Source organism: Gossypium raimondii, chromosome 7 (assembly GCF_025698545.1).
Source record: "Gossypium raimondii isolate GPD5lz chromosome 7, ASM2569854v1, whole genome shotgun sequence".
NCBI lineage: Eukaryota > Viridiplantae > Streptophyta > Magnoliopsida > Malvales > Malvaceae > Gossypium > Gossypium raimondii.
In genome coordinates, this window is record NC_068571.1 from 8,434,466 (window position 1) to 8,506,554 (window position 72,089).

A 72,089-nucleotide genomic window follows, 5' to 3' on the forward strand; every position below is an offset into this window, starting at 1 on the left:
TTTGTCCCCGAGGTGGTGCTGCGGATTTATATGATTTATAAAATATATGCACATTTATTTTCATGTATTGTGTACATTATATTATGTGATGAGTTAATGTACGTGTATACTTGCTTTGAAATTTCATATGATGTCTTAATAGGTTTGGACGTAAATTTTCATTTTGCTCCATTGTGTGCTGGTATGTTTCTCTCGTTGTAGTATATATGTGTATTGACTCATATTATTCACATGGATCGAGTTTTTTTACTTGGATTTAATTGCCTGTAAAAATATTTAAAACACCTTTAAAGGTAAGACAATGTTCTAATATGATGATTTTGGGTTGCCACCAAGGTGCCGTCAGGACACTTAATAATTAGTTATTGTAAAAGAATATACTTTTTCGATTTTTCAAAAGTTTCTCATAAAAGGATTCCACCAAGGTGCCCTAGAATTTTGTGTTTTTAAAAAAATAGATTTGTTTCATTCGTAATAAGTTGATTTTATAACCAGAATATTTTCATCAAATTTAAATTCATTGCATCAAAACTAACGACAACACTTAATTAAATGGTATTGTTTTTACATATAATCGTACTACCGAACTCAATTTCTATTTCATAGACAAAAAATTATCCTTTTAATAAATTTTAATTTAATTTTAAATTTTCATTAAAGGGATATGTTTTTAGGTGGCCAATCACACCTAATTAAAAAATATTGATAGTGACTCCATATTTCTTTAAAATGTCATCTAACAGACCTGAAAATCGTTACGACAGCTTGGTGATTCCACTGGAGACTTTGAGAGTCAAGCCTACTTAATCATATGTTATCTTGTTTTTTATTGAGTGAAATAAACTTGGTGTCTAAAATTAATTCTATCAAATAAATTTTTGTTTGCTTGTTTTACATTTTAATTGTATCATTTTATGTGATTTTTTTTTTGTATGTTACATGATTTTTTTTATTTTTTCCGTACACATTTGCATGTGCATATCATTACATGAGCTTTATACTTAGGCTCTGTCCATTTAAGTGGGAGAATGTACCTACGCTCTTGTAAGGTGTTAACCTTCGCATGGGCTATGATCCACTCCAAGGGTTATAAAGTTTGTACGCTTTCTAAGGTCCTAACATTTGTGCAAGCCAAAAAAATGCTCCATAACTGAATCAAATCCTCTCCGTTTGTAACCCTTCATGGGTAAGGATCAAGGTACCATACTAATTTGCATAGATGCTAGTAGGGATGATTTGTGGGCCTTTAGAATCAAATTAGATCATATATATTGAGCCATAGGAACCCACCTAAATAGAGCCATGTCAATTCTCTATCCGTTAGTGGTCATCCAAGATAAGTACATGGAATGGACACTTCTTACCCTTTACTTGTTATTTTGTGATTCTTGTATGTATCCTTTCAATCATTATATATCTTGCTTGCGTCGACTCTTGTGATATCATCAAGTTGCTTTGTGAATAAATTATTGCATTAGTTTTTCTTAAAGATATTGTGTTAACTACATTTTTTCCAAGCATGCATACATTCATAACATGCATTAAAAACCCAAGGTTGGCTTGGTCTTTTGAGGAATTTCTTTCCTTTCAACCTTCGTACCCAAGTTGGCATGATGAAAGTGCATATTGTGATTACCATGATGGGATTCAAGGTCATTCGACAAAGAAATGCATGTTTTTGAAGAGAAAAGTTCACGTACTCATCAACAGTGGACAACGATGTGAACACTATAATAAAGAAATGAAGTACGCAAAGATGGAGTTGTAGTTGCTCTTTAGAAACATTTTGTTGATTAGTCTAAGAAGACCCTTGTCTTTTTGTTTTCAAGTTTTCAAATTTCAAGTTGGTGCATTTCATGTTCTGTTAATAAAATCTTTTCCAAAATGACTTTGTGTTTGTTTAAAAAACATCGAGTCTCGAGAATATTGATGTTCCAAAAATTTACTCCTGTTTACAGTCCTTGAACTATTACTTATGGCGGCATGATGTTCCAAAATTTGGCAATCTTGAGCAAAACTTAGGGTGAGTTTGGATGGGCGGTGCGTTTACCTGCGGTTAGTGTAAAAACAGCGGTGGCGGTGAGATTAGATACTGTAGCGATACTGTAGCGTGAGACAAAAAGTAAACTAAACGCACCACACCGCACTCAATCGCTCATCGAAACCCACCCTTAATGTACCAAGGAATAACCAAGAGAGGTACCTTAAATCCTAGGCTAAGATTAAAGAAACAAGGTTTTTGAAAATCTTTTGAATTCTTCCTGAATCAAATAGATCCAGTATTCTTTAAGAATATAAATTATGATGATTTGATGTGTGTCAGGGTCATACCCTTTATGTCCTACCCATGACAATGAAACATAAAGCCTTCGCTCATTTACCAAAACACCACCCATGACCTATTCACTAGGAACTTATTACCTGATAATTGTACAGTTTTTGACAAATGGCTGATACTAAGTTCATATCATGACATGTTATTTTGAGCAACCTAGAATTGAAATCAACCTTTCTTCATAAGCTTTAGAGTTCTTCATTTGAGATTTTTCTTTGAATATTAACAAAAGAAAGAAAAATGAAAAATATTATGACATTATGCATTTGAGATTTCCAATTCTTTAAATGTAGAGTAATAGTTCTAAATATGTATCCTTTTAAGAACAACTTTTCTATGAACATATCCAAGCATGAGATGATAATGACCTTCTTTCACTATCCTTTCATGTTAAGAAATTATCTTTTGTTGTCCTCTTTGAGCCTGATTGAATTTTCTTTGGAATTAACCTTAACCAAGGATCACCTTCCACAGTAGGGGGCAAATATCATGAAAAATTTGTTTGCTGAACAAGAAGTAGACGGTTCCAATATGTTGCGGAAATAGTGTCTTTTGAAATAGAGGCAAAATTTGATGTGATTCAAGTTGAAAAGGAATTCTAACACATTTTGTTTTGGAAAAAATTGAAGAAAAGTAAAAATGAGAAGAGAAATAGAAAATTGTAAAATCAAATGAGGAAGGACAATTGAATTTAGAAGAATGAGTGATGAATTTCTTCACTAAAAAATATTCTTCATTCTAGTATCCTTAAATATTTGTTTAAACTAGAATATCCGTTCTTTCAAAACCCTAAATCTTGACTTATATTACATGCCTTTTAAGTCTATTTTGATCATGTATGGATATCTAAGTTGGAATGTCTGTCCTCAAACCTTATCCCATCTATTAGAATTTTTATTTTACTTTTAGAAGAATTATGAATCTTCTAATGCATGGTAGAAAAGGAGAGAAAAAGAAAAGAAAGAATAAATTCTAGAGTGAAAACCTCAATAAAAAGGGGCGGTCTAGAGCCAAATGGAATTCAAAAGCTGCTAGCAAGTTACCAAGATCAAGAAAACCCATCTCAAAAAAGCCAGGGAACACCAGGGAATCTCAAATTATCATCTTTCTTTTGGAAAATTGACCTTCCAATCATCACAGTAGTTCTTAGCGCACGTCAAAGAGCTATTATTTTAGAGGACTAAACAATGTTGCATTTGCTTAATTTTAAAGGAGTTCATGTTTACCAAATTGTTTCGTTTGTTAGCCTATGGTTACGGGGCATACTTCTTTCATTCTAAAGCTTTCATGTATTAATTCCATCAAGTCATTTTTTCCCTAAATGATTAAGGCTTAATTTAACATTACTTCTCAAAAGTACTTTTTTTTAGTTAAAAGTATTTTTGGGGTCAAAAACACTTTTGGAGTCCTAAGCAACACTAAGGCCCCGTTCTCCTTTGCTTCTCAGATGGGCTTTTGCAATAAAAAGTGTTTTTTCCTTAAAAACATTAAGCAACAGACATCATTTCAGAAAAATTTTCAACTTAAAAGAAGTACTTTTTGGCAGATAAAAAAGTTGAAAATTTTAACTTTTTCTTCAGCCAAAAGTGCTTTTGGCTTCTATTTATATTTTTAACCTTAGTTTGTCTTCTCCCAAAAATCGTTAGAATTCCCATTTTTTTTACATTTTCTCTTTCAAAGTTCTTTCCTCTGGTTCTTTGTTCCTCTTTTAATTCCTCCGTCGGTGAGTTTCTTTTCTTCTTCTTCTCTTTAATTATTCATTATGCTTTAGTTTTTAGTTGTTTTCTGATTGTTTGATTTTTACAGAAATTTTACAGAAATTGATTGATTGATTTTACAGAAATTTTATAGAAATTTTAATACAAAAAATTTTGCAGAAATTGATTGTTTGATTTTTTTAATGAGATGGGTCTCATTTCTTTTTTCTGATTTTTCCTGTGAGAAATTTCTATCTTCAAAGGGCAGTGACAATGTTGAAGAGTTTTTATTTTATAGAATACGAAGATATTAACTGGGCATATGAGAATATTATTGATTCAGAAAATGTGCATGGTCGAGAAAGTGATGATGACGACGACGACGATGATGATGGTGATGATGACGGTGAATCAAATAATTCAAGTGGTTTTGAAATGGAATTAACAAGAGATGTTATAGCTTCTAGTTTAATGAATTCACTTTAAATTGTAAATGCTATTGTAAAATTTTTAGTATTTATATTTGGTATATAAATACTATCCCCTTTTGAAACTTTAATCCAAATATATGTAATATTTTAATTTGTTAGGTTTATGTTTTCTATGTTATGTTAATATCTATATGAGTTATATATTCAAATACATTTTAAAATAAAATAATGCAAATGTGTTAAAAGCATTAATTAAAAATAAAAATAATTTTAAAATAATACAATTGTGTCAATATCTAATTACAAATATTTAATTATTATATTTAAATATTTAAATATAGTTTATATATTTTAATTAAATTTAATAAATAATTAATATTAATTACTTAGAAATATTTAAAATTAATATTATATATTAAAATATTAACAATAAGTTATAATAAATTATTTTTATATTTTTGCTAAAATATCATAATATTAACTAATTTGAACATTATTTAATTACATATTTGTTACTTTATAATATCATGTCTAAAATGAACATTTTATTTCTTAAAAGCACTTTTTGACAGGAATACCAAATATTCAAATTTTTCAAAAGCAGTTCTCAAAAACACTTTTCCACAGCACTTTTCAAAAGCATTGCCAAACTAGCCCTAAACAGACAACTTTTGTATTCAAAAGTGATTTTGAACCCAAAAGCAAAAGTAGTTTTTTTTTTAGCTTCTGCATTTGGCAGAAGCGTTTTTAGAAACAAAGGACAATTTTAACCCTTATAAAGTATTTTATATCATATTTATATTGGGTATGTAATTACTCAGAAATTTATTTTAAATATATAATATTATATATTTAAATTTTTATTGGTTATATTTTAATATTTAAAATATAGTTTATATATTTAAATTAAATTTTATAAATAATTGATATTAATTGCTTTAAAAATATTTAAAATTTATATTTCATATATTAAAATATTAACAAAAATTATAATAAATTATTTTTATATTCTTACTAAAATATCATAATATTAACTAATTTGAACATTATTTTTATATTCTTACTAAAAATTATAATAAATTACTTTTTAACAACAATATTAAATACTTAAATATTAAACCAAAATTTTCAAAAATACTTCTCAAATCACTTTTCTATAGCACTTTTTAAAAGTATTTCTCAAAACAAGCCCTAAGTTAACACTGGATGTTATCTAGTCAAAGTTCCTCGGTCTTCGAGAGACTTAAATTCTATTGTTGATTCAAATTATTTCACCAGATAAGAATATCTTCGAAAAATGTAGAAAATGGTTATCAAATGGGACAAGAGTTGTTCTACGACAGAGTGGAGACAAGTCATGAAAAGAAATCATGAAAGTTTAGGATGAAAAGTTGCTGGGGGCAAGAAGATAGTGAATTGGAAGAGAAGTGGTACAAGTTAATCTACAACTGTTTGAGGAAATACTTTGATTTAGAGAAAAAAAAGTGAACCAGAAAGTTTAAGAAAGATTTGAGAAAAGTGTTTAGAGTATTGAGCATATTTGCCTCATTTATGAGCTTATACATTATGTTCATTAAAATGGCATGTATCATGTATGCATATTTTGACAAGTACATACATCAACTTGATCATGGCATCATAAGCATCACTTCATGAAGCATTTATTTTTTCTGAGAGTTTTTTTTTTCTTCCAAAATTGGTCTTGCTTTAATATTATTCAACTTTTTGGTTAAGCCAATCATCATTTCCGAAAATTTCGATTTTGCTCAAATTTCCACCCAATAAAATTACTATTAAATTTTAGTTTCACCTGGGCTCATGTCACAAGTTCTAGTTTCGCCTAGTAAGTATTTTCAAACTTTAGTTTCCTCCAGGCTCATTTTTAAAAGTTATAGTTTCGCTCAATAGGTATTTTCAAACTCTGGTTTTACTCAAATTCACTTTCAAAAGTTTTGGTTTCACCCATTAGGTATTTTCAAACTCTGATTTCTCTACTTATTAAACTCTAGCATTTTCGAAAGGTAAAAGTATAGTTTTAGTACTCAAAGATATCTACTAAGTATTAAATGAGAACTATAGAATCTGTGTTGACTAATAACTAATAATTGTGAATGAAATTGGGAAAAGAGGCAAAATGGGCAAAATGATAAATTTACTACTTAAGAGCATTTTGATCATTTCACATAATGTTAACGTGATATTAAGTTATTGGAATTGAATTTAATGAAAAGGAAAGGGTGAGAAGGATTGAAAATGCAAAATTATGAAAATGAATCAAATTGGAATTGGGAAAGTACAAAAACTAAAGTGTATTTATGGAAGGTTATTTTATTTTTTACAAATGATTATATATATTTATTATTAAATGAGAATAAATTGTGGACCAGTCAAAAAGGAAAGTGTCTTGAACTTATTATTATTATATAAGATAAGAAAAAAAGAAAAATAAAGAGATAGATAGTTGAATGGGTTGATGCCTGATGGCATTTGGTTTTAAAAGCCAATTTTTGCTATCTTCATTAATTAGGCCAGTAGGCCCATTATATATGTAAATATATATTTCGGGTTAAATCACATTTTGAGGATTGACCTTGGCAGATCTTTTTATTTTGGGATTTAGATTCTTTTTATTCAAGTTAGACTTTAAACTTGACAATTGTTTCTACATTAGAGTCTAATTTGGATAAAAGAAAAAGTTTAAGTCCCAATGTAAGAACATTTTTCAAGTTCAATGCTTAACTCAGACAAAAAAAAAAGGTTTAAGCCCCAATGTGATAACAATTCCCAATTTCAGGACTTAATTTTGATAAAAAAAATTTAAACCCTAATATGAAAAAAATTACCAAATTTAAGCCCCAAGTAATGATTTAACTCATGTAAGTTATTAGCGCAAGGAGGGGAGCTCAAAAAGGTCATTTTCCTCCCCTATCTAGATGGCAGTATTAAGGAGGGGAGGTTCGCTCTCTTTTCCAATTTTCTCATATATTTCTTAAATCTAAGCCAGATCTCAACCCAAACTTTGATTTTTCACTAAAATCAAGTAGATAATCAACTTTCAAACTTAGTTCCTCCATCCATTGCAACATTCAAAGTTAAGGTTTTATAGATTTTGAGGGAAAAGATGGTTGCTAAAGAGAGAAAGGTCAATAAGGTAAAAATAATGTCTTTTAACTCTCGTAGTTTGATATTTGAACTTAGATGTTATGAGAAAGTTTAGAAAAAAATATTTATTAATTTTAGTTATATTGTTGTGTATATGGAAAAAATGAAGAATGTTAAATAATGGGATTTTCTTGCTAATTAAGGATGGAATCAAGTTTATGGAGGTTTGATTATGTGTGTTATCGCATCCCAAGGTAAGTACATCGGATACTCTTACCTATTTTATTTTAAAGTTTATAAATATTTGGTAAGTATTTATAATATATATGTGCAAATTCCATGGCTCAATGGTGTAGAAATTAGTTATTATTAAGTTTTGCTAAAATTTGAATGTGAGATGACATATTAATTAATGAGGTATTATGAGACTTTGGTTGTCATAGAAGTATTAGTAAGCATGCTTGGATACGGTGAAATTATGTTATTAATGTAAAAATGTGAATAATTGTTATTATGACTATGAATAGGACTTATTGGTTAATTTATGATTTTAGTCGATAAAGTCAATACTATGTCGAACATAAGATTTGTTACGTAAAAAAATAAATAAAAGTAATGGAAACGTGACTTTCTACTATTGGGAATTATTATACAAAATGGACTTGTGTATAAGTCCTAACGAAATGTAAAATACCTATGATGCTTAAAAGAAAAGGATGAACATGCTCATAAGGCCTTTATTAATATGTATTTGATCATAAGTATGTGAAAGCGCATAAAGTGTCCTTAAATGATATGTCTATATGTACTTGTTAATTACCTTGATGGATATATGTTATTTATAATTGCAATATGCTCTATTAGACTTAGTAAAACGTTAGGATACGGTTGGCATGTCAATTAAGGTTTGTAGCGTGTTTGAAGTTTTGTTGGAGGTTTCACACTTATTTGCACATTTTATCGCATTCGGGCCTTGCATTTATATGTATCTTGGTGTGGTGTAGTTTATGCTCTCATGAGCTCCTTGGTGCAGTAGAGGGATGTGTTACGCTAACTTATAGTTTAGCATATCGGTACTCATTGGTATGGTGGAGGAGTCTCGTATATCTGAATAAATTTTACTAGAATTTACTATGAGCGAAAATGAATTAAAATATTGGAAATCAAGTTTAAAAGTGAATATAGATGACTAAAAGCAAAAAATAAGTGATGTGAACTAAAGGACTTTAAACTAAATCAGACAAAAAAAGAAATAGTAAATGAATAGATGAGTTGAAATTTAATATGAAAATGTGCTTTAAAGATGTGTGGTTTAGTGAAGTTACCTTAAGTGATAATGGATAAATTAATGATCCGAGCATACCTTAGTAAAGGGAATGGTAAAGAAATATATAAGGTGTGAAGAATATGTACGAAAGCTTATATATGCATGTATGAAAATGTTAGGAAGTTAAGGCTTAAAGGATTTAAATATTGTATGAGTCATTCACGAGAATCTTAAACGTAATTTTATTATGTGATAAGTTAATGAAAATGTAAGTTTAGCCCTATAATCAATTAATGTAAATGAATCCGTTAGGGCTGTGATTAACCGATTAATCAATAACATAACCAAAGAAGCAAATGGTTAAGCGTATGCCTTATTCTCTTGAATATTATGGCAGTTAGGAGGTTTCTGAGGGAGTTGCTTTGACTGGGTGATTTCGTCTGCTTCTCCTGGTGTCAAGTGGGGGTTACTGTTTGGGTGCTGGTGTCTTGTGACGTGTTTTGACGCCTCTTACCCGGACCTGATTTCCCTCTTTCTCCGGGTACTTTTCTGGGTGCTCTTGCGGTGCTTTCTTGTCTTAACCACTTTCTCTTTTTTTTTATTTTTTTCTTCTTGATTGTTGTTTTCTTGTGTCCTGTGTCCTCTTTTTTTCCTCTTTTTTGCTGTTTAGGGTCGTCTTTTCTTTTTGTGGGCCCATGCGGGGTCCACTGGTTTCGCTTTTTAATGAGTTTTTACTTACGTAGAGTCGGTGGTGTGTCATGCATGAAAAGTTTATTATCGTAGTTTTCCTGCTTATTTTGTGTTTTCTTGGATCTTTTGTGGCTGAACGTCTTGGAGGGAAAGCCAGTGTTTCGTTCTTGTATTATTGATGGAAGAAATTAACGAACTGTTAGGAAAATTAAATTTTTCGGAGGAAGAATCTTCCTTGGTTGTTAATACAGGGGTAGCGGATAGGGTTCAAAGCTGGGAGGCATGGGCAATGGGAAAGATCATGGCGACTGAACTACCAAACAGGGAGGCGATGTACAGGGTTCTTAAGTCGCTTTGGTTTACAAAAGAGGAAGTTGACTTCGTAGCTCTGAAAGATGGGTTGATTATTGTGAAGTTTGGATGCCAGGAGGACCGTGGCCATATTTTAAATCTCTCACCATGGCTTTTTGACAGGTGTTTATTCTCGTTGCTTCCTTTCGAGAAAGGAAAGGAGTTAGAATCCTATGAATTCCAATTTGTACCATTCTGGGTGAGAATTTACAACATCCCTATAGAACTCATGGACCGTCAAACAGCTTTGGATGTCGGTAATACGATTGGTGTGCTGGTGGCAATCGATTAGAAGGACAGATTTGGGAGTTGGACAGAATTCATGAGACTAAAAGTCAAGATTGATGTGTCAAAACCACTGAGAAGAATCGTAAAATTCACTGATAAAGATGGCAATGAAAGAATAAGTCTGTTAAAATATGAAAGACTCCCAGATTTTTGTCACTCGTGTGGGATCATAGGGCATACGTTGAAGGTGTGCACGAACAATACGATGAAGGGCGGAATGATGGACTCGAATCTTCAATTTGGAAATTGGATGAGGGCACCCATTGTGACCCCGAATCAGGATAAGGGAATGAGAAGAAATGGGGTGGAAGAGTCTAAATCAATGGTAAAACCGAAGGAAAATAAGAAGGAAAGTCTGACTAGATCAAGCAATGAAAGCTGGAGACCAAGTACGGACGGAAGAGAAATGGTGCTTGAGGAGGAATCTCTATCTACCTCCCCTATGGAAAGTAGAAAGTACAAACAGCTTAAGGGGGAATGGAAAGCCGAAAAGCAAGAGAAAGAGACAAAAGAGTTTACAGGGTTATTTTTCGATTGAAAGTCCAGCGAGACAAGTTAAAAGAAGGCTTGTTGGACCTATCTCACCATCAGAGGCGGCGGCTGATGACCAGCCCCGCCAAGAGCAATGAAAATCTTTTCTTTGGAATCAGAGCGGGTTCGGAACCCGCGACGATTCGAGAGTAAGCAACTCACAGTTGCGAATGTTCCCGACATTATCTTTCTATGCGAAACAAAAATTCATGCTAACGAGTTTTCTCGTATTCAGTCTAGGTGTAGGATGGGTGGTTGCCTTGCTGTTAGTTCTGAGGGAAAGTGCGGTGGTCTGGCTTTGATATGGAGGGAGGGTGTTGATGTTACAATCTAGACTTACTCCAAGTTCCACATTGACTCGCTGATTAAACTGGTCGATGGCGAGGTTATTCACTTAACTGGTTTCTATGGCCACCCTAACCCCACTCTTCAGCACCTTGTGTGGGATATGTTAAAGAAGGTTAAGATAAAGGTTAACGAAGGTTGGATCGTTGGTGGGGATTTCAATGCTATCCTTAACAATTCAGAAAAGGAAGGGGCATGAGAAGCCTATGAGTGTGATGGATAACTTTTGGGGTATTATGGAAGAGTTAAACCTGAGTGATGTCAAAACCAATAACGGGTGGTTTACGTGGACTAATAATAGAGAGGGTACCGGGGTTATTAAGGAAAGGCTGGATAGATTTCTCATTTCGGATACTATCATCGAGAAGATGCCGTACATTACCTCGAGCATTGTGCGCCAGTCTAAGTCGAACCATGAGGCTATCTTATTGGATCTGCATGGCAACAAGCCTAAGAAGAAGGGTCATGTTTTTAGAGGTTGGTTTAGGTACGACATCTGCTGGGCAAAGGAGCAGGAAGCTAAGGACATTATTTCTAAGGCGTGGCCAACGGAGGGGTGTAATGCGGTGGACAGGATGAAGCTGGTAAAATACAAGCTTGGCCCGTGGCAGTATAATCAGTACAGAAAGTTAAAAAACAACATCAAAGGATTGGAGAAGGAAATTAGTATTCTTATGGACGGCCAGATTAGTGAGAGATCGACGAGTCTCCTGAAGATAGCTAGAAGTAAGTTGGGCTATCACTATGAGGTGGAAGAGAAATATTGGGCCATGAGGGCGCGGACACAGTGGCTGAAGGAGGGGGATAGGAATACCCGCTTCTTTCATGTGAGGGCGTCGAGTCGCAGATCAAAGAATAGAATTGACAGAATTAAAGATGAGCAGGGTGTGTGGCACGTGGATAAGAAGGAGATTTGCCAGATTGCTTGGAATTATTTTGATAATTTGTTTAAATCGCCGACTTATGAGGGGAATGATAGTGACATGCACTTGATCCCTAGGTGTATTGATGAGGACGTTAACAAGAGACTGCTGGACGACTTCACTGACGGCGAAATCATTAAGGCTTTCAACCAAATGGACCCCCGTAAGGCCCCTGGCATCGACGGGCTTTCGGGCAGCTTTTTCAAGGAAAATTGGTCTACCGTTGGGAAAGACGTGCTGAGCCTGTGTCACTCTATCCTTAAAGGCAACAGAAGCGCCGAGTGTATCAATGAAACCTTAATTGTTTTGATCCCCAAAATCAAGAATCCTTGTGATATGTCTAACTTTCGTCCGATTAGCCTTTGTAGGGTGGTTTACAAAATTATTGCAAAGGTGCTGGCTAACCGGTTAAAAGAGAACCTCCACCTCTGTATTAGCCAGTACCAGAGTGCTTTTGTCCCTAATCAGATGATCCATGATAATGTATTAGTGGCCCATGAATTGGTTCACAACCTTCGCAATTTTAAAAAAGGGTCGAACAAGGGTTATGTGGTTAAGCTCGACATGAGCAAAGCCTACGACAGGGTGGATTGGGACTTTCTTAAAAATGTGATGCTGAAAATGGGTTTTGCTCATGAGTGGGTGCATATTATTATGGACTGTGTCTGTACTGTTCGATATAGAGTTAAATGCAATATGACCCTCTCTGAGCTTATTGTCCCGAAAAGGGGTCTTAGACAAGGAGATCCCCTTTCCCCTTTCCCCGTACTTGTTTCTTTTTTGCATGGATGCCTTGTCTCGCATGTTAACCCATGCTCAAGAGACTAAGAGTATTAAAGGCATTAAGGCTAGTAAGAATGGCCCGAGTATTAATCATCTTTTCTTTGCTGATGATGCTTTATTATTTGTTAGGAATTCAAAGCATGAAGCAAAGGCTGTCATGAAGATTCTGGAAACTTTCGAAAAGAGGTCGGGCCAAAGTATCAATTTAGACAAGTCGATGATCTATTTCAGCCCCAACACCCCGAACGTGAATCGCAAAACCTTAAGCAGATTGCTGAAAATAAAGATGGTGGATAACTTTGATGGTTATCTTGGTCTACCTATCCCGGTGGGTAAGAAAAAATCGATGGTCTTTCAGAATATTATTGATCGTGTTGCCAATAGGATTAACAGTTGGTCTAAGAGACTCTTATCTAATAGTGGTAAGGAAATCTTTATTAAAGCAATTCTACAGTCGATCCCGACCTATGCCTTCTCGATTTTCTTTATCCCGGACGGTGTCATTAATAAGATTCAGTCCTTGATCCGGAGGGTGTGGTGGGGGGGGTAAGGATAGTAATAGGGGGTGGAATATGCTGGCCTGGGAAAGGATGTGCCTTCCGAAGGGTATGGGAGGACTGGGCTTCAGAGATCTTAGGCGTTTTAACGTTGCTTTATTAGGCAGACAGGTGTGGCGGCTTATGAGTTGTAAAGACTCGCTTTGTTACAAAGTTTTAAGGGCTAAGTACTTCCCAGATGGCGACGTCTTTCATTCAAAGTGGGTCGACAAACCCTTTTTTACTTGGCGGAGTATCCAAAAGGCGACCACTTGGCTTCAGGAGGGCTTCGGATGGAGGGTGGGGAATGGCTGCAATATTGACATTTGGAAGGATAACTGGGGTTTCGAAGGCTTATCCGGTGATTCCATCCGTATCGATAGAAGGGAGGTTCAGGAGAACATGGTGTGTGATCTTTTGAACAGTAACAAAGATGGATGGAACGAATGTAGAGTGAAGGTGATTTATGGGGAGAATATGGGGGACTATATTGGTAAAATTCCCTTTCTTTCTAATGGCCCGGATGATTTACGTATATGGTTTCATAATCCCCAGGGTTCTTACTCTACCAAGTCAGCTTACTCCTGGATGACTTTGAAGAATGTGGGCTACGGCCCCCACCGTTTTTTCTGGAACCTTACTTGGAAACTGCAAACCTTGCCAAAAATTAAGATTTTCTGCTGGTGCCTAGGGCATGACATTCTACCTACTTATGAGAATATCTCTCAAATCCGGAGGGATGTCAACAGTATGTGCCCGATATGTGGTGTTGAGAGGGAAACCCTTGTTCACTCTTTGAGATAGTGCCTTAGTGTCAGGGCAGTGCTGCGCTATGGGGGGTTAAATCAAAAGTTATTCGAGGGTACTTATGACCGGTGCGTGGACTGGATCGAGGATACTGCCCGCGTGATGGACAAGAAGGCTATGTCGGATTTTATTTCTCCCCTCTGGAATATTTGGAATAGTAGAAACAGCAAAGTTTTTCGTAATATAGAGGAGGATGCCAAGGTGACATGGGACAGGGCTGCGGCTTTAAATAGGGACTTTCGTATCTTTAATCTGTTGGACAGGCCGATGATACCTAAGCCTATTGTGGAAAGGGATTGGCAGAAATCTGAGTCAGGAGTTATCAAGATTAATTTCGATGCTACTATCCATGAGAATATGGGGTGGTACGGTCTGGTGGCAAGGGATACAGATGGTTTCGTTCTTGGGGGGCGTGTGGGCATGTCTAACAATGTTTCGAGTATTGAGTGGGCGGAGACGCATGCCATGGAAGTGAGTATCAATTACGCCCGTTCCAAAAACTGGAAGTACGTGGCGATTGAGTCAGATTGCGCAAGTATTGTTAACCGCTTCAACAGCAGTAAGGAGGACTTCACCTTGATGGGCCACCAGTTGAAAGAAATTCGGAAGTTCACAGTTGGTTTCAATTTCTTTACAGTTAAATGGGTCCCAAGGTGTTGTAACAGAGTTGCTGATGCCCTGTGTAAATGGGCAAACCTTAACAAGAGCTGTATGGACTTTAACATGGATTTTCCAACGGAAATCCACGATATTGTTCTTAATGATGCGATTAAATAAAGTTTTAACCTTCGGGTTTTCTTTCAAAAAAAATGAATCCGTTAGGGACTAAAATGTGGCTTGAATGAATTGATACGAAATAATTAAGATGGCCAACATTGACAAAGTATAAGATATATATATATAGCTTAGCAAGTTCACATGTTAGTTGTTTAAATGTGAAGGTTGGACTTAACGAAAAGTTTGTAATTTCGGTTTGGAGCATCACATCAACATTTGAGGTTTTGAAGTTGTAATTATTACTTGTATTTTGGCATCTACATAGAGGCTTAGACAATTATATGAATTTGTAAATATTTTGACTTGCAAAATTAAGTGTCCTTTAGATTCTATTTGAAAGCAAATGTAGTCATTGATTCATAAATGAAATTATTCATGTTGGAGATTTGAAAATATGTTTAAATATGACTTGAAATGGTTTTAAAACGTTTGGACATTTCTTGATATCATATGTTGATGTTTGGGAAATTATTCAAAATGATTTTTTAAAATGTATTCAAGCTTTTAAAATATTAAAATCTTTTTAAAGAAGTTTTATTAAGTCCTAAAATGGTGTTTTATTAAAAGAATTTTTTGTTTAAACTAAGAAAGTGTCCAAATTTTATAAAAAAGAAAGTCATTTTAGCCTTCCATTTACATTTTCGTCTGTTTTAGCTCTTGAACTTGAACTGCATTTCAAATCATCCTAAAATGGATAAAAAAGATAATGTTTGTTCACTTTGCTAATCCACATGTATGCCACATCAACAAAATGAACAAACATTAACTTTTACATCTATTTTTAGGTGATTTGATGAACAACATAAATTTAAAGAAAAATTAAATAAAAGAATAACATAATTTATTTATTTTTATAAAATTGAAAGAGCTAAATAAGTCATTGAAAAAGAATGGAGCCTAAACTTCAAAATGGAACCGTGAGTTGACGTTCTAAGATAGGGCAGACAAAAGGGGAAAAGAAAATCTTCCGTTCAAGTAGAAAGATTGACTAGTTATATATGCGACAAACTATATGATCCGTTAATGTAGTTGCCTGGAGTTCCCTTTGTCACTACACCAGAATAGACTTTTAGCGGCACTTTTTGCGGCGTTTGGAACAAAAGCGCCACAAAAAATCGAGCATTAGAAGCGATTTAGCCAAAGCGCCACTAAAGGTAGAGCATCAGCGGCGATTTCCCGGAAGCGCCGCTAAAAATAGGAATTAGCGGCGTTTTATATAAAGCGCCACAAAAAACCTAAGACCAACGGCGTCGTTTTTGCGATTTTTTAAACGTTTAGCGGCGTTTTTATCTAAGCGCCGCTAATTCTCTGGCCTTTAGCGGCGTTTTTATCTAAGCGCCGCTAATTCTCTGGCCTTTAGCCGCGTTTTTATCTAAGCGCCGCTAATGCTCGGGTCTTTAGCGGCGTTTTTATCTGAGCGCCGCTAATTCTCTGGCCTTTGGCTACGTTTTTATATAAGCGCCGCTAATGCTCGGATCTTTAGCGGCATTTTTAACTGAGCGCCACGAATTCTCTTGTCTTTAGCGGCGTTTGTAGCTAAGCGCTGCTAATGCATTTACCTTTAGCGGCGTTTTTTCCGAAGCGCCGCTAATAGTAACAAAAATCTTATAAGTTGAAATAATTAATTTTTTGTTCTATTTATTATATAGTGGTACAATTTACATTTAAATTATAATTAACAAATAATATTGATTAATATAAAAAGTTTTTATTAAAGAGAAGTCGTATATATATAACAGCTAACTATTTATTCCTAATTTTCAATTACAGTTGATTTAAACTACTTTACGAGAGAAAATATATTAAATTATGAATAAAATAAAATATAATAAAACTTAAATTGTTGTATTGTAAAGAATAAATTAAAAATAGAATTAACTTTTATAAGAGTAATAAATTTTGGTAGTATTGTTCGACTAAATAAATCAAAGGAATTAATATAAAACACCAATTTATACAAAATATATTTTAAACAATTAATTATTGACTATATTTTATGATTATATATATTAAAGATTTAGGAAATTTTTTTTATGGACGGTATTTTAAGGAGTACGGGGTATAGATTTAAGGTTTGGGATTTAAGGTTAATTTAGGGGTTAGAGGTTTAAGGGTTTGAGGTTTAGGGTTTCAACGGTCATGTTAGGGTTTAATTTAGATTAGTTTTTGATTATTTTTTATGGTAAATATATACGTTCTTATATATTTGTAAAATAGATCCGAATAAGTTTAATATATTGAATATTATAATAGGTAGATCATGATCACTTTATGCATGTCGATTGATTGGTTAATTTATAATTTGAGACTTGTTAAATGATACAATTAATTATCTTGTATATTTAAAACATTTAACCCTAACCATTTGATTTTTTGATATAAATGGCTATATATATATGGTTAAGTAGCAATACCGGATGCAAAAATATCGATACTTAAGTTCAAAATGATAAAAACTTATATTTAGATCCATACGAAAATTTTTGTCATAAAGATAATATTGCTAGCATATTTCAACTTTGTACAACATTTTTAACTATATATAACTTGTTGTTTAATAGATTTTCACTATATTTTGTGATTATTAAAGAATATTAATTTAGGGAATTTTTGGGTTTGGTCGGGGTTTAGACTGTCATGATAGGGTTTCTTAAGAGGTTAATATTAGATTGATTAATTTTTACGGTAAATATATATATGTTCTTATATATTTGTAAAATAAATCCAGATCAATAAATTTAATATATTGAAGTTTAGTATAGTTTATATTATAATTAATAGATATATATATATATAATAGGTGCGTGGTACTTAGATGATCATTTTATGGATGCATGTTAATTTATAATTTGAAGATTGTTAATTATTTAAAACATTTAACCCAAATTAACGGCCATTTGATATTTTTGATATATATGGATATATATATATAGTTATTAATTATTTAATTTGTATATATAGGACCAAAATAATCTTGGTATAAATAAATAAACAAATAAATAAGTAAGTAATTATGTATTTGTTAAATAAATAGGTAATTAATTATTTAAATGTAAGACACACAAAAAAAGAGAAATTTAGCGGCGTTTCTATATAAAAACGCCGCAAAAGGTAGCCTTTACCGGTGTTTTAGTCAAAAACGCCACAAATATTGTAATATACGACGTCGTTACGTGTTAGGGAATCAGTTTCTATTGTGGCGTTTTATAGGGAAACGCCGCTAATATTCTTGAAACTCTATCAGAACGGCGTCGTTTCAGTTGAATGATGTACTCTATTACTGGCGTTTTCCGGGAAAACGCCGCAAATATGTCTACAATTTTGTGAAAACGTCACCGTTTGTTTGGGGATTTAGGGGTAAGGGGTTAGGGGGTTATGGATTTGGGATTTAGGGTTTCAACGGTTATGTTAGAGTTTAAGTTTAGATTAATTAGTTTTATTAATTTTTATATTAAATATGTTCTTATATATTTCTAAAATATATAATAATAAATTTAATATATTGAAGTTATGAGTATATAGTTTAAATTTATTTATTTATCAATAAAATTAAATATTATAAATTTCAAACTTTATACAAAAAAATAAATATTATAAAGATAATATTACAAAAAGTTTTTACTATTAATTATTGTTTAATCAATTATAACTATTTTATGATTATTAAAGATTTAGGGATTATTTTGGATGGTCGTGCTATTTTAAGGATTAGGGGGTATGGATTTAAGGTTTGGGATATAAGGGTTAGGGGTTTAGGGGTTACGAGTTACGGGTTAAGGGTTAGTGGTTTAGAATTTAGGGTTTAGGGTTTCAGGGGTCAGATAAGGGTTTTAGGTTAGTTTAGATTAATTTCTTTAAATAATATTTTAAAAAATCAATTTAAAATACCAATTGATATATTTAAATATTATTTTAAATAGAATTCATAAATAAGTTAAAAAATATATTGATATATTTTATATGGATGGATATATTTAGGACCAAATACATAAGAAATGAATTAAAAAAACAAAATATGACAAAAAAATCTAAAATTTACAAAACGGTGCCATTTTCGAATGAATAGTTAAACTTTTAGTGGCGTTTTAGGGGTTAAACGCCGCAACTGTGGGAAGCAGTAGTGGCGTTTGTTCAAGAAACGCCGCAAAAGTGTCTTTAAAATTTGAGTAAACGACGCGTCTGTCTACACGGTTTTTAACTTATAAAAAGTTTAGAATTAATTACTTGAAACGTCACCGTTTGGCTTGTTGTACGTTAAGTAGTAGTGGCGTTTTGGTGATAGCGCCGGAAATTTTGGAATCAATAGCGGCGTGTTTTCAGTAAATGCCGCAAAAGGGTATTAAAACAATGTCTAAACGGCGCCGTTTCTGTATTCGAATTTTAACTTAGCATTTTCTCTATATTAATTCAACGGCGCCGTTTCTGTTAATTTCTAGTGGCGTTTTCGCGGGAAACGCCGCAAAAGTGACTTAAAATATTAGCTAAACGACGGCGTTTAGCTTAAGCAAATTATTTTTTAGTGGCATTTTTTATAGAAAATGTCAGAAATATGCATTAAAGCTTTATTAAACGGCGCCGTTTCAGATTATAACTTCAATTTTTAGTGGCGTTTTTTGGAAACGCCGCAAATATACAAGCAATAGTGGCGTTTTTCTAAGAAACGCCGGAATGGTGTCTTAAAATTTTGGCAAAACGACGCCGTTTCTGTTCATCATGTTTTAACTTATCATTTTCTCTATAAGGCAGAACACAAACAGAAACAGAAGCAGAGGACAAAATGAAAGCGATAAAAACGAAAGAGAAAATACAAAGGAAAAAAGGGAGAGGAGAACTCATAAATCATCAGAAACGAAGCAACAATTGAGTCAATCTTGACAGGATACTATCAAAGTTGCGAAATTTGTGGTTAAAAGGTAAGCTTTTTTTCTTTTAAAACACTGTATCTTGATTTAGGGTTTGGGTTCAGTGTAATTTGGGAATTTGGGGTTTAGAGTCCAAGTTCAATCACCAAGCTTGTACCAGTTTGTTTGGGAATTTGGGAAATTTGGGAATTTTTGCGTGTCTAGGGTTTGGGAAGAAGTACCGATCGTCTGTGTTTGCTTTCTAGTTTGTTCTTCTCATTGTTGAAGAGTTAAAAATAACAGTTGTTCTTATGTTCAAGTTTTGTTCCCCAGAAGTAACACTGCATTTGCCCAACTGTTAAAGAAAGGAGAACTCAAAATTGTGGATTAACCATTTGTTACTACCTTATTGATCAACTCGTATTTAGGTAAGTTTGCTGATATTATTTTAATCAAAATGTCCTTACTTTTATTCCTTCTGATTTCAGAGTTGAATTTATTTAGTTATTACTAAAAAGGGGTAAACAACTGAACTAAAACTACAAAAGTTTACTCTTCGACAATCTCTAATTTTAGTTGACTTCATTGTGAATTTCCTCAAATAAGCATCACAGTTTTGTGCAACGGCTTGGAAATTTTTGTGCATTTTAAAATATCTTTTAAGAAAAACTTATTGGGTGGGGCTAGACAAAGCCTAATTTATTCATATATTGTTGAGGCTTTGGAGTAATTTAGTATAAAACTGCATCTACAGGTAAATGCTTTAGCTGCTCTTCCTTCTTTATATATTTTTAAATTTTTCTCCATGTTGCAGTAAAAATTGTTGAAAGTAATTTTCTTAGAACGTAATCGATTTTCCAGCACTCTGTAATTAGCTCTGTAGTTGGTAAACAATGTTAAACTATGTTACACGATTTCTTCATTCTCCGATTGTTCCTAAAGTATCCATCTGACAACTATATCTGGATTTCGGACACATATTAAAACATTGATATAGAACACATGGAGAACAAAAAAGTTCCTTTAATTCACACCGAGTTCCTACATGTCTGTTCTGCTTTGTTCAATGAGTTTGTTAGTTCTCTGCTATTTGTTTCTTACACACGAGATTTGGATATTGTATATACATTGTAAAAATGGGCTGCCCGATTTAACAGAATGTTAAATACATGACTTACTGAAATTACAGTATATATTACATTACTTACATTACTTACTAAAATATATTACATAATTACTTAAATATATTACTTACTAAAATTTATAACTTACATTACTTAAATATATTACATTACTTAAAATTTATATATATATATATATATATATATATTATATTACTTAAATAAAATTAGCTTTCATTGTTTTATTTAATTATAAATATATTATTAATTTATTTAACGTAAAGCGAAAAAATAAATTTATTATTAATATTCGCTTATTCGTCATTTCAGTCTTAATTTTATTTTTATCATTTCTTTCTATATTCAAACTTAATTAAATTATTTTTATTTTGCAAAAAATACTTATATTAAAATTTTAATGATATTGATAACATTTCATATAATGTATACTTTATTACCGTTGTAGATATTTGTTTTTATGAAAATTTTAAATTTGTTGAAATTTTAAAATTTTTGTTATTTTTCTGATTTTTATGCAATAAATATGAATTATTACGTGAGTTGTCACTTTAATGTCATTAAATTTTTAAGAGTTTATCTAACCGTTTATCTAAAAATTATAATTTAATTAAATGTTAAAAGTTGAAAGTGAAAATGATCGAAAAATCAAATTAGTGTTAAAATGATAAAAAGTAGTAAATATTAAAGGGGAGTGATCCACTTACATCCTCGATTACATAACTTAATTAATTAATTAATATTATACATAAATTACATCACTTAATTAATTAATATTATACATAACTTACATAATATTATACATAAATTACATAACTTAATTAATTAATATTATTCATAACTTACATTAATATTATACATAAATTACATAACTTAATTAATATACATAAATTACATAACTTACATTAATATTATACATAAATTACATAACTTAGTTAATTAATATTATACATAACTTACATAACTTACAACTTACATAACTTACATTTTTTAATTATTCATAAATTACATAACTTACTTAATTTTCATAATAAATAACTTACATAACTTACATAATACATAACTTATATGACTTACATAACTTACATAGCATAATTTTCATAATACACAACTTACATAATTTTCATAATAAATAACTTACATAATACATAACTTACATAGCTTAATTATACTTATTCCTAAATCCTAAACTCGTGCAATTTATTGTCAAGATTAGGCTTCAAGAAATAAGAAATGGACCGGTCTTGGATGAATTTGTCAAGGGTAAGCGACGGTTATCGAAATGGAATAAAAACTTTTCTAAATTTATGCAAGCCAAGAGAACATGATTCTTTGTCCGTGTAAGAAGTGTGTCAACATAAACTGGCATTATCGTGAAGTTGTATACGAGCATCTAATTGTTGATGGGTTTGTTCGGGGTTATAAACAATGGTTTTTTCATGGAGAATGCCCGCCTAGTACTTCCTCTTCAAGGATGGATGTATCTTATGATAGTACTGCTTACCATCAGTCTGTTAGAGGGGATGAAATGGAAGGGATGTTGCGGGAAGCATTTAATATTCACAGTCATGGTTTACAGTCGTTCCCACCCGACTTTGTGCCATCTGATGATTGTAATCTCGGTGGAAATGTTTTTACCGAACCCAGAAGAAGTGTACATCATGAAGAGCCGAATGGAGAAGCGGCAAAGTTCTACGCGCTACTTAATGACATGAACGAAGAACTGTATGAGGGATCAAAATTCTCAAAATTGTCTTTCTATATTCGTCTTTTTCAGTTAAAATGTTTGGGAGGGTGGACCGAGAACTCTTTGACAATGCTGTTAGAGTTTTTGAGAGAAATGTTTCCGTTTACAAAAATCCCTCAATCATGCAAAGATATGAAGAAAATGATAAAAGATTTAGGTCTTGGGTACACCAAAATTCATAGTTGCCCGAATGACTGCATGTTGTATTGGGGAGATCGGAGAAACCAACAGTGCTGTCATATATGCGGCCAATCACGTTGGATAAATAGAAACACAGAAGATGGGAATGACGATGAAAATGTTGCACACCCAAGACAGAAGTCGATCAAGATTTTGCGATATTTTCCGCTGATACCAAGGCTTCAAAGGGTTTTCATGTCATCGAAGACAGCGGAGTCTATGACGTGGCACCATGATAGACGAACCGATAATGGGAAGATGAGGCATCCGACAGATTCTTTAGCTTGGAAATCATTTGACAATAAATTTCCAAACTTTGCAAGCGATTCTAGGAGTGTGAGGCTTGGGCTAGCATCTGATGGATTTAATCCTTTCAAGATCATGAGTACTGCGTACAGTACTTGGCTAGTAGTGCTTGCTCCTTACAATCTGCCTCCGTGGATTTGCATGAAGCAATCTTCCCTTATTTTATCTATGATTATCCCTGGGAATGATATCGACATTTATTTACAACCACTTATTGAAGAGTTAAAACAATTATGGGCTGGTGTCGAGACATACGATGTGCTGAGAAAAGAGAACTTTAATTTACATGCAGCTTTGATGTGGACCATTAATGACTTTCCCGCTTATGCCAATTTATCCGGTTGGAGTACCAAGGGTCATTACGCGTGTCCTTGTTGTGCTTCACAAACATGTTCGCAATGGTTGTACAATGGGAAGAAGTTCTCTTACATGGGGCATCGTCGGTGGTTACCGGAAAATCATAGATTTAGATTTCAGAGTTCTGCATTTGACGGCACTGAAGAGTTTAGAGAAGCTCCTTCGTAGACCAGTGGCTCTGAAATCTTGTTCATGTCGGAAGATATGAATTTCATTTATGGGAAGATAAACCAACCAACAAACATGCAAAGAAACAGAAGATCAAATGATAAAGCTGATGATGACTCCGACGAAGAGGACGATCCTAATGAGGCGGACTTGTGGAAAAAAAGACGTATTTTTTTTGAGTTGCCTTCTTGGGAGCATCACCTTTTACGACACAATCTTGATGTTATGCACATTGAGAAAAATGTCTGCGAGAACATTGTGGGTACAATTTTGAACGTCGACGGAAAATCAAAAGACAATCTTCAGAGTCGACTTGATTTAGTCCAAATGGGAATTCGGCCTGATCTTCATCCCAATCGACTTCCGAATGGGAAATATCGGTTGCCGCCTTCTATTTTCTCAATGTCCAAGACGGAGAAAGAACTGTTTTGCATGGTGTTGAAGGATATAAAGGTTCCAGATGCGTATGCATCAAATATATCTCGATGTGTTAGTGTTAAAGATTGAAGATTATATTCGCTAAAATCACATGACTATCACATCTTGATACAAGATTTAATGCCAGTTGCTCTACGATGTTGTATGTCCAAGAAGGTGACGTCTTGTATCATTGAACTATCCAACATAATGAAAGCCATTTGTGGAAAAGTTTTGGATGTTCAAGAACTTCAGAAGGTACAGGATCGAGCCGCTTTGACTTTATGCAACATGGAGAAAATCTTCCCACCTTCCTTCTTCACCATTATGGTTCACTTGATAATTCATCTCCCGCACGAAGCAATTCTTGGCGGACCCATTTTCTATCGATGGATGTATCCCATAGAAATGTGTTAAAGAAGTATTTTTAAAATTTTCCTTCATTCACCTCTATGCCTTTAGTTACAACTTTTGATAATGTTGTATATTGTGTTTAGGTTCCTATCCAAATTAAAGTCTTACTGCCGCAACAAGCGATATCCAGAAGGATTGATTGCTGAAGGCTACTTGGCAGAGGAATGTATGACCTTCTATTCAAGATATTTGGAAGATGTCGAAACAAGGTTGAACATACCAAATAGGAATGCTGGACTCACGGACTATAACTTAGTCGATAATTATTTGTTCCAAAGTTTTGGAGAACCAATCAGCAAAGTTGAAATTGCAGAATTAGATCATTTATCGTGGGTACAAGCACATCGATATGTTCTGTTTTACCACGAATCATTGGAACCTTTACGGAAGTAAGTTCTACAAATTTTATAAATATTTATCAAACTAAAAATTGTTTATCTTCTAACAAAGATCACATTTTTTTTAACATAGTGAGTACAAACAAATATTGAGATCTCGTTCGCGCTCCCGAAGAACACAACATCGAGATATCAATAAGTTGTTTACAGAATCTTTTTATGAATGGTTAAGCCAAACGGTATGCAGTTGGAGCTTCCGCTTACAAATTATAATGCTTTCTCATAACATTTTTAATTACTCAGTTTACTTTCCATTCAATAGGTTTGGAGTGGAAAGAGCGTAAACGACGAAGTTAAATAGCTCTCCCAAGGTCCAAATCGAGTGGTTAAAGGATATAGTGCGTTCCTCATCAACGGATTCAGATTTCATACAAAATATCGCGAGAGGTTGAGGAGAACGCAAAATTGTGGAATAGTTGTTAATTACGCAATTACAAGTTATGCTAGTGCTAGGGACAATAATCACGTCGAGGAAATGTGGAATATTTGGACATCTTCTCGACATAATTGAGTTGGATTACTACGGCAAATGGAAAGTTGTCTTATTTCGAGTTGATTGGGCGATGTTAATACAACTCGTGGAATCAAGCAAGATCAATTTGGTTTTACAATGGTGAACTTTGACCGATTGATTCACACAGACAACAAGCGATAGATGAGCCGTATGTATTCTCAAGTCAAGTCAAACAAGTTTTTACTCAAAAGATCCAAGCGATGAGGGTTGGTACGTTGTACTCGTAACATCCCTAGAGACTTGTTTGACATGGGCGGTGGAAGTAGAGACAACATCGACGACGACGAAACTTTGCCATTTCGAACAAAACTTAAACGATAATATCCCTAGTACTAGTGCACAATTTCAATGGGTTCGTCGGATACGAATGAAGATATTTACTGAATAATGATGTAGTAAGATTTTACGATTGTTTAATTATATGTAACTTACATTAGTATTAAATCTTGGTCTTATTATATATTCCAACTATTTTATATGTGCTGTTATTGTTGTAGTTAGTTATTAAGTTTAATTACATTTTATGTGTATTGCAGATAAAATGCCTAGAAGAAAAATTATAAGGGAAAGCATTGTTCAAAATGATCCAAACTCGACAGGCACAAATAGTACTGAACAACAGATAGCAATTAGATCTTCGAATGTTCCGATTACACCTGAGGATCCTACGGAAGTTCAAAGTAACTTACATTAATTACATGCGTGTTCACTTATAATTGATTTATTTTTCAAATTCTTATATTATAATATACCATTTGTAGCTGAAAATGGTGGGACGCTTGAGAGGTCGAGGACGACGCTACTTAGAGAGTTATCTGAGTTAGATCCAGTCGAGCGTGTCAAGGTATACAGAAACAGTTTTGGTCAGCCTGTTGGATCAGAAGCTCGACTTTTAGCAGGATATATGGGCATTTTAGCACGAAATGCGGATATGTTGCCTATCAACTACGAGTCATGGTGTCAAATGCCCAATAGCAATAAAAACCAAGCCCTCGATAATATTAAGGTCACAAAATGTTAATGTCATCTGTAATGCTTGGGAAATAGTTTCATTTATATTTACTTTATTAACTTGTGTTTTTTGTAGGCGAGGTTTGCTTTAGAGGTCTCGGATGCTTATGTAAAGAAGGCATTGGGAAAAAGATGGAGAGACAATAAAAGTACCTTGAAGAAAAATTATTATAAGAGAAAAACAACCCTCAATGAGAAATTGCAAAATGTCCCGCGGGTATGTTGAGGTACCAATGGGAAGATGTGGTTAGATTTTGGCATTCTCAGAAAGGCGAGGTATGACGTACTTCCAAACTATTGTAATTATTTTGGTTTATAATATTTACTATTTACGTACTAAAAATTTTATAATGTAGGATCTTGAACGAGTTGGAAAAAGCGGTAAAGACAACAAAAATTTACTCACACAAAAGATTAGAAGTTTTGCATGTGTAGTGAGGCGAGGTATTTTAATTTTTAATATTCTCAAATATGTATAACTTTCTATTAAATAATATTTTTACTACTATATTGTAGGAACGGTCGTCCGGTCAAAAGTTGGACGCCTTCAACTTTTGAAATTACACATAAGAAGAAAGATGGATCTGCTATGACTCTCAAAGTCGGTGAAATTATGGTACGTTTGTTAATACGATTTGACTTATTTTAGTTATTTATAGTGTTTATTTTCTAATCGTTTAATTTATTGCTTGTAATGCGACTATTGTTATATTGTATTTGTTTTTTAATATATATTGCGTTCCTAACTATGTGATTTATTTATTAGGAAAACTAAAGGAAAAAAATTTGAGTCTGGCGATTGCTTCTAGTGATAGTTCTGTTCATCTTGAAGACATTGATAACCGATTATTATCAAGTTTTGGGTCTGAAAAGTATGGTCGGGTTCGATTTCAAGGATCTTTTATCATTAACCCAATATTTTGGATCCAAATTCGCACCAATACATGGTTTGGGAGTCAATCTCAAGTTGAAGTTCGAGAGGTTAAAAGACCGGATGGCTCGGATGCAAGCGACCACATTTGAGGTTCAAAGGAAATATGAAGAACTTCACAGAACAACTTAAAGCAGAGGCAAGAGGGAAGCAGAGGCTACTGAGAGAGAAGCAGAGGCAGAGAGAGAAGCGATGAGAGAAGTAGAGGTTCAAAAGAAATATGAAGAACTACATTCGACTTCAAAAGATGCGGCATCGAGAGAAGCAGAGCGAGCAAAAAAGTACGACGAACTTCAACAATGACTTGATTATGATGAAGATGTTTCAGTAGTCGCAACTTCCGCCGTCATAGTGTATATTGCATAAATATTTTTATCATTTTAACTTTTAACGTTTTTGTAAAGAAAAGTATGAATTCACTTGTATTTATATCAATTAATATTATTTGTCATTTAATTTGAAATATTATATAAATTTATTATTTTTGGTTAGTTTAGATCTGGTTGCTTTTAATTTATTGTTGCAGGCGGGCTGAAAAAAAACAGAAAATTTTATTTAAAAAAAATCCCAAAATTAGTGGCGTTTTTTAAGAAAGCGCCGCTAAAAGTCATATCAAATAGTGGCGTTTGTGAAATAAGTGCCGCTAAAGAACACTACTTTTAGCGGCGTTTTTGACCAAGCGCCGCTATAGAACATTACTTTTAGCGGCGTTTTCTTCCTAAGCGCCGCTAAAGAACATGATCTTTAGCGGCTTTTTCTTCCAAGCGCCGCTAAAGAACATGATCTTTAGCGGCGTTTTTTCCTAAGCGCCGCTAAAGAACATGATCTTTAGCGGCGTTTTTTTCTGTAAGCGCCGCAAAAGTTAGCGACGTTGTCCTTAGCGGCATTTTTTGTGGCGCTTCTTCAAGCGCCGCAAATGCCTTTAGTGGCGTTAAAAAGCGCCGCTAAAGGCCTAAAAAAACGCCGCTAAAAACCTGCTCTGGTGTAGTGTGTGATTGGAAGGAAAGTTGGCGATGTATGCATTGAACCTGTTCCAAATTTATGTAAGATGTACCCTTGAGAACGCAGGATCCACCATAGTTGCTTTTCCAAAACAAGATAAATGCAACTCTACCCTACATTGCACTTTATATCCCCTCTGCAACAAAGTAAAGATGAGGCGATAGAGAGGCTTTTAGTCCAATTCCATAAAGGATTCATGTGAAAAAGATGTTTGATCTTCTACTTCCACTTGAATGCTTATGGGGATTCTAACTACAATGTCATGATTTCTCTTTGATGAAATGATGAATCCTTTTATCTTAAAATTATGGTTGTGGACTGTTTTCATTTCATCATGATTCAACCCCACAAAAGCAAAAGAATAAGGTCACAGACATCTCTCCTAAAAGTTAAAACTTCCATGGATGTGGCAGACAATTGGGACATATTGGCCATCCCATTGTTGCATTTGAAGCTCACTTTTTCATGTGGGTTTGTTTTGGATTCGTTTGGGAACACATTAATTATAATTGAACTCATTTTGTTTCTTTCCTTCTAGGGGAATATTGTACTTAATCAAATTATGTCTTGTTTTCATAAGTTTGAGATTCGAGATCGTTTTATGCACTATTAATTAATAATAAGATAAATATAAAAAAGTATTAAAGGATTTAAAAATAAATATTAATATTTTTATTTAAAACATATATCTTTCAAATCTAAATATCATTAAAATGCATCAATTTCATAAATAATTATGGTTAATTAAATTTTTTGATTATGGTCTTAACTCGAATGAAATGATATAGTTCAAATATTTGCCAACTACTTATTTGACACGAATTTAAACGTATTATCTTTATCCCTAGTCCTAATATTGTGTAAAAAGAATAATTTTGATTATGCATGAATTTAATTGTCCAACCTAAAACCCTAAATCTTCATATCTAATGCAATTTTGTACTTGCTTATTTTTCTTCTAGCTTAGATGTTTTTATCGATTTTTTACCTAAATATACAAAAAAAATGGTTAAATATGAAATTAGTTCCCGAACTTGTCCACTTCTCCCATGTTGATACCCAAACTTTTTTCGTCAACTAGTTTGATACTTTTTTTTAACGCAGTTAGGTAGAATAAAATTGTGACGTGTTGCATAATGACATCATCACATTTCTTTTTTTTTCCCCTTTTTTCTCATTTCTTTTATTCTTTTCCATTTCAATTTTCTTTTCTTTTCTTCTTATTCTCCTCCTCTCTTCCCCAATCCTAGCCGCCGCTGCCGCCAGTATGCACCACAACTGCACTCCGACATTGTCACCGATGTTTGTTCTCCAATCCACCTTTCCTTTCTCTCTTTCGCTTCTTCTCCTCTTATTTACATTTTCATTTCTTTTTCTAGTTTCCAAATGCGTTTTCATGGAAGCAAAAAACAGTTGGTTAAATCATGCAACCGACTCTTTTTCAAGTAATTCTTCTTTTCTTTTTTTTAAATTCTTGTGTCAAAAAAGAAGAATCCTTTTTATTAAATGATAAGATAAACTACTTAATTGGTCATTCAACTTTTAGAGTACTTTTATTAATCCTTGCAATTTCGTCACTCAATTTTTAGGGCGTTTTTATTTTAGTCATCCAACCGTTAAATCTCTAACAATAATTAACTTGTACAGACTACATATTGTTCACACTTTCATTTTGGTTGCCCAACTTGTAAGTTGCTTTCATTTTGGTCAGCCAAAAAATATCTTCTTTTTAACATTGATCGGGGTAAAAAAATTAAGGATTAAAGTGAAAAAGAGGTAGAAACTAAAATAATGCTTTAAAAATTGTCAAATTGTACTTGTTTACCCCCTTTCCAAAAATTTTAAATTTCTTTTTCCTTTCAATATTAAAAGTTTAAATTTCAAAACATCAAAATCAATTAAATAAGTTATTGAAAATTTCTTATCCATTGATAGTATCAACCGATTTGTTACTAAAATATTGAAATTAATTAAATTAATTAATTTAGTCTCCTTTTAAATCTTAAAATTTTATTTTATGTTTCAAATTAAAATCAACTCAAATAAATCATCTTTAATAGTACATTAAACCCAAATTTCTTTTGAATATCGATCTCTAGTCTTTCATACTAAACTAAAAGTAAAGAAAAATTCTTACCATTAATTAATTTTATATTCCATGTCAAACAAAACCAAAAAATTTCACCACTTCTTTACCCAAGCGAAGAACAAGCAATTAATTTAATTAATTGCAATGATTTTCTTTGGTTTTAGTTTAGTATGAAAGATTCGAGATTATGTAATCAAAAGAAATTTAATTTCATAAACAATTATTAAATATGAGTTATCAAGTTGATTTCATTAAGAATAATATGGGAACATAAAATAAAATTTTAAAATTTAGAAGGAGATTAATTTAATTAATTTTAATATTACGATAATAAATCGCTTAACATTATTAAGGGATAAAAAGTTTCAACAATTTATTTAATTGATTTTTATGTTTTGAAATTTAACTTTTCAATATTGAAAAAAACTAGATTTTTTGGCAATGTGATAAACGAGTACAATTTGACAAATTTTTAATGCATTATTTCAATTTATTTTTTCATTTTAGTCCTTATTTTATTTATCCCAATTAATACTTTAAAAAATGATATTTTTTGGGTGACCAAAATGAAAGCGACCTAGAAATTGGGTGATCAAAATGAAAGACATGATGTGGCATGTATTGTTAACCGCCATTAAGATTTAACGATTGAGTGACTAAAATGAAAGCACCTTAAAAGTTGAGTGACGAAATTGCAAGAATTTCATTTTGAGTAATCAAAATAAAAGTGCCTAAAAGTTGGGTGATCAACTAACGAGTTTACCCTAAATAATAAAATATATTAGAATTTCTTTCTTGATGTTTACATTAATAATTAATCAACACAGACCAATGACACTGAACTCTTGACTAGTTTGGAATTTTTTGTTCACACACCACACTAAAGATAAGAGGAGCTTAGGAATTTTAAGCAGTTGCAATGGGAAGAGTTGTTTCCCTGGCTTTCATGGCTTGGAATCTTGGTTCCTTGGCCTGGAATTTCAGCCCAGCATATAACTTCATGTAGTCTTCAAACACAAATTTGGGGTACAATTGTTTGTTCTCCACCAGAGCCGGTGCTGGGTGGATAATGGCATCACTTCCAGGGTTGTAGAATGAAGCTATCGACATGCGAGCTCCGTTGGTTTGAGCAATCACTCGGTGCTCCACGCTCTTGTATTTGCCATTGGTGATTACCTCCAGCTGATCCCCTAGGTTGATTACAATGGAGTGGCGCATAGGGGGAACATCCACCCACTGGCCGTCTTTTAGAAGCTGGAGGCCGCTCACTTGGGCGTCTTGGAAGAGCAAGATGATGCCACCAGCATCGGTGTGGGCTCGGAGTCCCTTGATTTTATCAGGTTTTGGACATGGTGGGTAGTTGCTAACTTTGGTTCCAAATGTTGGACCTCTTGTCCCATGGAAAGCCTTTTTCAAGTACCCCTTTTCCAGTCCAAGATTCTCGCACAACAAGTCGAGAAGCTCCTCTGCTAGTTTCTCCAATTTCAGTGCGAACTCTTTCATCACTTTCCTGCATTGTTTTTCAATTCCACCATGTGTCAGACAAGCTAAGAACTTCCAATCTTTTATGTCTGTGTATGTATGTATATGTAAATGTAAACCTGTATTCATGGGCGAGATCTGGGATTTCAGCCATGTTTGATTCAGGGAGATGGCGTAAGAAGAATGTGCTTTCCCAATCCATATCAGTAACCTCGGCCTGGAGACCTTCCAGGGCCTTGCTTGCTACCAATTCCTTAAACCTCTGCTCCATGCATTTCTTGTAATGCTCTTTTGTCAATCTTTCAACAGTGTCCAGAAATTCATGGGGAATCCCATGGTTCAGCAGCTGAAAATACATTAAAAGAACAGTTTTATCAGCACAACAAAGAAAAGAAACAAAACTTTGAAATTAGCAAAATCTGGTTTTGAAGGATACCTCAAAGAATCCCCAATTCTCACACGCATCCTTGATTTGCTCCATGATTGTTGCTCTCTCCTCACCATTAAGCTTCTCTAAGTTGATCACTGGGAAAGTTGCCATTTCTCTTACAACTCTTTGTTTTCTGAAAAATCTCTCAAAGCCTCACTTTTTGCAGAAAGCTTATATTTTGTTGATGCAGAGTTGATGAAAGGTGTGGGGTATTTATAGAAGTTTGAAGCTATGGGTTTGAAGGGTCTTAACATTTTTGTGGGCCAATGGTATTTTGTGGGTTGAACTTGAAAGTGCTTATTATTATTATTATTATGGGACTATCCCTTTGCCTTCTCTAACTTATGTTACATTTATTACATATTTTAATGAATTTTAATATATTATATTACATGGGGTATATTTCTCATATACCATCAGTAATAAATCATGGCATTTATCATTAAATAAAACCAAAAATAATAGTGGACTTATAAATAAATATAGATAATTTTATTTAAATATAATTAAAAATAATTAATTATAAATAAATGTTAAAACCTTAAACCTTAGCCTCAAGACCCTAAACCCTTAAGATTTTAATAATATTTATTTATAATAGTTATTATTAGTGTTTAATTATATTTAAATAAAATTATCTATATTTATTTACGAGTTCTTCATGTTTTTGTTTAATTTAATGATGATGTGTCATGTTATTATTAATTGATGGTGCTCGAGACTTATGCACCGACGACACATAAAATATTATTCCTATTTATATTAATATTTAAAATTTTTATTGAGTTGCTATCATCACTATGAAATAAAATAATATTAATATTAATTATAAAATTAATATAAGATTATGTTAATGAATATATTGTAGGTGGAGTCGATTTCACTTTAACCAAACCCCAAAAATATTAATAGAAAATCTAATTAGATTTAATCGGAAATCTGATTTTAGAAAAGAAAAAATATCATCTTTATCGAACCGGCGCAAATCAAAACCCGTCAAGTTGTAGGGTTTTGACACCCCTAAATGCTTATTTTATAGAAGTGATAAATTTTAAAAATTATTAATGTTATAATACCAAAGTTTAAAACACCTAATTACCATGATTTGATTTGATTTTTTAAAATATAAAATTTAATTATATTTTTAATCATTAGAGTGGGGTAGGACCCATTTTGTAAGTCTCTTTTGTCATAGTAAGTTAGACCAAAGACACACACCAAGGTTCCTGCCACCATCTATTTTCATGGATTTGTTGTTTTCCCAAAGTTTGGTTATTGTGTGGGAAGCTGCTCACCTCTTTCATTTACACAATCCCACTCGTAGACCATCAAGTAACCCTAAAGGAAACTTCATTCATCTCATCTTCATTTTTGTTTATCCCATCACCTACTTGCCATATTTCAAAATGGATCCCATTCCTCTTTTACAAAGAAATATTCAACTACAATTTTTCTTTCAAACTGACATGATGGAGGAAGTGTATCACATTTGACAGATGGTAAACTTATTTTGTTTGAATTGATGTAAGATTACAAGCAAATTAGCGCATGAAATACATTACTTATTGAAATCAATCTAAATAGCCTGTTGCTAGCCGCCGTGTGGTATCGTCGTCTTCGCCCCAAAACGTGGGCAAATATACACATGTCTGAATGTGTGACGTGAAATATAGAAACAAAGACAATTCTACTAATTTGGGAAAACTTAAAATTAAAAAAAAAAAAGTAAAGTAAACCTTAAAATCTTGAATTTTAAATATGCTAAACATAAGTTTTTTTAAAAGAAAAAAAAACTTGATGACACAATTTTTCATTTTATCTAAAAATGTACGCCTTCTTCTTCCGAAGTTAATTGTTAGAGAAAATTCATTTTCTTGTAAAAAATTTACATTCAACCTCAAGAAATCCTAATATTCGGTTCATGAAACGTGAAATTATTGAATGCAATATTACTTAAGTGGTGTTTGATTCACAAAATTCTACATTTTCAATAATAGTGTAAGCATTCTCTAGTTTGGATTCCACAAATTACTTTCACCTCATAATTTTATATTCTCAAATAATGTTACGATTGGTCATTTAGAGGTAAGCTTACACTTTTCCAATGATTTAATGCCATCCTAAAAAAATTAAATCCAAATAAAAATCTTAAAATTCAAGATAAAATTACTGATGTGGCATATAGTTCTTTCTCATTCTTGATTTTATGACAATTTTACCTTTTCTTTCTATAAGTTTGGTCAATTGCAACTTATTCTCCATTTTTTCCTTATTTTATTTTCCATCAAAATGAATCGAATTCAATTATATTAATATTTATATCTATGGATTGAATTAGGTTAAATTATGTATATAAAAACACATATTAATTTTTGTTTAAAAATAAATGTTAATATTATGATAAAATGTTAACATGAAAAAATTAACATTTTTTAATTAACAAACATTTAATATAATGTAAATGGTAATTTCAAAATATTAATCTCAGTTATGATTTCTGCTTTAATCAAAGATTGAGTCTCATTCGTTGACAACCAATTTGGTACCTTTACAAAGTATTTAAACAACTTTTTATTTGAAAATTGTTTACAAAATATGTTTTGTAAATCTATTTTAACGATTACAAATTTTAATTTTGTTAATTTAATAAATATGTTATTTCAGAATGCACTTTAAAATTATTAAAGTTTGAAAAATATATCAGAAATTATTTTGATTTTAGAAACCGTTTAAATTTTTCAAAAAAAAATTCTAATTTTATTATGGTATTTCTCATTACCGACTCAAAATCCTGACATAACTTCGAATTACCGACCCACAACCCGAGTAGATGCAGAGGAACCTACCCCCAAGGTAGAGACATGTTACTGGGGGTTCGCAGGCAAAGGATGCGGAGTCAAGTGCGTGGTACGATAAACACATGTTAAGTCTAGAGCAGTATATGTGTTGGTGCGCATGGAGCCTACCTAGGACATTATTTCAATGAATAATACCCGATTCTCCTCACCGAGAGGACACACAACAAAAATGCTCAACAAATTTAAATTTTAAATAATTCAATTTAAATTTTATGAATCTATTTTTTGAAATATGATTATATTACTATACTTCTTGAGCAATATAATTTACAAATTTAAAAGTAACTTATCTATTTTTTAAAAAATATTAAAAATATTTTAAAATAATTAAAAATATATTTTTTCAAATTTAGAAGTTTGAAATTAAGTAAATTTATGAAAAAAATCACATTACAAAATTTAAATTCGATTAATACATTTTATTAATTTAGGTTTAAAAATTATAAAATTAAAGACATAGAGATAAATATACAAATTTTGGAAAGGTGCTTCAATGTATATTGGTTTTTTTTTTTAACATAGAGATAATTATAAAAGGTGTTTTTACATTAATTTTTAAAATTGTTTTAACAATTAACAATTATAAATTTGGTCTCTTCTATCAATCTGTTCTAAATTTTAAAATTCAACATAAAATCATAAAACTATCAATTTATAGTGTATTTTAACAGAAAAGCAAACAACTCATAAATGGATAGAAATCTTTTATTAAGCCTATCCATGATTATATATACAAGAATGAGAGACGATTCAAGATGAAGCTAACACAAAACTAATTCAACTGATTTAGTTACTCAGTCTGTTAATATTTTCCATGCCTTCTTCACAAAAATTTCGGTCTACATAATATTTTGTAACAAATATAATTTTATTCTATTTATGTTATAAAAACGACTTTTAAAAATTTACTAAATAACGTAAAATATTTTAAACAAAATCGTCCAACTAAAAAATTTATCTAAAAAATTAATGGGAAACAAAACACAACTTAAGTATGATTTGTGCCTAATCAAAAGATTTTTTTTTACTATTTGAAAAATAATAAATTAATAAATTAATTTTATATTAACAGGTGGGAGACAATTTTTTTGACCGAGTATGGAAGAGAAAAAACTGCAGCTTAATTTAATCACATGAAAAGCAATTAGTTTGACATATTAGAATTAAGGAAGTTGATTCACTATGTAAGTCCATAAAGCTAATCTCACACGGGACCTCATTTCCTGCTTAATTTGTCAAAAAAGTCAGATTAACAATTTCTCAAAGGGAAAATTACATTATTAGTCACCCAATTATGTTCTTTTTCCTTTTTGGCCACTTAACTATGAAAAGTTACAAAATGGTCACCTAGCTATTAGTATATTTCTTTTTTGATCACCCAACTATTCAATTTTGTCTTTTTTTCTCATCAGCCGACTAACATAAAAATTAGAAATACCCAAAAATTCAATATAGTTTGGTGATAAAAAAAGACAAAATTAACTAGTTGAATGACCAAAAAAAAAACATCATTGGATTACTACTAATGTAATTACCCTTTTTGAAATCTCATTTTAAAATTTATTTTATGCATGGATTCTCTTTAAATTTATATATTTATTTTAATTTAGATTTGAATCCATTTTAATTTCGAATCCATACTTGCATTATAAAGATTTCATTCTTGAAATGTTTATTATTTATAATTATACTTTATCTTTTTATTAAAAGTGGATTTCATTCCACTTATTTTCATTAAAACAAATTTGTAGTCAAACTTGAATTTGCGTTGTATTGATTTTCAAAAATGGGTATTGGCAAAGGAATTAAATAAGGATGTGAAGAAATATTTTACTTGGAAATTTTCCACAATTTTCATAATTACATCAACATTTTGGAAGTTTTGCTCAAGAGATTAATAAAATCCATGCCTAAAATATTTTAAGCAAGTGATCATCTGGTTTTCATGCTGATTCATAATTTTACGCTTAATATAATATAATATTTGGTGCTTTGAAGTTATTTTTTTAATTTGGTATTTAAGTTTTTTTTCCAATTTGATACTCAAATACTTTTTTCCTAATTGGGTACCTAAGCCCTTTACTTTGTCCAATTTGATATTTGAACTTGACATTTTTTTTCCTAATTTGACACCCAAGCCTTTTTTTTTTGCCCAATTTGATACCTAAACTTGTCAAATATTATACAAATTATCCCAAAATACTAGCAGTTTTCTTTTTTTATGAGAGGAAAAAATAACTAATGGATGACTAACATGGTAGATTAAATAGAATTTAATGGTAGGAATGATTACAATTATTTGAAGTTTCCTTTGTTTTGCAAAAGAATATGCTGAAATTTCACTTTTTATTTGGGACCAAGATTACTTTGGTTATTAATGGAGGGAATAATTCAAGAGGGACCTCATGCTTAAAGCATAGCCTGGTTCTCACAAAGCCCTCAATTCCACAAAAAATATATCATCAGTATAAAAGGAAATTTATGTTAAAATATTGTGATTTGAGTTATGTTTAATGAATGGATATTAAATTAATTATATTAAATTTTAAAAAAATAAAATAAATAAATTAAACTAAAAGTAACTGAATATTGATTATTTTTCTATCTCATAAAAAATAACATAAAAAATACTATTGTTATATTAGAGTAATGTGTATAATATTTGACAAGTTTAGATACTAAATTAAGAAATTTTGTTAAGTTCAAGTATCAAATTGACAAAAAAAACTTAGATACTAACTTAGTAATAATGTCAAGTTTGAGTCTCAAATTGGAATAAAAACAATCTTAAATAAAAATTAATAAAAATAAATGAAGCCTAATTATTATGAAATTGAAGAAAGAATAGAGATAAATCAAAGTTTCTTTTATGATGACAATAAAGGTAAAATTAACTTTGACCCTCTTAAAAATAATAGAATTTTGAGTTAATCCTTTAAAAATTACATTTTACTCTAATAAAAATTAAAATATAATTTCGCCCCTAAATTTTTTTTTTGACTTCACCCTAGATAAGTGATTCATGACTAGAACCCTAACCTAAAATGCAAACCAACAATAATTTTGTCACACTAATTGTGGTTTCATTTTTTGTTATTGTGATAGTTGGGAATTGGGATATATGTTGCAATTAATATAGATCATTTCTATTCAAGTTTAGTTATAAATTGTTGGTTGAGTCTTAACTCGATTGGTATAGGTATTGTTGTCAATGCAGGAGGACGTGAGTTCGAGCACGCTGAAATGCATTATCCTCCTATTTATGGGTTGAGGAGGGGCTATGGATAATTAAAAAAAAAGTATATATGATCATAACCTATAATGAAATTATTAAAAAAATCTAATTATAATTTAAAATATAATCACTCTCTAAGCTATTGATTATGGTAACGTGTTAAAATAAGAGTGTAACATTGGACTTTTAGTATAGATCACTAATTTAACTTAATCTATTTTTAATATAGTTAATTAATTAGTTTTTTACTATTGTGATGCAAGGACAGATTGTATATATCAATTAAAATATATTAAATTATTTATTAATTTTAAAATTAATTAATAATGTGAAAATAGATTTAAACATATTATTTCATAAAAATGTTTTTATTTTTAAAATTAAATTTTAAATAATATTTTTACCGTATGTAAAAATATTGTAAAACAACTATATTTTAATACTATACATTATAAAATTTTAAAATACTATATGAATACTGTATACAGTCTTTTAAAATTTTTTATAACAATAACAATATATTAAGAAATTTTAAAAATTTTATTATGTTGCAAAAAAATTATTATTTTTTAAGATTGTTTTACAATAATTTTAAGGGTAAACTATACAAGTAGTCATCCGAAGATGCTCGTGTTCTTTTTTGTCATCCAACTTTAAAATTTTCAGTTCAGGTATTAACGTTTGAATTTGTTCATATTTTAGTCATCCGTTGTTAAATTGATAACGGAAAGTCTTTTTCTAACTAATATAATAACACATTTAATCATCAATACTTACATATTCTATCAATTTGATCCTAATTCTTAATAATTTAATAAATTTAACCCTTCACATGTATAAATTCATATCAGTTTAATCCTCAAAGCTTTTAACTTTTAAAATAGAAACATTCCATTTTATAAATTTGTAAAATCTAAAAAAAAACTTCTCCAATAAAAAGAAATGGTAAGAAGCTCTATATTACTATCAAAGAAACCCAATCAAAACTTTTTTTTTTCTAATTTATAATACTCAAACTTAAAATTTTAAATATTAATTTATATGCAATACAAGTGAAATCCAAGAAGAAAATACAGACACCCTTTTAACTCAAGTGCACTTTCGTTGCATGGGAAGATATGCTTTGGAATTAATTATTCAAAGCTACAATTCTTCAAGGTTTAACTTAAATTTTCCTATTACGTCACTTTCATTGTTTTTATGCATGAGACTGGAAGCAACAATCATATTTGATTTGGGGGGAAGTTGCTTCAATTTTCATTCATATAAACACTGATCAAGTAGAAGTTTGACCCCCCTCTAGGCTAAATAAAATAAATGAAATCCTGATTTTGTATTTTGGTGCTAACAGTAAGTAAACCACCAACAAAAGGGTTAAATTGAATCCATCCATGGCTGCTGCTGATGCTGATGCTGCTACCATCGAGGTGTTGCCTCAGTCTTACAAACAAGGCAAGCATGTTTTTGCAGCAACCATAGCTTTATACATTGGATGTGAAAAGTGTGACCATTGCTTTATTAAAAAAAAGTTTTATAGTACATTGTTTAACAAAGTCTCTTTAGTATTCGCATTCTTTGATGATTGATTCAATAATTAAAATGTTGTTCGTTTTGGATGTGCAGTTTCGGAAATTTATAGTTGAGCTATTTTTTTTCTTTTTCAAGTTTTACAAATTTAATAGATATGGAATGCCTCTATTTTAAAAGCTGAAAGTTTTGGTTAGAAAGTTCGATGATCAAAATTGATAGAATTTGTAACTGTGAAGGGTTAAAAGTACTGAATTATTTAGAATTAGGATCAAATTGATATAATATATAAGTATTGAGGACTAAATGTGTTATTATACCAGCTAAAAATATTTTTCATTATCAATTTAATGGTGGGTGACCAAAACAGGAACAAATTCAAACGTGTCTAAATAGAAGATTTTAAACTTGAGTGACCAAAATGAAACATAAGCATAGTTAGGTGACTATTTGTATAGTTTACCTAATTTTAATTCTATAATTGAATTTAAGGTATTTTTAGCTAAAAAATCTATTTTTAAAATAATCGTATATATTATTACAATGTGATTTTTGTTGTTTAAAACAAAGATTGCCCAAATATATATTAATATACTATTTCTATGATAATTATGTAAAATAAATAATTATGAATAGCAATTAACTTAACTTGAGATTATTATACAATTAGTAGTGGGTTCTGAATATATAAAAAGAATATTAATTAAAATAAAAAAACATATATTTAAATTAATAATATTCAATATTACATATTAAACTAAAATATAATACCCAATGTCGAAACCGTTTTTTTGAAAACAAAAATTTTAGTTGTCGACTTAAAAAGAACAAAAACTGGAGTCGCCACCGATCCTTGATTGAGGTGTGATCGGCTCACCTTAAAAACAATTTCGGTCTACGAATTTTGAGAAAAATAGGTTCGGGAGTTCAGTTACGCACGAGGAAGGATTAGCACCCTCGTAACGCCCAAAATTGGTACCAAATTGATTTTTTTAATACCTCGGTGTTGAAAATTTGAAAAAGATTTTAAAAGGAAACTTTTTATTTCATGAATGGATAAAATAATAAGGCAATTCTTATTTCAAAGAAATAAAACACCACACCCTGTGAGTTAGGGCATAATGTTTTTAAATCTTCAAAATACCCGAATATTGCCCTTTTGTTTTTGAAAATTCTTATTTCGAGAAGAAAATGTCATGACCAGTAAGTTAGGACCCAACATTTTGACTTCCCGAGAATAAGCTTTTATTTAAAATTTGCGAATTTATTGCAAAACAAATACTGGGCTTTCTAAATTCATCGAAAAATAATCGTAATCCAGTAAGTTAGGACACAATCTTTCCCGAGAATCATGAATGCCAAATATTTTGGAAATTTGTAAAAATATGATAATTTTAATGCTTCGATAAAACCAAAATATATTTCCCGAAAGATATGTTAAAAGTTAATGTATAATATGAAACACAACCTTAATTTCAAACATATATGAATAAATATTTACAAATATATACAAGTATAATATACAAGGAATTCACAAATATGTGCATGCCTATATTTGACACATATGTACAAGGATACATATAAAAGATAGAATAGAATATATCAATAAAAAACTAAAAAATGCATGTATATGCATTTGAAAATCGTGGAAAAAGGATAAAATACAGAAATATGTATATGTGTATATATTTACAAAAGTAAAAAGTTTGAAATTTAAATATAACAGTATATATATATATATAGAAGTTTTTTTAAAAATGAAAAAATATATGTATAAAGTATAGGTAGACGTGTAACCTAAAACATGCATAGATATATATATTATATAAGAAAACATTATGTGAATACTATAAATATATGTATATGTATATATATATATTATATATTAAAAAACCCATGCAAGTATGCCAAAAACGTGCATATGCACATGTACAGGAAGTAATGAAAATAAAATAGTAATAGGATATATATATATATATATAGGAGAATGTACATGTAATTATAAAAATTATACATAAGAGATGCGTGTACATGTATAAAAATAATGAAAATAATAATGATGACAAAAAAATAATAAATAATAATAAACAAGTAATAATATAATATAATAACAACAAATAAAAATAATAATTAAATAGTGAAATAGTTTAAAAAAATTAAATTGAACAAAAGATGAAAAAAACGGGGCAAATTTGAAATAAATGAAAAAAAACCAATTTGAATGCGGAGGAAACAATGGAGGACCGAAAGGGAAATTATCCCTGCCTTCCCAAAACGCTACGCAGATATGGGCCAGATTGAAACAAAAACGAAATATGCGGCTAAAATTAAAAGAAATAAAAATGGATTTAATTGATGTGCGCCACAAAAAGGAGGGACCTGTAGCGCAAATCTCCCCAAAATTCAAAACGCGCGGATCCTCCCCGGGTCGGGTCAACACGCGGGTCATGGCCACCTAAACGGTGCCGTTTTGAGCATTATTTAAATCAAATTTTTTCCCTTCAAAAGCCATTAGAAAATGAATGAAAGAAAAAAATAAAAAAAAAAAGAACGATGCTTTTACGGTGCTCGCTAGGGTTTCATCCCTAGCGTCCTCGCCACACCCTCATTACGCCAAGGCGCTCCGATCGCGACGGGCACGCGACGGTCCGGGCTTCGACGACAGAGGTAAGATCCCTCCTTTTTCCTTTGTTATTTCTTTAAAAAACATAAAACGCAAAGGGAAAAAAATAAAATAAAAAATAAAATGAAACTAAAAGAACCCGATTCACCTAAAAAAAACTTTGTATTCTCTGCTTTTCTTTCAACTTCTTTTGTCTATTTCTCCGTCTATTCAATATCCCTCCCTTATTTTACAGATTAAATGGCCTTTTATAGGCCGAAAAGAAAAAATAAAATATATTTCACTTGTTTTTCTCCTTTGGACTCCTTGAGTCCGCTTTTTGCGTTAGTGGAGAGGTCGGTGGCGTGGAGAGGGTCTGCTTGAGTTGTGCGGCACTTGGAGAAGCTGCTGGAGGCGTTGAAGGCGGCACTAAGCAAATGCGGCTAGGGTTTATTTTTTTTTGTGCTGGGTTTGATTTAGGGTAACTTGGTTTGGGCTATATCAATGGGTTATTGGGCCGTGTAAAATGTAGGCCTGTTTATTGTTTTTTTTGTTTTGGTTTATTATGTGGGCCCAGGCCGATTAGGCCCTATTACAGTTGCCCCTCTTTGCCCATTGTCGTGTAACGGGAATAGAGCAAAGACTACAAGGCCCAATTGTGCCTGGTCCTGCAGAGCCTCAACTTCTTCAATGCTTCTCTTCTTTAAGTAGCCTCGTTCCTTCCTACTGCATCTTCAGAGGTATAGGAACTGGTGCTCCAATCTACTCCACTGGAATGCCGGGGAGATAGGATTCATATGTTGTAGCTTCTCAAAAGAACAAAATTTGCTATATTTAATCTGCTCCACTGCAACTTCAGGGAGATAAGATTTATAGCTTCAACTTGTTCTGTTACAACTTAAGGGAAAATCTGATGTGATCTGCTCTACTGCAACTTCAGAGAGATGAGATCTGCAGTTTTAATCCACTCCATTGCCACTTCAAGGAGATAGGATTGGTTACTTTTGTCTGCTCCACTGCAACTTCAGGGAGATAAGACTTGTATCTTCGATCTACTTCACCACCAGTATGGGAAGACAAGATCTGCTTTTTTCGATCTACTTCACGCCAATACATGACGACAAGATCTGCTTTTTTGATCGATTCCACTGCCGACCGGGGAGGTAGAAATACTAGCTTCAATATACTCTATTGCAACTTCAGGGAGGTAAAATCTGCCATCTTCGATCTGCTCTGCTACTGCTTAGAGAGGCAAGATCTGTTTCTTTGATCTACTTCACGCCAGTACATGAAGACAAGATCTGCTTTTTCGATCGATTCCACAGCCGACCGGGGAGGTAGAATTATTGGCTTCAATATACTCCACTGCAACTTCAGGGAGGTAAAATCCGCCATCTTCGATCTGCTCCACTACTGCTTAGAGAGGCAAGATCTGTTTCTTTGATCTACTTCACGCCAGTACATGAAGACAAGATCTATTTTTTCGATCGATTCCACTACCGACCGGGGAGGTAGAATTACTGGCTTCAATATACTCCACTGCAACTTCAGGGAGGTAAAATCTGCCGTCTACGATCTGCTTCGCTGTCTATGCAGGAAGGCAAGATCTAAAATCTTCAATCTATTCCACTGCTGCCCAGGGAAATAGAATTACTGGCTTCAATGTACTCCACTGTAACCTCAGGGAGGTAAAATCCATCATCTTTGACCTGCTCCGCTACTGCTTAGGGAGGGAAGATCTGAAATCTTCAATCTATTCCACTGCTGCCCAGGGAAGTAGAATTACTGGCTTCAATGTACTCCACTGTAACCACAGGGAGGTAAAATTTGCCATCTTTGATCTGCTCCACTACTGTTTAGGGAGACAAGATCCAAAATCTTCAATCTATTCCACTGCTGCCCAGGGAAGTAGAATTATTGGCTTCAATGCACTCCACTGTAACCACAGGGAGGTAAAATCTACCATCTTTGATCTGCTCCACTACTGCTTAGGGAGATCAGATCTGTAATCTTCCATCTATTCCACTGTTGCCCGGGAAGTAGAATTACTGGCTTCAATGTACTCCACTGTAACCTCAGGGAGGTAAAATCCACCATCTACCTACTCCACTGCAACCGAGGGAGGCAAGGCTGGTATCTTCAATCTGCTTCGCTGTCAATGCAGGAAGGCAAGATCTGCTATTTTCACTGATCTGTTCTCTGGAGAACATGACCTGTATAATGAACCTAATTATGCCTAATGATTAGGATGGCATGATCAAAATGAATCAAATGCTCCTAACTAGACATGTATGAATGACATTTGAATGAATGCAGAATGGCATTTTTCGAGAATGATTCCTCCTTGTCACTTAGGTTATCATTACTCAAAGTTTATTTAAAGTTTCATCACTAATGTGCTATAGCGCCTGCTTGCTCGGCTGGCGTCTCCAAAGAAACACTTGACCAGATTGCCCCCACTGTAAACCTTCAAGTTTGATCCACTGGGATGCAAAATTTGTATCATCTTTTCACTATAACCCAAGGGTTGAAAAACATGACTTCTCGATCTTCTCTTATCGCAATGTGAAGCACTTTGGCCCTCTATATCATTCTCAGGGTGTCATACCAAATGCCTATGCACAAATGAATGTTTTTTCCTTCGAGGAAACCTCTTCTTACTGTAAGGTGATCATTGTTTGTTTGCTCATTGACGCTTTGTCACCAACACGAAATCTTGTCATTTTGTTTTCGACAATAAAATTTAAATTGATAGTCTTAATTTAGACTCTTCCTTTGTGCGTTCTAAACAATAGTCCTGTTTCAGGTTCCTGTATTATTTAGAAACTTCTAGAGTAATATTCAAAACTTCCCTTGTGAAAGTTTTATTGGTCCATTAATTATTATTTTAATGCAACACACTTGCAAAGAGAACAAAATGATGGATAAAATTGAATTGGTTCTGAGCATAGCTCGAAATGAAATAAATTATCAAAGATAATAAAGATGGATAACAAAGACATTGATGCAGGAATGCGTATCTTGGAAATGAATAAAGTGTTCCAAGAATAACAAAAATGGTATACAGGTTAGGTGCCCCAGATATCGCAGATTGAACTTTGCTGTACAGACTTTCTGAAGACCATTCTGAGTTTAACATGTGTTTAGGAGTACTTTGTCGATGCCCCAAGATGTCGTCTACCCTTTCCTGTTGATTCAGGTATAGCAAGACCACTGCATGCCCCCATTCTGATCAGTATTTGAGCTGCTCTGAAAATTTCAAATGCCATTTTGATCAACATTTGAGCCGCCCTTTTTTGGGTTGTCAACTCAAATCCCCTTTGGTCTAAGGCGCCCTTTGCGGGTTTTCACCTTAGCCTCTCCATTTTTACATTTTCATTTTTCATTTTCATCTTTTCATTTTTTCACATCACTTTTTTTTTTTGGACTCAAACTTCCCTTTGCGGTTTTTACCTTGGTCCTCTCCTTCTTTAGGTGGAGAATTTCCTGACTGAGTCTGAGTTTACAGGACTTTACAGGTTTATCATCCATCTCGCTCAAAATCAAAGCTCCTTTGGAAAAAAAACCTTCTCTATAATCATAAGGTTCCACCCAATTTGGCATCCATTTCCCTCCATAATATTTTTTGTAGATGGAGGATCTTCAACATTTGGTCACCCTCGTGGAATTCTCTAGGATGAACCTTTTGTTATAGGCTCGCATCATTCATTTCTGGCACATCTGACCGTGATGAATAGCTTTTAGCCTTCTTCCTTCTATCAAGTTCAATTGATCACATTGAGATCGGATTTATTCTGCTTCATCCAACTTGCTCAGCCAATACCCGGAGAGAAAGAATTTCAATTTCAATAGAAAAAACCGTGATGAACTAAAGAGAGAGGCACTGCTCCGGTAGAGTTTTCACTGCATCATTCATGATATTAATCTTGAACATACTGTAAATTTCTAATATCGTGCTGTTGTTCAGATTGTAATGACAGTGCTTAACCTGGGAATATCCTGGTATGACTATGCGTAGACATCTTTGAATTCTTGAAGTAACTCAGCTTTGTCTTTGAAGTCATATTAATTCCAATATTCACCAAGCTCACAACTTTAATGATTCTTTGTGAGGTAGGATCTATCTATCCTCTACCATCCTCAATAAGTCTGGAGATAAGCTACAATCCATGTCACCTTCAAAGTTGTGAGATCCCTCTAAACACATGTCTCACCCAAAAGGAGATTCTGAGTCTGTAGCAGCATCACTCATGTCATTGATATCCAAGGACCTATTGTAGGTGCTAAAGGATATACAAAGAATATATGAATAATATGAATGAATGAATGGTTTGGCAGAAAAAATCTGAAGGAATGAAAAAAAATCCTAAAGAATGAAAGAACATTTGCTCAAAGATGATTGCAAAAATGTATTCATTAAAATAATAATATTCAGACGTGAGCCTATTTCACAAAGAAATTCTTATTGCTTCTAGGCTGAAAGCAACAAGTGTGTTTTGAACATTACTCTAACAGACTCTAAATACTTTAGGGGTTTCCTCTACAGTCCCATTATTTAGAACACCTCTAAGGCGAATATCTAACAATGATCCTTTTAAATGTGTCTACATATATGGCATCGATGTGCAAATTTCTCACCACTTCTTCATACATTGCAGGTCCTCCATCCTCAATCATGATTGGGTAACGGATTTTCTGCACTTGATGAGTCACCCAACTTGACAACACCCATGTTGATGAGTTTTTCAACTAGCTTTTTGAATGTAATGCAATTCTCAATTGAGTGCCCTGTAATTCCTGCATGGTAGTCACATTGTGTGTTCGCATCATACCACTTGGGATACGGAGGTTGTGGGGGTTTTAAGTAGGAAGGAGAAACAACGTGTGCATCAAATAAGCTTTGGTACAGCTCCTTATACGACATCGAAATTGGCGTGAACTGGAGCTTCTCAGTACCTGGTTTCACTCCAGATTCCTGTCTCATTGAACTTTGTTGACTAGCAACCCCCTTTTCTGGATGACTTACAGCAACTGATTTAGAATAACCTGTGTTGTTCACCTCATTTTCTCTTCTCCTTAAGGCTGACCACTTGTTACTCTCTTCCGCCTCAATTTTCCCGCTTCTTATAGCATTTTCGATCATTTCACCATTCATAATTATTTCAGAAAAGCTTTTTGTAGCATTTCCTAACATATACGTAATGAATGGGGCTTTCAGTGTGTTAATGAACAGCATGGTCGTTTCTTTTTCTAAGAGCGGTGGCTGAACTTGGACTGCGACTTCCCTCCATCTCTGTGCGTACTGCCTAAAGCTTTCACTCGGCTTCTTCTCCATGTTTTGAAAGGTGATTCTATCAAGAGCCATGTCCATCACATGACTATACTGTTTCATGAATGCTTGGGCCAAATTCCTCCATGAATTAATCGTGGTACGACTCAGTTGATTGTACCATTTAGATGCTGCCCCTGTGAGGCTATCCTGGAAACAATGAATCAGTAGCTGGTCATTGTTAACATATCCAGCCATTCTCCTGCAAAACATGGTGATATGTGCTTCTGGGCAACTTGCCCTATTGTACTTCTTGAATTCTGGCATCTTAAACTTATGGGGGAGTACCAAATCCGGAACTAAACTCAGCTCTTTAGCGTCAATCCCACGATAGCCTTCAGTGACCTCCATCGCCTTAAATTTCTCCTCGAGCCACTTGTACCTTTCCTGTAACTGTTTCGGTAACTCCTCCTTTATTCTTTCCTTTTCAGCCATTTCATCAAAATCAGGAATGGCAGAGTTAACAGGGTAGTTTTCGGGGTTAGAGCCCAATCTAACTTGAAAGTTCGAAGCACTGGCCTGGGACTGCTGAGGCCTGATTGTAACAGTAGGTTTGTGCGGGTATTCAACTTGGGTTCGAACATGTGGAGGGGTGAAGCCTGAAGGATAGAGAGGTTCATTATCATTTCTCTCTTCGACATTTGCCATGGGGCCTTTCCTTTATCACTTTCCTTAGTTATTAGTTGGGTTAACTTTGTCACTATATCTTCTTGGGATTCTTGCATCTTCTCAGACATCTCTTGTTTCATCTTGTCTAACCGCTCCTGTACCTGTAGCTGAAGTCGGTCCTGCATCTCCTTCTGATACTGTTCGAGCTTTTCCAATCACTGATCCATATCTTTCTCTTTGCCCGAGTGCCGTATCGGTGTTGGGTTGCTTGGTTGGTTTCCAGGTTAACTGAGCAATGATTTTAGTTAATTAGGATCAATTAAACGGTGTCTAATGCATATGATGTAATGAAATGCAAATGCGTGAAATGAATGCAAAAAGAGACGTTGATTCCGGTTCAATTCTTTACTAGAAAAACTTCGTTAGAAAACAAATCTCTTTACACAAAGCGAATATATATATACGGCTTTACCCTCGTACTCCAAGCGAAGACATCGATCATTCGGATATTAAGATGTATCTCATGAATTTGATCTCCTTTTTGTTTGATCTAGGTCGTAAATCCTTGCTCATTCACGTTCATTAGCTTCTTTATGAGATAGAGACTTTTGATGACTTTTGAATAAACTTTGACAATTTGGATCCTCAGGTCATGCATCGAAGTCGTATACTCCTCTTGTTAGGCTTTTTGTGCCATATTTTCTTCGGATCACCGTATTATCTTCCACCTTATCAAGAAACCCGTTTTCCCTAGCAAGTTCTCTATTAACAACCAAACGTGAATCAACATCTCTTTTATATGATGAAAATGCAATGCAATCATGATGTCATGCAATCAAAACAAAATAAACCCAAGTCAGTATCACACCAAAAAGATATAATCCAATACAAACATGAAATAGCAAGAGCATTTATTCAGGAATCCACTAGAGTTTGGTATAGCTCTACCTAGGGCAAGTTCCTAAAGCTCACTAATGAGGCTTAGTTTCTAGAGTAAGGGTACCCGAACCAGCAGATTCCTCGATGCTCACCCATTATAGGATCATACGGATTGAGTTCAGTTCAGGGGGACACATTTCCCTATGGCTGCACAGAGATGGAAATCTCACGAAGACATAGGTAGGGATGTATCCCGGAAGCGGTCCACTACCCTGCACGGAGGTGAAAACCTCATGAAGGACTAGTTTCTCGCTCCCACTTAAGGGTAAAATGCAAAATGCAAATGCAAAGTTGCCAAAGTACCATGATAAAACATCAATGAGTGCAAAGGGAAATTTTTTTAAAAAACTTATTGATTTTCGACACAAAAACAAATATGATCAGTTTATGGCTCGACTCTCTAAAGTCCCCAGCGGAGTCGCCAAGCTGTCGAAACCGTTTTTTTGAAAACAAAAACTTTAGTCGACTTAAAAAGAACAAAAACTGGAGTCGCCACCGATCCTTGATTGAGGTGTGATCGGCTCACCTTAAAAACAATTTCGGTCTACGAATTTTGAGAAAAATAGGTTCGGGAGTTCAGTTACGCACGAGGAAGGATTAGCACCCTCGTAACGCCCAAAATTGGTACCAAATTGATTTTTTTAATGCCTTGGTGTCGAAAATTTGAAAAAGATTTTAAAAGGAAACTTTTTATTTCATGAATGGATAAAATAATAAGCCAATTCTTATTTCAAAGAAATAAAACACCACACCCAGTGAGTTAGGGCACAATGTTTTTAAATCTTCAAAATACCCGAATATTGCCCTTTTGTTTTTCAAAAATTCTTATTTCGAGAAGAAAATGTCATGAGCAGTAAGTTAGGACCCAACAATTTGAATTCCCGAGAATAAGCTTTTATTTAAAATTTGCGAATTTATTGTAAAACAAATACTGGGTTTTCTAAATTCATCGAAAAATAATCGCAATCCAGTAAGTTAGGACACAATCTTTCCCGAGAATCATGAATGCCAAATATTTTGGAAATTTGTAAAAATATGATAATTTTAATGCTTCGATAAAACCAAAATATATTTCCCGAAAGATATGTTAAAAGTTAATGTATAATATGAAACACAACCTTAATTTCAAACATATATGAATAAATATTTACAAATATATACAAGTATAATATACAAGGAATTCACAAATATGTGCATGCCTATATTTGACACATATGTACAAGGATACATATAAAAGATAGAATAGAATATATCAATAAAAAAACTAAAAAATGCATGTATATGCATTTGAAAATCATGGAAAAAGGATAAAATACAGAAATATGTATATGTGTATATATTTACAAAAGTAAAAAGTTTGAAATTTAAATATAACAGTATATATATATATATATATATATATATATATATATATATATATATATAGAAGTTTTTTTTAAAATGAAAAAATATATGTATAAAGTATAGGTAGACGTCTAACCTAAAACATGCATAGATATATATATTATATAAGAAAACATTATGTGAATACTATAAATATATGTATATGTACATATATATATATATATATATTAAAAAATCCATGCAAGTATGCCAAAACGTGCATATGCACATGTACAGGAAGTAATGAAAATAAAATAGTAATAGGATATATATATATATATATAGGAGAATGTACATGTAATTATAAAATTATACATAAGAGATGCGTGTACATGTATAAAAATAATGAAAATAATAATGATGACAAAAAAAAATAATAAACAAGTAATAATATAATATAATAACAACAAATAAAAAATAATAATTAAATAGTGAAATAGTTTAAAAAAATTAAATTGAACAAAAGATGAAAAAAACGAGGCAAATTTGAAATAAATGAAAAAAAACCAATTTGAATGCGCAGGAAACAATGGAGGACTGAAAGGGAAATTATCCCTGCCTTCCCAAAACGCTGCGCAGATATGGGCCAGATTGAAACAAAAACGAAATATGCGGCTAAAATTAAAAGAAATAAAAATGGATTTAATTGAAGTGCGCCACAAAAAGGAGGGACCTGTAGCGCAAATCTCCCCAAAATTCAAAACGCGCAGATCCTCCCTGGGTCGGGTCAACACGCGGGTCATGGCCACCTAAATGGCGCCGTTTTGAGCATTATTTAAATCAAAATTTTTCCCTTCAAAAGCCATTAGAAAACGAATGAAAGAAAAAAAATAAAAAAAATAAAAAGAACAGTGCTTTTCTGGTGCTCTGCTAGGGTTTCATCCCTAGCGTCTCTCGCCACCCTCATTACGCCGGCGCTCCGATCGCGACGGGTACGGCGACGGTCCGGCGGCTTCGACGACAGAGGTAAGATCCCTCATTCCTTTGTTATTTCTTTAAAAAACATAAAACGCAAAGGGAAAAAAATAAAATAAAAAATAAAATGAAACTAAAAGAACCCGATTCACCTAAAAAAAAACTTTGTATTCTCTGCTTTTCTTTCAATTTCTTTTGTCTATTTCTTCGTCTATTCAATATCCCTCCCTTATTTTACAGATTAAATGGCCTTTTATAGGCCGAAAAGAAAAAATAAAATATATTTCGCTTGTTTTTTCTCCTTTGGACTCCTTGAGTCTGTTTTTGCAGGCGTTCGTGGAGAGGTCGGCGCGCGTGGAGAGGGGTCTGCCCCGAGTCGTGCGGCACTTGGAGAAGCTGCTGGAGGCGTTGAAGGCGGCACTAAGCAAATGCGGCTAGGGTTTATTTTTTTTGTGCTGGGTTTGATTTAGGGTAACTTGGTTTGGGCTATATCAATGGGTTATTGGGCCGTATAAAATGTAGGCCTGTTTATTGTTTTTTTTTGTTTTGGTTTATTATGTGGGCCCAGGCTGATTGGGCCCTATTACAGTTGCCCCTCTTTGCTCATTGTCGTGTAACGGGAATAGAGCAAAGACTACAAGGCCCAATTGTGCCTGGTCCTGCAGAGCCTCAACTTCTTCAATGCTTCTCTTCTTTAAGTAGCCTCGTTCCTTCCTACTGCATCTTCAGAGGTATAGGAACTGGTGCTCCAATCTACTCCACTGGAATGTCGGGGAGATAGGATTCATATGTTGTAGCTTCTCAAAAGAACAAAATTTGCTATATTTAATCTGCTCCACTGCAACTTCAGGGAGATAAGATTTATAGCTTCAACTTGTTCTATTACAACTTAAGGGTAAATTTGATGTGATTTGCTCTACTGCAACTTTAGAGAGATGAGATCTGCGGTTTTAATCCACTCCATTGCCACTTCAAGGAGATAGGATTGGTTACTTTTGTCTGCTCCACTGCAACTTCTGGGAGATAAGACTTGTATCATTGATCTACTTCACCACCAGTATGGGAAGACAAGATCTTCTTTTTTCGATGTACTTCACGCCAATACATGAAGACAAGATCTACTTTTTCGATCGATTCCACTGCCGACCGGGGAGGTAGAATTACTAGCTTCAATATACTCCACTGCAACTTCAGGGAGGTAAAATCTGCCATCTTCGATCTGCTCTGCTACTGCTTAGAGAGGCAAGATCTGTTTCTTTGATCTACTTCACGCCAGTACATGAAGACAAGATCTGCTTTTTCGATCGACTCCACAGCCGACCGGGGAGGTAGAATTATTGGCTTCAATATACTCCACTACAACTTCAGGGAGGTAAAATCCGCCATCTTCGATCTGCTCCACTACTGCTTAGAGAGGCAAGATCTGTTTCTTTGATCTACTTCACGCCAGTACATGAAGACAAGATCTATTTTTTCGATCGATTCCACTACCGACCGGGGAGGTAGAATTACTGGCTTCAATATACTCCACTGCAACTTCAGAGAGGTAAAATCTGCCGTCTACGATCTGCTTCGCTGTCTATGCAGGAAGGCAAGATCTAAAATCTTCAATCTATTCCACTGCTGCCCAGGGAAATAGAATTACTGGCTTCAATGTACTCCACTGTAACCTCAGGGAGGTAAAATCCATCATCTTTGACCTGCTCCGCTACTGCTTAGGGAGGGAAGATCTGAAATCTTCAATCTATTCCTCTGCTACCCAGGGAAGTAGAATTACTGGCTTCAATGTACTCCACTGTAACCACAGGGAGGTAAAATTTGCCATCTTTGATCTGCTCCACTACTTTGTTTAGGAGACAAGATCCAAAATCTTCAATCTATTCCACTGCTGCTTGTGGAAGTAGAATTATTGGCTTCAATGCACTCCACTGTAACCACAGGGAGGTAAAATCTACCATCTTTGATCTGCTCCACTACTGCTTAGGGAGATCAGATCTGTAATCTTCCATCTATTCCACTGTTGCCCGGGGAAGTAGAATTACTGGCTTCAATGTACTCCACTGTAACCTCAGGGAGGTAAAATCCACCATCTACCTACTCCACTGCAACCGAGGGAGGCAAGGCTGGTATCTTCAATCTGCTTCGCTGTCAATGCAGGAAGGCAAGATCTGCTATTTTCACTGATCTGTTCTCTGGAGAACATGACCTGTATAATGAACCTAATTATGCCTAATGATTAGAATGGCATGATCAAAATGAATCAAATGCTCCTAACTAGACATGTATGAATGACATTTGAATGAATGTAGAATGGCATTTTTCGAGAATGATTCCTCCCTGTCACTTAGGTTATCATTACTCAAAGTTTATTTAAAGTTTCATCACTAATGTGCTATAGCGCCTGCTTGCTCGGCTGGCGTCTCCAAAGAAACACTTGACCAGATTGCCCCCACTGTAAACCTTCAAGTTTGATCCACTGGGATGCAAAATTTGTATCATCTTTTCACTATAACCCAATTATGTAATGAAATTTTAATCGTCTTAAAATTCAAATCAATGTCAAAATTATTCCTGAGATTAGAATATATGTTAAAAATGTATTTATTAATTATTAATTAATAATTAATAATTAAAAACATTTAAATTATTGAAATAATGTAGAGGATCTAATTTGAAATTATTTTAGAATCAATGATTTTAAACTAATATTCAAATCAAATCAATTGCACTAAATATGGAATGTTTGAAAATATGAATTTTTAAAATAAATAATAATTTAAAATATTGTGAAAGTCAATAAAAATCTAGCTTAATGAAAATGAAAATGAAAATATTTTTTTGCCAAAATTAAAATATTAATTTAAATAAAAACAAAATTCTATAAAAAAAAGCTTAAATATAAATAATTAATTACAAAAAGAATCTAAATGTAAAAGAATTTTGATTGCTTATATGTTGGAAAGCTTTCCGAAAAAAAATATAACCGAAACATTGGAAGAAATATGAAATCGGTTATTATCGAACCGTACTAAATCGGTTTGGTTCGGATTCCAGTTTTCATATTATTTTTGGATCTTGAGCTTTTCGACTTTATTTAGATAAAATTATCTTTATTTTATATTTGACAATTTTAATTTTCTTCAATTATAAATGTAACCACTGAATTTTGTCCGGGATTAATTTCGTGTTTAAAAAAAAAGAATTTTTTAATTTTTTTGCATTTTGACCCCTAAACTTTTCTAAAATTGCATTTTAACCCCTAAAGTTTCTCAAAATTATAGTTCAACCCTAAACTTTTCTAAATTACATTTGAACCCTTAAACTTTCTCAAAATTTCACTTTGACCCTTAAACTTTCTAAAAAATTGCATCTTGGCCCTATATTTTCTTGAAATTACATTTTTACCCTAAATATTTTGTGCCTTCTACGTTTTGGTCCTTCTGGACTTGTCAAATCACCCAATCGGCATTCGAGCATGCTGCTGCCACCTCCAGCTACTCCGGCAGCTCCCTAGGCCATGATTTCCTTCCCCTGTCACCTGAAAACAAAGAGGAAGAAGACAAATTTGAGATATTAAAAAGAAAAATTGAGGGGAAAGAGGGGGGATTTTTCGGCAACCAAGAGAAAAAAAACCAGCAGAGGAAATTCAAGCAGCAAAAAATCTCTCAAATCAACCGATCCCACACTCATCGCCACCGCCACCGCACCCGCAGCCCCGTCGTAACACCACCACGATCGAAACCAACAATCATTCGCCACAATCCACAAGCAACCAAAAAACAAAAAAACAGTAAAAAAGAGCAGCAGCAAAATCAAAGTTAGCAAGGAATTTCGGCCCTCTTCCACGGTCACTTAGGGTGGAGGAAGATCGAACAACAAATGGTGGACTGGAGGGAGCGGTGACGCCTTTAGTTTTCGAGTTTTCGAAGGGAAAAAGAATAGAAAAAGAAAAAAGAAAAAAAAGAGAAAAAGAGGAAGAAGAGAAGGGAAAGAAAAAAGAGAGAAGAGGAACAAGGGGAGTACTGCACCGCTGCACCACAGGCGTAAGAAGCGGTAGCAAGCAATGAGCGTGAATTTGGACTAGGGGCCGAACGAAGAAGGAAAAAGAAAGAAGAAAAAGAAGGAAGGAAAAAAGAGAGAAAAAAGGGAAAGAAAGAAAAAAGAAAAATAATATTTTTTTCGGGCCGACCCGACCCGACCCGGATGACCCAAGACCCGACCCGAATCCAACCCGTACCCGTCCCAGAAACCAAAAAAAAAAGGGAAACATGCCTTTTAAAAAAAAAGAAGGCAAAGTAGCCCAGAAAAATAAAGAAAAAAAAGGAAAAACAAGAGTCAGATTTGGTGGACCAAAGAAGACCCACCGTGCAGCTCCATCAAAGAAGAGGCCCAGTCTGTGATCAAACAGATTCGACCCATTCCAACGACCAAGAAGCCCATCCCTTGGCACCCAATAACATCAAATAACAATGAAAAAAAAAGGTCCAAACAACCCATAACTTTGGGTTTTGGTAAATTTTTGTTCTTTTAATTTTGCTTAAATATTTAAATATTGTATCGTTTTTTAATATTATTGCATATTTTTAAGTATTTTTATTTTTTTATGTTTCTTAATTTTATTTTATTTTAACTTTTAGATTCGAATAATTTTGATGCATAAGGAAACGAACCGATTTAATATTATGTCATCGAATTCATCGCTATGTTGGGTGAATATTGATGGCTCGTGTTAAATACGGGACGCCCTTTAAAAAAAACCAAAAACATTCAAAAATTCTCGTGTTTTAAAAAAAACGAACGAAATAAATAAAAACGAAAAATTCTCGTGTTTTAATAGGATCACGATTAAGTATTAAATTCCATCGGTTTGACACTGATTCTTCGATTTCATTGCCATGTCGGGGTGAATATCGTCGATTCGTGTTAAATATGGTATTTTTTAGAAAAAATTCTCGTGTTTTAAAAATTTCTAGTTAAAAAAATTCAAATTTTCATGTTTTCTAAAAATTTCTATGTTTCAAAAATTTTCGTGTTTTCAAAAATTTTCACATTTTCAAAAATTTTCGTGTTTTCAACAATTCCCGTGTTTCCAAAATTTTCGTGTTTTAAAAAAAAAATTTTGCGTTTTTAAAAAAAATTCTCGTGTTTCAAAAATTATCGTGTTTCAAAATTTTTGTGTTTTAAAAATTCTCGTGTTTGCAAAAATTTTCGTGTTTTAAAAAAATTTTTGTTTTTTTAAAAAAAATTTCGTGCTTCAAAATTCTCGTGTTTTAAAAAAAAATTTCTCGTGTGTTAATCGGATCATGATTAAATATTAAATTGAACTCGCTTTTTGAAAATTAAGACAACACTCATTTAACGAGATACCAATTTTGGGCGTCGCGAGGGTGCTGATACCTTCCTCACAGAATCGACTCGAACTCAAATTTTCTCTGGATTTTAACGTGGACCTAAAATCACCTCTTTTTAGAAAAATTTTAAAAATAATTTTTTCTTCTAAAAAGAAAATTTTGAAGGTGTCCGATCACACCTATAAAAAAGATCGGTGGCGACTCCCCTTTTAAATAAAATCAAAACTCCATTTTCAAATTTTCAATAATCACTTCGATTAGCGCCCGTACCCAAAATTTTTAGGTCGCTGCAGCTGGCGACTCCGCTGGGGACTTTTTTTTTCAAGAGTCGAGTCTGATGTTAAACGCGTATTGTCAAAATTTTCAAAATTTCTTGTTCAAATTAATTTTTAATTGTGATCCTTGAATTTTATTTTTTTTAAAAAGTCATGCATTTGCATTCGGTTTTTAAATTAATAATTTTCTAACGTGTTTTATTTTTCTGTTTTTTTTCAGCTCTAAGTTTTACGTTTTTTAGTTTGTTTTTTTAATAAAAATAAAAAGGTTTGTGAGTTTCTCCCCACACATCGTGCACTTGCATTCTTGCATAACATGAGCTCTCTACCCGGGCTCCGTCCGTTTAAGTGGAAGTAAACGCTACGCCTTCGTGAGTTTACTCGTCCCTCCGCACAGGCTAGTGAAATACTTCCGGGTTACATATGACTTATGCTTTCGTGAGTTAACTTGTCCCTCTGCATAGGCATAAGTAAATGTAATCCCTCGAATTGAGCTCGTGAGCCTGTGATGGGTGATGACCGAGGCTCCATACTAACCTTAGTAGGTGACAGTATGGACAATTCGAGTACCTTTCTAGAACCAAAACCACATATAGTGAACCATACGAGCCACCCAATTAGAGCCATGCCGAACCTCTGTCCGTTTGATAGTTACCAAAATAAGTACACGGGAGAAACACCTCTTACCTTTTATTTCTTTTACATTTACACTTATTTACAAATGAATTGAGTCTGTTTAATAAATTGGGCTGGATAGATCGTCTGATGGTATGTGGGGTAGGTTTCTTGTAAAGCATGTTGGGGCAAAAAAAATGTGGGTCTGTTCCACCAAATTGCATGATTGAATAGCTTAATTTTTTAAATTTTCCATAGTCTTTATTTTTCTTTTTTCCTTTGTTTATATCTGTTGTGATATCTAACCAAGGTTATTTGTTATTCATTTTATTTTTCATCATGCATTGTAGACATCTCATTAGGAAGGTGTTGATTAGAGATTGGTTGCCAAAAACGGGTTTCTGATGGAGGAGTCAATTACACGAGTAACTGAGAAAAATGCTGTAGTCCGAGATTGGTCTTTGAGGACTCAGAAAGCGAAAGGGGACAGTTTGAAGGAAGGATACACCTCTGATCTTCCCGAACATGTGACCTCGAATGTGCGTCAGGATGATCTTGAAGACTTGACAAGGATTTGGAAACAGTGGGACTCAGATGCTAGAGGCATCTTCACCGAGAAGTATGGGGATATAGCTCACTTGATAGCAATCGATGTGAACGAGCAGTTGATCCAAGCCATGGTTCGATTCTGGGACCCAGCCCATCAGTGTTTCACTTTCAATCAAGAAGATATGACTCCGAGCATAGAAGAGTCTGCCGCTTTGCTTCGCATCAATAATGTGCAACTCAACAAGATATATGTGAAGGAGCCTAAACCAATGACCTTCAAGAAAAAGCTAATAAAATTGACGGGGATGACTGATATATGGGTTGAAAAACAAATAAAGAAGAAGAATGAAGTCAGTTGTGTTCCGTGGTTTTCTCTGCGGGAGTTAGTTCAGAATCATCCAGATGTGTTGAAAAGAGTAGATCTGTTTGCCTTGGCCGTTTACGGACTGGTCTTCTTCCCGAAGGTTCTTGGGTATATTGAAGTTGCGGTTGTGGATTTCTTCGAAGAGTTGAGACAAAGAGTCAACCCGGTCCCAACCATCTTGGCTGAGACTTTTAGATCTCTAAATGCTTGTAGGAGAAAAGGGAAATGACGTTTTATCGGATGCGCTTAGTTACTGAATGTTTGGATCTTTAGCCATTTTTGGAAGGTGGAGCGCACGCCTTTCCACATGTTTTCAAAGACATTCGCCCCGTTGGAAGCACACATTGAAAAAGATTGGCCGAAGGATGTCACTGAACAACACTGGGTCTCGGTTTTTCAGAACCTCCGTGCTGAAGATATAACTTGGAAAGCACCTTGGATTCGCCCTTCTGTCTTGTTATACAAGTGTGAGAACCAAGACTGGGTACCTTTGCTGGGATTATGGGGAGGAGTTGGATATGCTCCGTTGATGGTTCAGAGACAGTTCACTTCGCGACAGTTTGTACCAGTTACTGATGGATTGGCACAATCGGAGTTTGCTTTTACGGGTGAGGGTTACATGAAAAGGATGCGAGATACCGGGAATTCTTGGAGGAAAATTTACCTAATGGAGTTGGCTTTATATGCTGATACTATCACTATAGATTATGACATATGGAGGCAACGACGAGTGAAGAGCTAACTAACCCTGCCGATTGACATTGCTTGCCAGAATCCGTTCTCAGAGGAAATACCGTCCGAGCTAGAATTGACAAGACATGAATTTGAACGTGAAAAAGCCAAACTGTTACGAGATATTAGTTCCCTTCAGGAGGAAAACTACCAGCTAAAGATTGAGGTTCAAATTGAAAAATCCAGAACCAAGAAAGCCTAAAAAGAAGTTGAGGTCACGAGAAAGGATTTAAGGGATCTTCATTTGGAAAACAAGAAATTAAGAGGCGCTGTAAGAAATAGTGGATTGGGCAAATCATCAGCAGAATGGAAAGAGGAACTAAGTAATATAAAAGGTGGGATGGAGTTCTGGAAAGCCAAAGTGAAGAAAGAAGAGGGAAGAGCTACACGTGCTATGATAGAGTTGAGGAAGAAGAACGTTGAATACGAAACTGTGACTGCAGAATTAACGGCTAGTCAGTCTGAGCATCAAGAGCTAAAAGGAAAAATTCGAAGTCTAGAGAGTACACTGCAAGCTCATCAGCAACATTTGGATGACCTTCTGAGAGCTTTAGAAGAGAAGAATGGTCAGCATGACAGAGACATTCGCGCCTATGAAAGAGCCCTCCAAGAAAAGGATATGCATCTCGGCAGTTTGATCAATGAAATTCGTAAGGCGGCTGCACATGTAGTACAATTATCAGATGAAGCGGAAGTTCTCAGTTGCCAATACCCTCCTAGCCAAAGATCAAGCATATCAGAGTTCCTGGAACGTATAAAGAAACAAGGCGATGTGGCTAAGAAGTTTGTGTAACTGTTAAAACTAATATGGCAAAACTTTTTGTAACAGACTCTTTTGATAAATGAAACGCCCAAGTATGGGGCCATTTTGGAATCAACACCTATTTTTGCATATTTACGCATGATTAACATTCATTAGTTATTCATTCATTTATTCATTGCATGCTCATATCACCCTAATCATTCGCTAAGGTTAAAACCATCTAATCCACAGTTACTACACTCCGAGTCTGGAATCACGTCACTCTTATAGGACGCGCTTAAGAGCTAGAGCTATGGATGCCAAACTCAATGAAAGGATGGAAAGGATGGAAAGAACCCAAAGAGAGTTGCAAGAGCAACTGGCCAAGTCGCAGCAAGAGGCGAGAGATTTGATGGTGAGATCTCGAGAGGAATCACTCGAGCAAAGGGATCAAATGGCCAAGATGCCGGAAATGATGACAGCCTTGGTAAAAGGAAAAGGACCTATGCAGAGCCCTGATATCGTAGAACCGCCTCCGTCAAGAGCTACTCAAGATCCACTTTATCCCCCAGGATTCACTCCACCTCATATCCACGCAATGCAAAGAGGATACCCCCAAAGGGAACCTACAGTCCTGGAACAACCTCCTGTTCCATCTGCTCATCTAGGGCAAGGAATGTTTGTATCGAACCCTGGGGCTAATCCCTCAGATCCAATTGTTCCAGACTTAGATGATCTTGTAGAGTTATCAAGGTTGAGAATTGATGACAATAATTCTCGGGATAAGTATAGAATTTTGGAAGAAAGGATCAAGGCAGTAAAAGGTGCTGAAGTTTTCTCTGCTTTGAGTGCCAAAGAGCTCAGTTTGGTACCTGATCTGGTTCTACTCCCAAAATTCAAGGCACCAGATTTTGAGAAGTATGATGGAACAAGATGTCCAAAGGCGCATCTTATCATGTTTTGCCGAAAGATGACTAGCTATGTGAACGATGATAAATTGTTGGTACACTGCTTTCAGGATAGTTTGGTTGGCTCGGCTCTTCGATGGTATAATCAGCTCAGTAGAGAGAGAATCCGATCATGGAAGGATTTGGCGTCAGCATTCTGTGAGCAATATAGGCATGTATCAGATATGGTGCCTGATCGATTAACTTTACAAATGATGGAAAAGAAGCCTACAAAGACTTTTAGGCAGTATGCGCAAAGATGGAGGGATATCTCGGCTCAGGTAGAACCTCCGTTAACTAAGACGGAGATAACGGTCCTCTTTATCAACACTCTGAAAGCGCCGTTTTACGATAAGTTGGTGGGGAGTGCCACAAAAGACTTTGCAGATATTGTAATATCTGGGGAGCTTATTGAAAATGCCGTCAAAAGCGGGAGAATGGAAGGCCCCAAGAGTTCGAAGAGGACAGTACCCGTAAAGAAAAAGGAGGTAGAGGCCCATATGGTCAGAACCGAGAGTCAATGTACCCCCAATCCGTCTCCCGCCCAATCACGACCTCATTATCGCCCACCTTCAAACTTCTACTTTCCTCCTCAAGGTCCTTACTATCAAGCACCTCTGTCTTACCCCGTTTATGCTATGAATAACCCAAGACCATTCACTGTGTTCCCACCAAACACCATGCCTACACAAAGCCAACCCAAAAATGAACAAAGACCAACAAGACCCAATCCTGAAAGACCTCAGTTTACTCCAATTCCTGTATCATATGGAGAATTATACCCGAAGCTGTTGGAAAAACAATTAATATCCCCACATTACATGGCACCCCTGAAGCCCCCTTACCCGAAGTGGTATGATCCTAACGCTATTTGTGCGTATCACGCTGGAAATCAGGGGCATTCTATAGAAAACTGCATTGTCTTTAAAAGGAGGGTTCAAGGTCTCATTGATGCTGGTATTCTGTGATTCGGTGGTGTTAGCAATGTGACGGGAAATCCTCTTCCTAACCATACTGGCAGGAATGTGAATGCGGTGACAAATGAAGACAATTGGCAAGCCAAAGGTTATGTTGCCGAAGTAAGGACACCTTTGCGGAAGGTGTGGGAGATGATGATTGAAAATGGCTTGCTCTGCCCGCCTAGTAGGATTCTCAAAGAAGAAAGTAAAAAAGACCAGAGTTTCTGTGATTTTCATGGCATCGAAGGGCATGACATCCAATCTTGCAGGGAATTTAGAAAATTACTTCAGGACATGATGGATAACAAGGAGGTCAAAGTCTTTGATAGTGCGGAAGGGGCCGAGGAAGGAGAAATATGTGTCTCTAATAATCAATCGATGGCTTCCCCTTATAGCGTCGATAGACCTTTGGTGATTTATTACGAGGCAAAAAAGGAAGAAGTTAGTCGAGAAGTTAAACCAAGTTTGATAACCGAAGTACCTGCTCCTTTCTCTTACAAGGACAATAAGGCAGTGCCGTGGAAGTATGATGTCAATATCGTTGTGCCTGAAGGTGAAAAGTCAAAACTTATGAATGAAGATGTCAGTAGAGTAGGACATTTCACTCGCAGCGGAAGGTGTTATTCTCCCGAGACGGTTGAACCAAAGAAGAAGGTTGCTGGCCCGAGCCAAAAAGGAAAAGCACCAATGTATGAGGTTGAGGATGATGTTGAAATACAACTTGAGTAAGAAGTTAAAAAGGCTGTGAATGAGGAGGAAGCACATGAGTTCTTAAAGTTTATTAAGCACAGTGAATATAGCGTTGTAGAACAATTAAATAAGCAGCCGGCCTGAATCTCAGTACTATCACTATTGTTGAACTCGGAGCCAAATCGAAACGCCTTGCTAAAAGTGTTAAATCAAGCTTATGTGGCGAACAACGTATCTGTGGAAAAGCTTGATAGGTGGGCAAATAATCTGAATGCAGATAATTTCATCTCTTTTAGTGATGACGAAGTACCGCCAAATGGTAGGGGCTCCGTAAAAGCATTGCACATCACGACCAATTGCAAAGGTTACATATTACCAAATGTGCTCATCGACAATGGATCAGCACTCAATGTTATGCCTTTGGCCATGCTTTCTAGGATGCCGGTTGATATGTCCTATCTGAGGCCTTGTTATTCTATAGTAAGGGCATTTGATGGGACACGACGAGAGGTCATGGGAAAAATTGAAATTCCTCTAAAAGTGGGGCCATGTGCATATGATATCGAGTTCCAGGTCATGGACATCACTCCTTCATACAATTGCCTCTTAGGAAGACCTTGGATCCATTCTGCTGGGGCAGTTCCTTCGTCTCTCCATCAAAAAGTAAAGTTCATCATGGATAGCCGCTTGATTACTGTCGATGGTGAGAAAGACATTATCGCATCTATCTCTATTGATGCACCCTACATCGAAATAAGCGAAGATGCTGTAGAATGTTCTTTTCGCTCTTTGGAATTTATCAATGTTGCATTTGTTGCTGAAGGGAGTAAGATCCCCATTCCCAAACTGTCAAGGAATACCAAGATGGGAATTAAGCTGACTGTGGGAAAATGAGCTCGGGCGAGGAAAGGTTTGGGAAAATATCAACAAGGAATGGTTAGAGCTTTGAAACCAACGCACCACAAGGGTCGATACGGTTTAGGGTTCAAGCCAGATATACATCAAAGAAGAAAAAAATTACAGAAAGATCGAGAAAGAAGAATCGCAAGAGCTTCAGGCCAGGATTTGGAATGGGAGCCGTTGGCGTATCCTCCTTTGTCAAGAACATTTACATCAGCAGGAGTGATGTACCCAGGGCAGAACAATCCACAAGTCACATTATTGATTGAAAAGGGTCTTCAGAATATCAGCCTAAATGCTATTGACAATGAGAATGATGAAATTAAGAATGCTTCAATGATACGCCTTGTCCTCCGTGATATGTTTTGAACAACTGGATCATGTGGACCTCCTTATAGTTTTTAAGTCCCCTTCAGAGTAATGCCCAATGTTAACCCTTCATTTTGTGTGTCCTTAAACAGTAGGGTTCCTTTTGTAAGAGCTTATGTTTGCTCTTTATCATTTCAATGATCATTAATGAAGATGCATTTTGTTTTATATTGTCATGTTCTTTTCATTTCCATTAACTTCGCGATTACTCCTTCTATTCATATCCTTTTCCGGCATATGTCTCATATCATCTCATATCATTGTGTGTTGATTCCAATACCTCAATGCTCTTCTATAGCTTTTTTTAATTCACCTTTCAGGTGCCCAGATATCAATGGCATGAATAATCCCGTTATGAATCCTGAAATCAATTTTGAGAAGGTTGTTTGTTTAGGAGAATTCGAAGCTGACGAAAATGTTGAAGATTGTGTCTCGTCTCCTGACTTACTGAGAATGGTAGAGCAAGAAGAGAAACAGATCCTACCCCATCAAGAATCTGTTGAGGTAGTGAACTTGGGGAATGAAGAAAAGAAACAAGAAGTGAAGATTGAGACTTCCATTTCAGAAAACACCAGGCTGGGTTTGATCGCCTTGCTCCATGAGTACAAGGATGTGTTTGCCTGGTCTTATCAGGATATGCCAGGGTTGAACACAGATATTGTGGTCCATAAGCTCCCACTGAAACCAGAATGCAAGCCCGTTCAGTAGAAATTAAGAAGGATGAGACCAAATGTCATAAAGATAAAAGAAGAAGTCAAGAAACAATTTGACGCTGGCTTTCTACAACTCTCCAAGTATCCAGAATGGGTAGCTAATATAGTCCCAGTGCCGAAAAAAGATGGCAAGGTGCGAATGTGCGTGGATTATCATGATCTGAATCAAGCATGCCCTAAGGATCACTTTCATTTACCACACATCGACACTTTGGTGGATAATATGGCAAAGCATTCTCTATTTTCTTTCATGGATGGCTTCTCAGGTTATAATCAGATAAAGATGGCTCCCGAGGACATGGAGAAAACTACATTCATAACAATGTGGGGAACCTTCTGCTATAAGGTAATGCCATTCGGACTAAAGAATGTCAGCAACGATCGAGAGCCATAGTAACGTTGTTCCATGATATGATGCACAAAGAAATAGAAGTTTATGTCGATGATATGATTGCCAAATCTCGGGAAGAAAGAGAGCATGTTGGGAGTCTTCGGAAGCTGTTTGAAAGATTAAGAAAGTTCCAGTTGAAGCTTAACCCATCCAAATGTACGTTTGGGGCTACTTCAGGAAAACTGCTAGGTTTCATTGTTAGTGAAAGAGGTATCGAGGTTGATCCAGATAAGATAAAAGCTAAACAAGAATTGTCTCCCCCGCGCACACAAAAAGAAGTCAGAGGATTTTTAGGAAGGTTGAATTACATTGCTTGATTCATTGCCCAACTTACGAATCAGTGTGATCCAATTTTTCGACTCCTTCAAAAACATAACCCAGGAGAATGGAACGAGGATTGCCAAGTGGCCTTCGATAAGATAAAATGGTATTTGTCTAATCCTCCTGTGCTAGTACCGCCGACCCCTAGAAAACCCCTAATATTGTACCTGACCGTGTTCGAGAACTCAATAGGTTGCGTACTGGGGCAACATGATGAGTCAGGGAGAAGAGAGAAGGCAATTTACTACCTCAGCAAGAAGTTCACACAATATGAGGCAAAGTACCCTTCAATTGAGAAGTTTTGTTGTGCATTGATTTGGACGGTTCGAAGGCTCAGGCAATATATGCTGTATCACACGACATGGTTAATTTCAAAACTGGACCCAATAAAGTACATGATGGAGTCACCTGCACTCTCAGGGAGAATGGCTCGATGGCAGATCTTATTGACTGAGTATGACATTGTCTATGTGAGCCAAAAGTCGATAAAAGGAAGCGCAATAGCTGACTTCTTGGCAAGTCAAACAATGGAGGAATACGAGCCTTTGAGATTTGAGTTCCCAGATGAAGATTTGATGTGCATTTCAGAAAAAGAAGGCGAGTCATCAAAAGGAAAGTCATGGAAGATGAGCTTTGATGGTGCATCAAATGCATTGGGGCATGGGATAGGAGCAGTCTTAGTGTCACCTGAAGGGGACCATTACCCGCTTACTGCCAGATTGAATTTCTTCTGTACAAATAATATAGCTGAATATGAAGCTTGCATCATGGATCAAGTCAGCTATCAAGAGGAAAATCAAAATTTTAGAGGTACACGGGGACTCAGCATTAGTCATTTATCAAATTCGTGGAGATTGGGAAGTGAGGGATTTGAAATTAGTCAAATATCGCGATCTCGTTGCACAATTGGTCAAAGAATTTAAAGAAGTAACTTTTAACTACTTTCCACGAGAAGAGAACCAATTGGCTGATGCTCTGGCCACCCTGGCTTCAATGTTCAAAGCAAACAGAGAAACTGAAATAATGCCTATCCAAATGAGTATATATGAGACCCCCGCACACTGTTTTAGCATTGAGGAGGAGTCAGATGGACGACCATGGTTCCATGATATCTTGGGTACATCAAGAATCAAAGGTACCCCGAGCAGGCAAACGAGAATGACAAAAGAACAATCAGAAGAATGGCTATTGGATTCGTTCTTGACGGAGATATTCTATACAAAAGGGGAAAAGATCAAGTGCTCCTGAGGTGCATGGACGCTGTTGAAGCTAGAAAGATACTTGAGGAGGTTTATGAAGGAATTTGTGGAACGCATGCTAGTGGTTTCACCATGGCCAGGTAGATTATGAGACTTGGTTATTATTGGTTGACGATGGAAAGGGATTGCATTGACTATGTACGAAAGTGCCACAAATGTCAAATTTATGGCGATAAAATTCATGTTGCTCCATCGCCCCTTCATGTCATGACTTCTCCGTGGCCATTTTCTATGTGGGGCATGGATGTTATAGGGCCAATTTCCCCGAAAGCTTCCAATGGACATCGATTCATCTTTGTGGTTATAGACTACTTCACAAAATGGGTAGAGGCCACTTCGTTTGCTAACGTGACAAAGGCTGCAGTCTGTAGGTTCTTAAAAAAGGAGATTATATGTCGATATGGTCTGCCTGAAAGAATCATTTCAGATAATGCTTTAAATTTGAACAACAAGATGATGAAAGAAGTATGTGAGCAATTTCAAATAAAGCATCATAATTCTTCGCCTTATCGCCCGAAGATGAACGGGGCAGTAGAAGCGGCTAATAAGAATATAAAGAGGATTATCGGGAAGATGACTGAGACATATAGGGACTGGCATGAGAAGCTACCATTTGCTTTGTACGCATACCGCACCTCTGTGCGAACATCTACAGGGGCAACTCCTTTTTCTCTAGTCTACGGAATGGAGGCTGTTCTGCCTATCGAAGTAGAGATCCCATCCCTGGGCGTTTTGATGGAGACAAAGTTAGAAGAATCAGAGTGGGTTCGAGCTCGATATGATCAACTAAACCTTATTGAAGGGAAACGTTTGAAGGCAATTTGTCATGGACAGATGTATCAGAAAAGAATGATCACGGCACATGATAAAAAGGTACGGCCAAGAGAATTCCGTGAAGGGGAGCTGGTACTAAGAAAGATCCTCCCGATACAAAAAGACTTTCGAGGAAAATGGTCACCAAATTGGGAAGGACCATACGTTGTAAAAAAGGCATTCTCAGGAGGGGCTCTGATTCTCACTGAGATGGATGGGAAAGAATTACCTAATCCAGTGAACTCAGATGCTGTGAAGAAATATTATGCCTAAAAAAACAAAAAAAAAACAAAAACAAAAAAAACAAAAAGGAAGAAAAGAAAAAGAAAAATCAAGATGAAAACCCGAAAGGGCGTCTTGATAAACAAAAAGATTAGGATGAAAACCCGAAAGGGCGTCCTAATGAAGCAAGCTCGAGCTTAAAAGAGCAAGGTGACTTGAACGGGGAGTTGAATGACGAAGTCGCAATATTTGAAGCATTCTCAGAAGCTCGAAATCTTCTACACAAGAAGCCGTGCTAGAAAAGATCCAGGACGAAGAAACGTGGAGAAGTTCATGCATTGAATATCTAGAGCATTTTTTACCATTGAATTTTCTTTCTTTTCTCTATGACGATTTATTTGTTAAACTTTCCTTGTCAATTTCCTTTGTTTGTTGTTTTTTTTAAAAAAAAGAAGTGAAATGAATGTGAGGTATTTCTTTCATGCCTACTCTGTTTCTTTATGCATCTCATTTTGGATTCATTTAAATGATAAATAGTAAGATGACATATTCTAAACAAAAGGAATGTTGAGCATTACCTGGATGAGAATTTGATAAATACGAGGGTCCCAAAGCAAGAAAAAGTTCAACAGGGGGCAAGAGAGTGATATACGAAGAAATGTGGGTTACTCACCAAACTTGAAGATGAGTACAAAACTAGAGAGAAAAGTCAAGAATTGGGGAAATGAATACGGACCCTCACAAAAATCAAAAGTGGGGCACGTGACAAACAACCAAGAATGGATGACATGATCATGTAGACATAAAAGCATTTAGGACAAACATGTGCATATCATAATAACATCATACATGACATATACAGGTATACCAGTTGAGCAAGGAATTTTGGGAGAAAGCTGCACAGAATTAATGAAGAAGAAGGCTTTTAGTTTCACCTGATGTTTTTGAAACCCTATTTCTTTCAAGAATTATATTTTTCAATTTTTGTTTTTTCAAAAAATCAACTCATAATACAGAGGTGAGTTGAGCCTCGGGTCACGCTGAGGTATTTTTAATTTATGTCTTTTTTTTAAAAATCAACTCATAATACAGAGGTGAGTTGAGCCTCGGGTCACGCTGAGGTATTTTTAATTTATGTCTTTTTTTTAAATCAACTCATAATACAGAGGTGAGTTGAGCCTCGGGTCATGCTGAGGTATTTTTAATTTATGTCTTTTTTTCAACTCATAATACAGAGGTGAGTTGAGCCTCGGGTCAAGCTGAGGTATTTTTTTTTAAATTTCTATTTTTCATAAAAAAAATCAACTCATATTGCGAGAGGTGAGTTGAGCCTCGGACCATGCCGAGATATTTCTTTTAAATTTATGTTTTTTGAAAAATCAACTCATATTGCGAGATGTGAGTTGAGCCTCGGACCATGCCGAGGTATTTCTTTTAAATTTATGTTTTTCAAAAAATCAACTCATATTGCGAGAGGTGAGTTGAGCCTCGGACCATGCCGAGGTATTTCTTTTAAATTTATGTTTTTCAAAAAAATCAACTCATATTGCGAGAGGTGAGTTGAGCCTCGGACCATGCTGAGATATTTCTTTTAAATTTATGTTTTTCAAAAAATCAACTCATATTGCGAGAGGTGAGTTGAGCCTCGGACCATGCCGAGGTATTTCTTTTAAATTTATGTTTTTCAAAAAAATCAATTCATATTGTGAGAGGTGAGTTGAGCCTTGGACCATGCCAAGGTATTTCTTTTAAATTTATGTTTTTCAAAAAATAAACTCATATTGCGAGAGGTAAGTTTAGCCTTGGACCATGCCGAGGTATTTCTTTTAAATTTCTGTTTTTCAAAAATCAACTCATATTGCGAGAGGTGAGTTGAGCCTCGGGTCACGCCGAGGTATTTTTCAATTCATATTTTTCAAAAATTAACTCATATTGCGAGAGGTGAGTTGAGCCTCGGGGCACATGTCGAGGTATTTTTGATTTTTGTTTTTCGAAGATCAACTCATAATCCAAGAGATGAGTTGAGTCTCGGGTCACACGCCGAGCTGTTCTCGATTTCTGCTTTTCAAATAAAGAGGAAAATTTTGGATGGTCGAACAAAATTCAGTGCTTTTTAGTCTTTGCTCTATCCTGCTTTCACAAATGATGAGCAAAGAGGGCAATCAGAACCACTGAATTTTGTCCGGGATTAATTTCGTGTTTAAAAAAAAAAGAATTTTTTTCAATTTTTTTGCATTTTGACTTTTCTAAAATTGCATTTTAACCCCTAAACTTTCTCAAAATTATAGTTCAAACCCTAAACTTTTCTAAATTACATTTCAACCCTTAAACTTTCTCAAAATTTCACTTTAACCCTTAAACTTTCTAAAAATTACATCTTGGCCCTATATTTTCCTGAAATTACATTTTTACCCCAAATATTTTGTGCCTTTTACGTTTTGGTCCTTCTGGACTTGTCAAATCACTCAATCAGCATCCGAGCATGCTCCTGCCACCTCCAGCTACTCCGGCAGCTCCCTAGGCCATGATTTCCTTCCCCTGTCACCTAAAAACAAAGAGGAAGAAGACAAATTTGAGAGATTAAAAAGAAAAATTGAGGGGAAAGAGGGGGGATTTTTCGGCAACCAAGAGAAAAAAAACCAGCAGAGAAAATTCAAGCAGCAAAAAATCTCTCAAATCAACCGATCTCACACTCATCGCCACCGCCACCGCACCCAACTCGTCAGAACACCACCACGATCGAAACCAACAATCATTCGCCACAATCCGCAAGCAACCAAAAAACCAAAAAAAAAAACAGTAAAAAAGAGCAGCAGCAAAATCAAAGTTAGCAAGGAATTTCGGCCCTCTTCCACGGTCACCTAGGGCGGAGGAAGACCGAACAACAAATGGTGGACTGGAGGGAGTGGTGACGCCTTTAGTTTTCGAGTTTTCGAAGGGAAAAAGAATAGAAAAAGAAAAAGAAAAAAAAGAGAAAAAGAGGAAAAAGAGAAGGGAAAGAAAAAAGAGAGAAGAGGAAGAAGGGGGAGTATCGGCACCATCGTACCACAGGCGGAAGAAGCGGCGGCGGCGTAGTAGCGTGAATTTGGACTAGGGGCCGAACGAAGAAGGAAAAAGAAAGAAGAAAAAGAAGGAAGGAAAAAAGAGAGAAAAAAAGGGAAAGAAAGAAAAAAGAAAAATAATATTTTTTCGGGCCGACCCGACCCGAATCCAACCCACACCCGGCCCAGAAACCAAAAAAAAAAAGGAAAACATGCCTTTTAAAAAAAAAGAAGGCAAAGTAGCCCAGAAAAATAAATAAAAAAAAAAAAGGAAAAACAGCAGGCCATATTTGGTGGACCAGCAGCAGCCCACCCGTGCAGCTCCAGTCCAGCAGCAGGCCCAGTGCAGCAGTCCAGCAGATTCGGCCCATTCCAACAGCCAGCAAGCCCAGTCCCTTGGCAGCCCAATAACATCAGCGCAACAGCAGAAAAAAGGTCCAAACAACCCATAACTTTGGGTTTTGGTAAATTTTTGTTCTTTTAATTTTGCTTAAATATTTAAATATTGTATCGTTTTTTAATATTATTGCATATTTTTAAGTATTTTTTTTTATGTTTCTTAATTTTATTTTATTTTAACTTTTAGATTCGAATAATTTTGATGCATAAGGAAACGAACCGATTTAATATTATGTCATCGAATTCATCGCTATGTTGGGTGAATATTGATGGCTCGTGTTAAATACGGGACGCCCTTTAAAAAAAACCAAAAACATTCAAAAATTCTCGTGTTTTAAAAAAAATGAACGAAATAAATAAAAACAAAAAATTCTCATGTTTTAATAGGATCACGATTAAGTATTAAATTCCATCGGTTTGACACTGATTCTTCGATTTCATTGCCATGTCGGGGTGAATATCGTCGATTCGTGTTAAATACGGTATTTTTTAGAAAAAATTCTCGTGTTTTAAAAATTTCTAGTTAAAAAAAATTCAAATTTTCGTGTTTTCTAAAAATTTTATGTTTCAAAAATTTTCGTGTTTTCAAAAATTTTCATATTTTCAAAAATTTTCGTGTTTTCAACAATTCTCGTGTTTCCAAAATTTTCGTGTTTTAAAAAAAAAATTGCGTTTTTAAAAAAAATTCTCGTGTTTCAAAAATTGTCGTGTTTCAAAATTTTTGTGTTTTAAAAATTCTCGTGTTTGCAAA

General features: G+C 34.4%; 2 protein-coding genes and 1 pseudogene across 2 annotated transcripts; 2 read left to right on the plus strand and 1 right to left on the minus strand.

Moving 5' to 3' along the window:
- Window positions 1-14,188: 14,188 nt before the first annotated feature.
- On the plus strand, window positions 14,189-14,863 carry LOC105764440 (uncharacterized). The gene has a single exon (XM_012583009.2). It carries the CDS (start codon window positions 14,189-14,191, stop codon window positions 14,861-14,863), a length of 675 nt encoding a protein of 224 aa, XP_012438463.2.
- Window positions 14,864-31,135: 16,272 nt separating this feature from the next.
- On the minus strand, window positions 31,136-32,471 carry LOC105802573 (1-aminocyclopropane-1-carboxylate oxidase 3). The gene is made up of 3 exons (XM_012634285.2): window positions 32,296-32,471; window positions 31,979-32,205; window positions 31,136-31,887 (listed from the first exon to the last, which is right to left on the minus strand). Exons 1-3 carry the CDS (start codon window positions 32,398-32,400, stop codon window positions 31,284-31,286), a joined length of 936 nt encoding a protein of 311 aa, XP_012489739.1. The 5' UTR covers window positions 32,401-32,471; the 3' UTR covers window positions 31,136-31,283.
- A 28,156-nt stretch (window positions 32,472-60,627) lies between these two features.
- LOC105764427 (uncharacterized) lies at window positions 60,628-67,949 on the plus strand (annotated as a pseudogene).
- Window positions 67,950-72,089: the final 4,140 nt, after the last annotated feature.

What these genes read in the sequence shown, in the direction of transcription:
- LOC105764440 (XM_012583009.2), top strand. Translation starts at nt 14,189, where the DNA reads ATGGACAAGAAGGCTATGTCGGATTTTATTTCTCCCCTCTGGAATATT.
- LOC105802573 (XM_012634285.2), bottom strand. Translation starts at nt 32,400, where the DNA reads ATGGCAACTTTCCCAGTGATCAACTTAGAGAAGCTTAATGGTGAGGAG. An exon ending in AGAATTGGGGATTCTTTGAG is followed by an intron (nt 32,206 to 32,295) that starts GTATCCTTCAAA and finishes ATGTATTTTCAG; the next exon opens with CTGCTGAACCATGGGATTCC. An exon ending in GATCTCGCCCATGAATACAG is followed by an intron (nt 31,888 to 31,978) that starts GTTTACATTTAC and finishes AAAACAATGCAG; the next exon opens with GAAAGTGATGAAAGAGTTCG.